Source organism: Panulirus ornatus, chromosome 8 (assembly GCF_036320965.1).
Source record: "Panulirus ornatus isolate Po-2019 chromosome 8, ASM3632096v1, whole genome shotgun sequence".
Classification (NCBI taxonomy): domain Eukaryota; kingdom Metazoa; phylum Arthropoda; class Malacostraca; order Decapoda; family Palinuridae; genus Panulirus; species Panulirus ornatus.
The window spans coordinates 17,861,305-17,933,393 of record NC_092231.1 but is presented as its reverse complement, the minus strand read 5'-3'; the positions used below and the strand labels follow the sequence as shown (position 1 = coordinate 17,933,393).

At 41.3% G+C, this 72,089-nt stretch overlaps 1 protein-coding gene across 6 annotated transcripts; it reads right to left on the bottom strand.

Annotated features, from left to right (window-relative positions):
• Positions 1-34,979: 34,979 nt before the first annotated feature.
• LOC139749856 (pseudouridylate synthase TRUB1-like) lies at positions 34,980-71,880 on the bottom strand. Of its 6 annotated transcripts, XR_011713051.1 has the most exons (9): positions 71,673-71,880; positions 70,323-70,492; positions 67,595-67,711; positions 62,015-62,095; positions 59,925-60,062; positions 54,055-54,175; positions 46,626-46,771; positions 37,389-37,529; positions 35,340-35,472 (listed from the first exon to the last, which is right to left on the bottom strand). XR_011713051.1 is itself a non-coding variant. In XM_071664185.1 (8 exons), the coding sequence occupies exons 1-8, from the start codon at positions 71,684-71,686 to the stop codon at positions 35,285-35,287; spliced, it is 975 nt and encodes a 324-aa protein (XP_071520286.1). In that variant the 5' UTR covers positions 71,687-71,878; the 3' UTR covers positions 34,980-35,284. The 6 variants fall into 6 exon arrangements, 5 of the variants coding, with proteins under 5 accessions (XP_071520286.1, XP_071520288.1, XP_071520290.1 ...); XM_071664185.1 differs by lacking the exon at positions 37,389-37,529 and having other exon boundaries at positions 34,980-35,472; positions 71,673-71,878; XM_071664187.1 differs by lacking the exons at positions 37,389-37,529; positions 70,323-70,492 and having other exon boundaries at positions 34,980-35,472; positions 71,673-71,873.
• Positions 71,881-72,089: the final 209 nt, after the last annotated feature.

Sequence of the window (72,089 nt, the reverse complement as noted above, 5' to 3'; positions counted from 1 at the left end):
TACATCAGCAAGAAAGACATCATACTGTAGTAAATATGGAAGAGTACAGCAGTAACAGCATAATAGAAAAATAGGTTTCGTAGCGGCCAGGACAATGTTACCATCATATGATGTAGCGAGAAGTACACGCAAGACTGACAACATAAGACTTCCCAACACATGCTGTTTAGTACAACGCCAGAATTATATCACATTAAAGGTCGTATACAAAAGACAATTAATCAGCATAAAGGTACCAATAAATATAGAAGATTGTGTTAACAAAAAAAAAAAAAATACTGTAGTCATGACATCACTGTACTTCTACAATGATTTTAATCCAAAAATATATGAACATACCTAGTTATGCAATACTAGAATCAGATAGCATGCCTATCTTCCGATACTTAAGCAACTATAACACAAAGGTATGAATACTGTAGTCTGGTTGCAGATAATATATATCTGAAGTAAAATAATTTTTTATTTTACAAACGGACATAACGCCCCGCAAAGTCGACGTTAAATAGCCTGGATAGACATCGCCTCGGCTTGGGAGACGTCGCCTAGGCTTGGTTAAGTTTCTAGGCTTTAGGCGCCCCTAAACTGGTAAATCAAGAGAGCAAAAATCTACCTACGTCCGAAGGTAAAAGTTCAACTAGAATAAAATGAATCAAAGTTTATACACGCTTACCTGCTGAAATATTTTCGAGTCCTCCGAAATGTGCTCGAAGTGTTTTATCATTAAATGCCTTCCTCTCCAACTTTTTCTTCGAGTAAGATTTTTGTAGTCCCAAAGGCAACGATGATGTCGCACATTTTCAATTAACAATTCCTCTGAGAAACGTGACCACAGAGGTGATACACCGGAACACTCCGAGCTGGTTCAAAATATAACAATGGTGCGAAGTGCAGCCTGCAAGGTGGCAGATGTAAACAAACATACAAACAACTTACTCTCATCAAAATTCAAATAATGAATACAAAATAAGAACTTTGACAATAACATAATTGTATCTACTACTTAGACTTTTTAGTGCAATCGTTTCATAATGTTGATATTTTTACTTTACATAAATGTAACAATTATGGAGTATAGATCTTGATTTGAAAAACCAAATGCGGAAATGTTTTAAGCAGCAGTTCTAGTGTGACACCGCCTTAAGTTTGCCAATGATATCGCGGCGTAGTGTGACGAGTGGTCTACCTGAGTGGCATAACCAGTGGTAGTGTACACATAAGTTCACAAAGTCCAGAAATGTGTCCTGATAGTAACACAAGGGAGGAGATAATCAAGTGAGGTAGGAAGGTAAACATATCACCCTGACGTTCTTCGCTAGACAATGAGGAGGGAGCGAAGCACTTGAAGACCATCGAAGGGAGAGGAGGAAGAGACAGGAGGAAGAGGACCGGCCCACAGCCATCTGTCAGTAGCGTGTGACGCACAGACTAGGGGCCTCCCGCGAGAGAGAGAGAGAGAGAGAGAGAGAGAGAGAGAGAGAGAGAGAGAGAGAGGTGGCAACTAAGACTGCTGAATCAGTTACACACATAACACAAAATAAGTCTTGGACAGTGGGGTTCATGAGGTAAAGCAAAGACAAAGACAATGGAAGCTCTGCCACACTCACAAGTCGAGGCAAGGAAGTAGAAATGTATTTGATAAAAGTCTTACAGATAACTACTGGGGGCTAGACGGTAAAAGTGAATGATCGCGAACAGTAGAACATGATCGGGATATGTGAACATTCATCACAATGTCAGGAGCATAGTTTGCTTAGAGGACTTCGGCACGACCGCCAGAGTGGATGAGGATCATGTCCTTAAGACTGCTAGGAATATCGTGTTACAAACATAAGGAGTCTACTTCATCCGTTTCATGAGCTACTGACGCGTTCTGTCAACACCAATGGTGATAAGATTCAACCATCAACATTTGCGATGTTATTTATATAGCAAAGGATATCATCAAATATGGAACTATACTTTAGATGCCAAAGCACAACAATGGTCGTTCTCACGAGACGGAGCCCGGTGATTTCATCGCAGGCTTGAGTGTGTGGTGTGGGATGTGTGGTGTGCATCATGTGTGGTGTGGGATGTGTGGTGTGCATCATGTGTGGTGTGGAATGTGTGGTGTGCATCAGGTGTGGTGTGCATCATGTGCGGTGTGCATCATGTCTGGTATGTAGTATAGGATGTGTGGTATGTAGTGGGCATCATGTGTGGTGTGAGGAGTGCATCTTGCTCCAGGTGTTGTAACTCTTGGAAGTCTATACCGACACGCCTCACATTTAATTAATTCTCGTATAAAATCATCCATAGTTCTCGTTACCTTCCCCTTTTATTATCATCTATTTATTTCCATCACTACTTTGTGTTCAACGACACAGGTAATGCACCATGGTATAAACGACGTGCAGTTCCCCTGTTCTGTGACAATAACAGAAAGACATCAGAATTCTTTACAGTCACTAGTGTTGTGCTACCAAACCTATTTCTCTTCATGATGTGAATAGATAATCTAGAGTTGTCTGACTGCCTAGGTTTATCATGTTCTCTGACGAAACACAAATGTGAAAATGGGGTTACATCCGAGAGTTTTAGCATAAGTATCCAGAATGACTCGTACAAGTTGTTAATTTCCTCCAAGAAGTGGCATATGAGATATATGATAGACAAACGTCCAGTTAGGGTAAGAAATACAAAATGTTTGGAAAAGTGCTTTACGAAGTGCAGGAAAACTACATACGACATTTGAAGTTAGCATCATTAACGATCCGAACCTTCTGAGCCAATCAGACCTGCTGCTCCGAAGCAGTAACAGAGTTCATTATAGAAAACCATAAAGAACATCACCAACCATAATGATCCTCTATAACTCACCCAGTTCGTGGTACAGGTTAGCGAAAATACCATTATTGACTTGAAAGACTAGAGTCAGGAACATCAGGAACACCAAGACCAAGACATGCCAGATGAGGAAAGCCTGAAGTACTGTAAAGCTAACTATTCTCTCTACCGACGTGACTAAATAAAGTTTGGTAAGATGCAGAGTAAAGCTGATAATGTCAATGAATAGGTACCTGGCTTATGGTGGGATGTGTATGTGCATACATACATAGGAGTAAAATCATGGTACATGCATGTATATACATGTTAAGAGACGGGGGCGACACCAGTGTAAAACTCCCTCTCTCTCCATAACACAAATGATAATCACTATTGGAGCTCGAGCCATTAGGAAGACAGGTCGCGCCTCGTGAGCGGGAAACATTTTTTACAAATTACGTTAATAAAACCTGGAATTAGATGTCAGGTGATGTCATAAACGTCAAGCAAGAGATTCATTCAAGATGATGGAAGACATAATTACAAGTCTTTGTGTTATTATTAAATACATAGAAATGAAAATGATTTTTCGTCTATGGGGAATCTCTTTACAAGGCAATAAGTTGTGTGTTTTGTATTCAGTCCTTATATACATTCACCTGTTTGTGTTCTCTTGTACATGACTGTTCTTGATCTAAATAAGTGCTACCTGTATCCATCCATATTTCCTCTGTTATCTGAAGGTATGTGAAGAGAACAAACACGTCTTTGTCTCTAATATTATATAGCCTCACGTCTGAACTGCTTCTGAACAGCATGAAACAAGTCTTCATATCTTCCTCATGATGGAAGCAGCACGGGTCATCCACGGACTTAGCAGCTGAAGACAGAACATCTACGTCATTTCATCTTCTTGTAACCACAAGTTCTTGTTGCTCAAGCAGCTGTTCTGCTTGTAACAAGAATTCCTCTAGAGGGAACCGGATGAGATTCATTTTCTTCTTAGTGCAAGTTGATATGCTTAAACGTAGGGCTGACAGCTGGACATAACATGAATATATGATTTGACGAATCTTCACACTAGTACGCACTTCTCGTGTTCCTGACTGGATCGTCTGTGTTGGATGGCATCAAACACTACATCAACCCTTGTGCTTGACACTATGACATTGGCTGTAAATGACATTATAATACATATCAGCCAGATCACCTGATGCAGAAGCATTGGTCGGCTTACCAATGACCTGAACTAGAGCCAATCCATCTACCACCACACAGGCGGGAGCACTGGACGTCGGCTACTCCTCAGCAAGTGTGTATCCGCGAGCGTGTGGTAAACAGGAGCTTCATCTGCACCCATTTATGAGGCGATATTCGGGCAATGATAACACGAGACCGTCTCACCTGTCATTGAATACCGGAAAGACGATCGTAAACCCAGTATAAGGAAACACCTGGTGACGCATGATTACAGCAGTATGGAGAATTACCTAATACTTCCAACGTCTACAAGAAACATAATGCTGAGATGATGTCATGAGTTTGATTCATGTTACATTACGTGAGAATAACTGATGGCTGATGAGAAAAGTTAACTTGTAACCTAACGAAGTTGATGTGCTTCAAAATATCATAAAAGCAGCCGAGATCAACTTGTTACACGGCATTGAAGACAGTTAACTACCATAAGAACTACGGAACAACCATATTTGACGGTCATTTTGATGACATTATTGTGAGGCTTTGCACATAGCGTGTGACAGACGGGCAATGCTGGTGTGGAGGATCCCGTGTGTCATGATCAGTGGTTGGTGCTGGACACAACATTACCTGAAGCAACGCGATAGACAGGCCTGGTATCCTTATTTTCTGCCAGTCCATCTGGACACATAAGGTCAGATCTTATCTCTGTAGTAAGTTTGTCTCTAATGTTCCAGTAACAGGTTGGTCTTCCCTAATCCGGTCCCAAGACTCCAGTTCTTTTCCATCTACTACCACTCTATCCACGTTCGTATACAGTATTCCTAAGTGTGAGTGTGTGAGAGTGTGTGTGTCTTTTATAAGTGTACGTTCCTCTGTCATGTTCAGCTTAATATTTACCTCCAAACAGTAATCTTTCACACGGTAAATAAAGTCTTGTGAATAACAATGATCATATCAATATGCAGGAAAACATTGTCCTCCCAACCCACTCGCTTGCCTTAACTAAGTCTGTACGATCCCAAACATTTGTATGTGTCAAGCAACATCCAGATGATATGGTCTTAGTAGCACAGATATAAGCCTTGTTCAGCAGTATAGATCAAAAGAAAAATAAAGACTACTAATTGGTATTTAGTAAATATATTTTCTTTATTAATCATAGCAAAGATTGAGACATCTGGCAGTAGCCGTCCGTGTTAACAATGTCTCATGAAAACGACCAATACAATGACCAGACAGTCGTCACTCAGTCTCCTTGTTACCAGGACCAGCTCTACTTCCTCCACAACGGCGTCAACCACACCACTTGCCTCCACACCTCACCCAAGGGAAGACGTTAACGGGACGCGACGGTACAGTGTTGCTGGTGTGTGATACATTACCTGTGTACCTCATTATGCATGATGAAGACCGAATATGATTCTCATGATACGTAGAAAATGGTAACCATTATGACACAGATGATACAGCGTGTACTGAGTGGTGAATAAGAGAAAGAAATAGTGCCTGATGAACTATGTTGGAAATAGTATCACGTAGAGCAATCGGTGGAACAGTATGATGGTGGTTTAGTTACGTGTGCAAGTGGTGTGCACCTGCGTGAAAATATGGCCACAGATGTTGGATGGTGAGGCATATGTTGGAAATAGTTATATATATTACGACGAGTGAAGACGGTGATGGAAATAGTGTAGCTTATTGTTACTGTAGTGATTATTGAACCATATGGAAAAAATATAGCCAAGTTTATGGCAACTAATGACCACTGTAGTGAGTATATTAGGCGTATATAGTGAGTGATGACCAGCATGAGGGATTATACATCATCTAGTTATTATAGCAACAGGTGGATAATATAGTTAAATATATCGCAATTTATAGTGGTGGTGAATGCAACACAGCCTTCAGAAATTATAGTCATTATCAGAATATCAGAATATAGTGAACATACTTAGAAAATTTGCGATATTGGCTAATTTCCCCGAGAGCCTCGTCACTGGTGACTGACGGCTGTCTGGGCTCCAGCTACCCTCGCCCGCCGCCCAACGACGGAAGGTAAGTGAAGTAAATACTTTTTAACTTATTGTGCGATCATACGTCACTTGATTACGTTCTGAGCGGCTGGTGTTGGGTACGAGTCTGGTAATTATAAGACATATTCCACACATTTTGAGGCCATCTTATTTCAACTGACTATATAATTCGAACATTCTTTTGCGATTGTTTGAAAGTGTCTCAGGTTTCTGTATATAATAACCTAAGCGTAAGATATACTGCAGAAGGCCTCCTGTCCCATGTGAGGCAGCTGCTTTTTACACCGAACTTGTAGAGGTTATTGTAGTTAGATAATTCGATACGTCACCTCGTGTCGTTACCTCGCCTTACATGACCGGTAGTCCGGCTGGGTAGTGTCTAAATAACGTAAGGGTTGGTCGATTCGGTTTTCTTCAAGCGTTATGGTGTAGAACTTGATGAGAAAAGTAACGATTATATCAAGATTTCATTGAGTGAGAGTGGCACATTCCTGCTCTACAACCTATGCATTGTGGCCAGCTATGACGTTGGCTAAGCATATTTTGTCGTTCTTGTAGAGGGCGATGCCAAATGTCTTTTGTCTGAGGATGTTTTGAGGAAAGGTGTCCGGTGCTTTGTTGATATCTATTGCTACTACAGCTGTGAGGGGATGGGTTATGTTTAGCTGAAGCCGTATCTAATATGTTGTGTGAGGTGTGTGGGTAGTGTGGTAAGGGAGTGATTGAGCCTAAAACTATGCTGTGTCGGTGTGAGTGAGAGATTTTGTTTGATTTTATTGAAGATGCGCCTTTCATGGAGTTTGGATACTGGGGCTCTAATGAAGGCCACTCCATTAATGATATATATATATATATATATATATATATATATATATATATATATATATATATATATATATATATATATATACATATAAGCCTTTCCTTTAGCGTGGGTACTAGTGGCTGAGTGTAGAGCAGTCCTGTCTGTCACACAAGTCGCGAGGGTTCGAACCCTTCTTGTTAAGGACATTTACGAGCGTCATTTTTTGGTTCGCTCTGACAGCGTGATACCAACGAGTTACCATGAACTCCCAAACTGACACTGGTGGAACGCCGTTTCCCAGGTCTGACACGCCGTAGTGGAAAACGCTTTCCTGCCAGTTAAGCTGACGGCTAACCGCCCCAGGGAGAACCCCAGATGTGTTTACAATTTCCATTTCATCAACAGGAATGGTGTCCATTGTGTCAGGAGCCTTGGAGAACCTGGACACATACCAACCGCATGTGGTGTTTTGTTTAATACGTACTGATTTCTTTTTTTTTTCCCCCTCCCAGAAGCCGTCAGTTTGATTCTTATTGAGATCTCTTTCTTTCTCGTGAATTTTGTTTGTTTTCTGTAAAGGATCGTTGTCTGTAGGGGGACCGATCGTCTGTACAGGGCTGTATGTCTACAGAAGGCTCGTCGTGTACAAGGGGATTGTCGTCTGCAGAAGGGCTAGTCGTATGCAGAGGGTAGGTCGCCTGCAGAGGGCTGGTCCTCTGCGGAGGACTAGTTCTCGTTAGAGGAATAGTCATCTGCAGAGGGCTAGTCGTGTGCAGACGGTTTATTCGAAAATTTAGTAATTGCAAAGAGTAAGGTTGCTCTGACTTCGTTCAAATTGCCTGCTTGTCCACAGGAACAACCTCTGCCACTTTGCGTTGCTCAGAAAACATCCTCTTACGAAAGTCAAGTTTAACCAATAACAAACAAAAATATCTCAAAAATCAAAGTACTCACCGGACTGTTTGTCTAAACCTAGCATCAACATTTTTCTCCCCAAGCCTCGCTGACAGTATCTACATTTGTTAAGCTTTTCATAGGACGGTAGCGATTCTCACACTTGTCCTCGAAACAGGAGCATCACAATGTTACCAATGACTATAAAGGGCAGTGTACTGGTGCTTCAGTACCTTGGCCTCAGTGCCTTCGTCCTTAGATATACTTAATGAAAATGGATTATTATGTTTTCATTGCTATTCATTTGACTGTAGGGTAGTTTTAACGTATTATTCTTGGTTAGTAAGGGCTTCCATTGGTGCTACACATCGTAAAATGTAAGAAACGATATGTCACGCATTAATGAGTGAACTAATGTATTGTATATATATTCTGTCACTCTGTGATGACTATAATCTCCAGCGGTATGGTGAAGAGCAGAGGGCGTATGAGACACTCGATAAAAGTGTGATCTTGACATGAGGATGATAAGATATATATAAAGATTTTAAAGGTGAGGTTGGTCAGTAACGTGCAAAAAGAAAAGGATCAACGGAAGCCCAAAAATTTCGGGAACTTTGTCTCCCCAAGATAAGGGTGAAGCTAAATCTTGGTGAGGAGAGAACATGAGAGGCGTTGTGAGAAGATAAAGGGGTGATAAAACAATGTTCTGGGGGGAGAAAATGTGTGCCTGAGAGATGAGAGAAGCCTGGCTGGGAGACACCAGCTCCCTGGCTAACAAAGGCAAGGACGGGAGGTGACGGGACTTTTACGAATGAGTAATGTGGGGAGCCTTGAACATGGCAGGCAGGATGGTGGAGTCTGGTGTGGGGGAGGCCCAGGGAGTCATGCTGGGGTGTGTTGGGGGGCCGGGGAGTGCTGGGGAGGATGCTGGTGAGTGAGGGTGTATGGATGCCCCCCAGTGATCGCCAATGACAACACGGGCTACTGGGGTTAGGGAGGACGAGGGAACCGGGCGCCTGGGGTCAGGAAAACAACGGGCAAGATGCGGGAATTTCATGAGTAGGTTTCATGGGGACCTACAACGACCATGTTGGGGTATGTAGAACCGGCATGAGGCGCTGCAGGGAGGTTGTACTACACTTGTATGTGGTGGTGAATGACGGGAGTCCAAGTGGAAGGACCAGTAGGATGTAGGACGTTGATGTTTGGAATCCTTCAGGATGAACTGGAAGGCTGTCTGTCTCCACGGACACCAGAGCCAGTGTCCAACACTCGGCGTTTTTGTAGGGTGAGGGAGATGCTGTCATATTCATGTTTTTACACCACATGGATACAAGCTCCTCGACCGGAGTGCTTGGGGAAAACTGTGGCTGACAAGATGCTTCTCGAGGTTGTCTTATTTACAGCGCAAGTGATGATCGCTATTGGCTGGATATCTCGTATGAATGCACGATTAATGACTATTATTTCGGTGGTGTTTCCAGTTCTTATTTTTCTTATACTTCAGACGTCTTAATCTTATGATAAAATTCCACCTTTTCAAATCCTGAAATTTAGTTTCATATAAAAGACAATAAAATAAAGTCTATGGACTATGTTTATATGAAGACTTACAACGGACGGAAGTATATGAAATGCTCTCTATATATCCTGTTGGACACTATATACTCAAACACGCTGGAGTGTGGATAAGTATCAAAAGCCGAATTTTCCGATGAATATTCTGCTTTTTTTTGGCGAGTAAATGTGAGATCTCATTTTCCAGTCGTTATTTTCAGACATTTTTCTCCTTAACACACACCTCAGTTACTGTGCAGTCAGTCTTTTCCCTCCTTGCATGTGTATTTTCAAATCAAAACACTGGTGAACAGAGCACGGAATTTCATACGGCATGTGTTCATCCTGCAGAATTCATACTCTACACTACTCATAAATAGTAAGAATCTGCACTGAGAGGACTTTCGATCCGTAAGCTGGATGGACAGAAAAAAAAAAAAATACTATAAGCGAGGTTCGTCTGTGTTGCTCCTCCTACCTGACTGGAAAATAAATCCTGGGCTGTTTGTTTACTTGGGAGCAGTTGTTCGTCACTGCCCAGGCGACATCATCGACCACAGAAGATACATTGTTATTATCTTCATCATCGGAGAGACCTTAAGGGAGCTTCCAGTATGGTGAAAAGAGGCAAGACAACAGAATGATGATGAATTGAGGGAGGGACGTGTAAGGGAGGAGTGCGGGAAGGAGAAGAGAATGGAAAGAGAGAGAAACAGAGAGAAGTGAAGACGGTGAGCAACGACGCCTCACACAACAAATTAAAGGCGTTCAAGAAACTTTGGCATCACCCAGACTGTCTGACTTGTCTTCAGTAGTTCCCAAGTTTCCCAATAAAAGATCTGCATTTGTTACACTTTAAAGAGCAGAGCGATTTCCTGACCAGCCTCTGGAATATGAGAGTCTCACCATCACTAGCAGCCTAGTCCCTCTGGAATATAAGGGTCTCACCAACACTAGCAGCTATTACCTCTGGAATATGAGTCTCACCATCACCAGCAGCCTAGTCCCTATGGAATATAAGAGTCTCACCAACACCAGCAGCCTAGTACCTCTGGAAAATGAGTCTCTCACCATCACTAGCAGACTAGTGAGATCTGCTTCTGCCTTGGAACTCTGATATCAACTCTCCATACTGAGAAGTTGGTTTCCTTAGCAGAAGTCATTAAGTCGCCATCTTTTCTACCAGAAAGATTTTATATTTTTATTCAGAAGTTTTCCACTCAGTAGTGTGACTGCGGAATATCTTGAGTTTAGTGATATGAAAACATGTACAGTTGAGAAATCTAGCGTGAGCCACAAGTCCACACTTCTGAGGTATTTATAAAAAAAAAAAGATAAATTTCGACACTAAAGAAGTAGAAAAGACTTTAGTAAAACAGTGAAGGCGTGAAGCAGAGATGAAATGAGAATGGCAAGAAATCTGGGGAAACTTTCGCGGACAAGGCCAAGCTGATTATGAGAAAATTTAGAGGAAATTCTCTTGAGGTTCTTTCTTACAAAACATCGACTATATCTAAAAGAGAGAGAAATATGAAATAGCACGGCATTATTGGTGTCGTCAGTAAAGATCGGTGATGTCCGAACATAAGAAGGATGTGGTCCTGCTGAAATGATGGCCGTCAGTGAATGCATCTTGAATCGACAGTCGCCTGGTGAGGGAGGAACGGGAGAGACAAAATCCCGACTAACAAGGCAGGAGACGGAAGCGCACGGCCCCTGAGTGTAGGCGAGGAGACTGCTGGAGATTGGTGTGTGGAGCTGCGGGGAGTGGCCTGGCGGGGAGGAAGCTGTCAGGGGCCCCGAGAAGTAAGAGGGAGGATGTGGAAGTCTAGCATTCACATCCTGAAGGACCCACACACACACAGAGGGTGTGGGAGACTGGTGTATATGTATGGCCAGGGGAGGACGACGGAGGTTGTGGGATACTGAAGTGTGGGATCTTAGTGATCTACATCGAAGATGTTGGGGACTGATACGCAAGGCCGCCAAGAGCTGACGCTGGCTCGGGGAAAAGATTGGGATATTGTGGTCCCCAAGGGACGCCCTGGACAGGGGGCTTGGAGCTATTATGGTGGGAAGACTGCAAAAAATGATGATCCCTATGAAAAAAAATTTAACTCCCTATTTTCTTTTTTTTTCCACTTTATTGATATCTTCTCTCTCTCTCTCTCTCTCTCTCTCTCTCTCTCTCTCTCTCTCTCTCTCTCTCTCTCTCTCTCTCTCTCTCTCTCTCTCGCAAAGGCCTCGGAAATTTTCCCGTTTCCCACCCTCTCGTTGGAGCGTGAAAGCCCTGTATGTAATGCGACGGGGAGGATGTAGAGGACTCGTGTGCGTGTGTGTGTGTGTGTGTGTGTGTGTGTGGGTGGGGGGGAGGGGGGGCACAGAGAAGTGACGGGAATCATCAGGGAGACTAGCGTGTAAGGTTGAGGAGGATGCAGTGTGTGGGAGGTAGGACAGGGTGTGTCTCCCCGGACACCAAGCCCGATGTCCAGCCCCAGACAGGCAGTGGGGTAAGGTGTCACCTTACAGTCTATAAACAAGAAGGTCGCACGATCCGTGATCAGACTTGTGATTGGAGAAACTTGGACTGACGAGATGCACCGAAATATGTATCAGTCTCATTTATAAGTAAAGATGACCGTTGTATGAGTATCTCGTATGGACGTAAGAATTAATGTCTATTATTTCTATAGTATTTTCAGTTCTCATTTTCCATCTGATGGATCTTTACTACAGTTTAAGGGGCTGCTGCTTGTCCGTCAACGGTTTGAAGACAAGGCGAGGAAGTTGCCAGGCGCACGATGACTAACCCCCGTGCGCAGTTGCCAATACTTCAGCCACATCCCTGGCGTGATGGATACTAGTGGCAGATGGGGTGATTTTTCTTTTCGGAATTAATATCTTATTATAGGGGAAAGCTGTGGCAGCCGTATGGGAGGAACAATGGCCGGGTGAGTTTATCATACCACTGGACAATGCCATCCGTTTTTCAGGGTGTGGTGGCTATGTTGGGGAGGAGTGGTGGTGGTGAGGGAGGGTGTAGTGGCCAGGGAGAGAGGGTCATAGTGGCCAGGGTAGAAGGGCTTGATGGTAGTGTGGTAGGGTGTGGTAACCCTCCGCATGAGCGGGCATATTGAGGGACCAAAGAGCCCGAATCTGCTGGTAAGCCTGAACGACGTGATTAGAAAAGTTGACGTCATCAGTACTAAAACTGAGTTTTTCTAAAGAAAACGAAAAATTTCGAGTAAAAGTCAATAGGCTTTGTGTTTATGATAATAGTTCCTGTGGAACCTTTAGTTGTACTTCGAACAGTAGTGAAAGAATCTCTACATATTCTGGATGGTATCATATATCCAAGTACACATGACGGTATAGGAATTACAAGCTTTAACTTTCTGATCACTATTTTTCTGTCTTTCTCACAAAAGACTGGTAAACAGAAGTCGTAATTCTATAACATGGATGTGTCCATCCACTCAAATGTAGAATCTCTTTGTTCGTATGTAAATGAGACTGATTTGTACCGAGAGTCTGGATACGTTGGGCATGAATAGACAGAAGAACAGATTCCTTTGTGGTGTTCCTCGTTGATATTCCTGTGTGGTGTTCCTCCTCTGTGATGTTCCTCCTAGATGTTCTTCTGTGGTGTTCCTCCTCCAATATATTTCTCTGTGGTGTTCCTCCTCCTAGATATTCCTCTGTAGTGTTCCTTCTCCTAAGTATTCCCCTGTAGTGTTCTCCTTCCTTGATAGAAACAGCATATCCGTGGCTGAGGACTGTTTCCTGGGAGCAGGTGTACGTCATCGAACAACTGACGTCACCGACAACAGAAAATAAGTTATCTTGACCATCTATGAAAACGTAAAAGGTGAAGATAAGTAAGATGGCAGAATTAGGAAGAAGTGAGGGAGGAACACATAAAGAGGGAGGGTGGAGGAGAGAGAGAGAGAGAGAGAGAGAGAGAGAGAGAGAGAGAGAGAGAGAGAGAGAGAGAGAGAGAGAGAGAGAGAGAGAGAGATAGAGACTGTGAGTTACGACGCCACAAAGAACAAATCAAAGGCATTCGAGAAACTCGGGCATCACCCATGCTGTCTGACTTGTCTTTAGCAGTTGCCAAGTTTCCCAATAAAAGCTCTTCATTTGTAACATTTTTAAAGAGCAGAGCGATTGATTCCCTGACCGGCCTCTGGGTTATGAGTCTCGTCATCACTAGAGTCAGCCTTGTACGATTGGGTTCAGCCTCGGATCTGTAGTCTTCATCCCCTAGGCTTTGACGTTCTTTCATAAATACGAATTAAGTAAATGAGTGACCCATTTTCCCCGTTCTCTCACTGGTATCACATTTCTTCTTTTCAAGTTTTCCCTTTAAATCATATTGTTTGTATGAGCTTTGGGACATCATCATTTGATGCATGTCACAAAGTCAACACGTTTGAAACATTCGTAAAAGATACAACAGAAAAATTTCGAGCAGGGAGACAGAAAACAATTAGGTGGAAGTTGAAACTGTGTGAGGCTAAGTTCATATGAGGATGGCAACAAAATTAGCAAACTTTTGAGGTCGAGGCTGAGTCAGATATCAGAAATAAGGTGGAAATTCAGATAATCATTTTTGTTGTTTTTTGAGCTCTTATATGTAATGAGTGAGCTAAAGAGATGGAAAATCAGATAAGGACGGAAGAACTGATGTTATCATTATAGGAAAATTATTTAAGATAATGGAGGAAGTAATCCTGTTGAAATGATGGTTGTCCGTGAATGCATCTTGGGTTGACAGTCGCCTGTTGAGGGAGGAACGGGAGAGAGAAAATCCCGACTAACAAGGCAGGAGACGGAAGCGCACGGCCCCGGGGAGTGGTTGGGAGGATGTTGTGTGAGGACGCCGGGAGGGTACTGCATGGGTTCCTGGGGAGTACGCTGAGGACTACTGTATGGGTCTCCGGGGAGTGATGGAGAGGCTGTCGTTGTTGGGAGCTGGGGAGGACGCGAGAGCAGAGAATAGCTGAGAAGAGAATAAGCTCAAGAATATCCAGAATTCATCCGGACTTTTTGACCTGTTGTCCACGGGTCTTTCCCAAGTTTCCAAATGAAATATTTGCATAGGCTAACTTGTGAGGCCGCTCGGGGAATTTTCTCCTCTCGTCCTGAGACGTGTGTGGTGAGGCTGGCCAGTATTGACGTGGTCGTGTAGTTCGCAGGATTTGACTTCGAGTTTTTTTGCGTCCGCGAAGTTCCATCTGTTTGGGTACGGCAACTCCCTCTTACACTGTTCTCTCAGATAGAAAGGATAGAGAAAATATCTCCTTATCAACCCGTCTTCGTCTTACCGGTTGTGATTGTCGAACTTAATGTGTAGATTTATGGAAATAATGACCTAGAATTTGGAAACTGTACTTGAGTAACAGATGAAGTACTTCAGCAACAGATGATGTATTTTAGTAACAGATAAAATTGAGTAACAGATGTACTTAACCAACAGAAATGTACTTATATAACAGAAGATGTACTTAAGTAACAGGAAATGTAGGATACGAAACATTTGAAACCTAACCATATCACTGATAAGAAGCTTAAGAAGAGCAAAAGGAAGTAAGAAAATGGGATCCACTACCAGTCATAATGGCAAGAAAGGAGAAAATTCTGAAGCCAAGAAAGTCGCACTTCTCTGCCGTCTTACACAGAGGATGAGTTGATGGTGTCAGTGGCTGAGGGACGAAGAGAATGGATAGCGCAATTAAAAAGGTTTAGTCAGGTGCATGGAGGCTAGGAGACTGTAAGGCTGGATGTGAAATACTGGTGTGTGTGTGTGTGTGTATGTGTGTGTGTGTGTGTGTGTGTGTGTGTGTGTGTTAGAGAACCAAATGTTACATGCGTTGTAAGATGCTGTACTGGATACTGGATCCTTGTAAGGTAGTCCCCAACTTCCGTGATCTCGAGTTTTTGGAGCCTCTCCAGATGCCTTGAGGAAAGAGAAAGGAGGATCATGAATGTGAGTACGACAGGGGAAAGTGGAGAGAGAGAGAGAGAGAGAGAGAGAGAGAGAGAGAGAGAGAGAGAGAGAGAGAGAGAGAGAGAGAGGAAAAACAGAGATGCGGCAAGCGCGGGGAAAGATTTCACAGAAGCAGACATCAAAGGGAAGGTTCCGGTCAAGGTTTCGTTCCCAGGAAAACTTCGTCTTCATCCTGATAACTTTCGCGAGAGTCCGAATAAAACATTTTGAATCACATTGTTAGGAGACGCTAACCTTTCCATCGCTAACTTCTGACACATTACGACACAACTCATTTTGTTTTATTTCATGTTAGCCGAGACGGCACGGCAAACAGAGGCTCCAGTCAAAGCCATGTCATTAACGCTCTCTCTCTCTCTCTCTCTCTCTCTCTCTCTCTCTCTCTCTCTCTCTCTCTCTCTCTCTCTCTCTCTCTCTCTCTATTTATCTATCTATCTATCTATATATATATATATATATATATATATATTTTTTTTTTTTCTTGCTTTGTCGCTGTCTCCCGCGTTTGCGAGGTAGCGCAAGGAAACAGACGAAAGAAATGGCCCAACCCACCCCCATACACATGTATATACATACGTCCACACACGCAAATATACATACCTACACAGCTTTCCATGGTTACCCCAGACGCTTCACATGCCCTGATTCAATCCACTGACAGCACGTCAACCCCGGTATACCACATCGATCCAATTCACTCTATTCCTTGCCCTCCTTTCACCCTCCTGCATGTTCAGGCCCCGATCACACAAAATCTTTTTCACTCCATCTTTCCACCTCCAATTTGGTCTCCCACTTCTCCTCGTTCCCTCCACCTCCGACACATATATCCTCTTGGTCAATCTTTCCTCACTCATTCTCTCCATGTGCCCAAACCATTTCAAAACACCCTCTTCTGCTCTCTCAACCACGCTCTTTTTATTTCCACACATCTCTCTTACCCTTACGTTACTTACTCGATCAAACCACCTCACACCACACATTGTCCTCAAACATCTCATTTCCAGCACATCCATCCTCCTGCGCACAACTCTATCCATAGCCCACGCCTCGCAACCATACAACATTGTTGGAACCACTATTCCTTCAAACATACCCATTTTTGCTTTCCGAGACAATGTTCTCGACTTCCACACATTCTTCAAGGCTCCCAGGATTTTCGCTCCCTCACCCACCCTATGATCCACTTCCGCTTCCATGGTTCCATCCGCTGCCAGATCCACTCCCAGATATCTAATATATATATATATATATATATATATATATATATATATATATATATATATATATATATATATATATATATACATATATACCGTGCCTGAGCAAAGTATCCAATTATCAACCAACCCCTACGGATGGATGAACACTGGATTGACTGTGGACTGACTGCCGCAACCAGGATTCGAACCCATGAGCTCGACCCACGGCGGCCCGTGAATGCGTCACTTTCAGGAACGTTAACCACTAAACCATGCAGGTGTAGGTTCCTTTCCAAATTTTTGGTATTCTCGCAACAAATTTCGAAATGTTTGATGTAATATACATCACTCCCCTTTTTTTCCCCCATTTTGATCCATCTATCTTACATCTGACAGCCTACTGCAGACCCGGAGAACACATTAGCTAATGCATTACCAGATGAATTACCCATAAAACTGTTGAAAAAAAATGATCTGATATTTTTCCCTTCATTTACGTAGATTAAAACCAAGCGATAATAGAAGTGAGAACGAGATAGTGAATGAAAAGTTATACGTTGAACATGTAACGAAGATACGAAGAAAATGATCATGTGTTACAACGAGGTGAGTTAAGGAGGGGGAAACTATGACAGCTAATGATCGTCTTGGTTGTAGTTCTATGTAGTAACTCCCAGTTGCGGGATGGTGGTAGGCATGACATCATAACATAAAGGAAGGAAAATATTAACTGACTCTATTTTGTTTTTCTGTGCGTGTACATGTATGTGTATTTGTGTATATATGTGTTAACGCGTATGTATGCATGTATGTGCGTGTAATAAGTTCTATTTTTTTATATTTGAACAGAACGAGGACGGAATTTCAAACTCGTGGGTCCCCATCTCTTTAACTTTACCATCAGTCATCTCCTTCATAAATTTCTGTGCTTATTTTTCTACTTTTGGGGGCTCCAGTCACAGACAAAAGTCTAGTCTCGAGGCTTTCCTTAATTGAAATGTGAAGAAGGTTAATGAAAGGGGGAGAGAGGACGATTATCTTGTAGAATTTTTTGGGAAATAGAAAATCTGCTTTTCAAAAAGGGTTGGGTCTTAATTCACTGGTAAGGCATTGGGGAGGAGAGAGTTCCTAAGCTTCAAGGTGTAGGGAAAGAAACAGATATCAAAACAGCCCACCCTTGAGTTGCCTACACCCACACAATAATTATGTGACGCAGTAGCTTACTGGGTAATATGTGGCCTAGTTAATGGTGTGGATACGCAAGTAACCAGCTCTCTGGAGCAAAAAACAAAGTAACATCTATAGAAGAGAGAAAGAGAGCGGACATGCAGCGTAAGGCAAGTGGATCGTTGTGAGATTAAATTGGCAGAGGTAATGATTCGAATTGTTTTGACTAAACTCTTCCTAGTAACCACGTAGAGTTACAACCTTCCCAGGTGTGAGAGCAGTACTCAGTTCAAGGACGGATCAGTCCTTCGTACAAACGGAGCAGCTCTTCAGAAGAGAAGAATTGACGCCATTTGAATAGGGCTTTCAGTTTCTTGGAGATAATCTTAGCTATTTCTGTAATGTGAAGTGTCTAAGATAGGTTAGATGTTACAGGTTTGGCTCAAATCGACTCCCAAGTCTTTTTCACACAGAGACTCCTGTAGATTGTTTCCTGGGAGATAATTCATTGTACTGGGGTCTTCTTTTACTGAATTCTGTTTTCATTACTTCGTATTTACACGAGTTAAATATCATCAGCCATTTAACTGATCAACTTTGGAGTTTGTCTAGGTCCCCTAACAAACTGATGCAATCTTCGTTGATATTCACTTTCGCCTTGGCCTTGGAATCGTCAACAAACATGTTTGGATACGAGTTTAAACCTTCAGGCAGGTCATTTACGTAGATCAAGAATATCGGTGGTCCAAAGACTGAGCCTGTGGCACTCCACTCCTGACCTCATCCCATTTCGAGAATGCTTCTCTGAACTGTGTCCTTTGCTCCCTTCCACTAAAGCAGTCTCTCATCCGGTGAAGGAGTCGCACACTTACTCATGTAGTAGTATCAACATTGAATTAACTTCATCCAAAAGTTGTAAAGGTACACGGAAAGCTTATAGAATAATAAACAAGGAAGTATAAAGCGTGTAGGAAAGGGTGATGAACAGTCTATATAAGCATACGAAGGTGGAGGTTACATACAGTCTACCAAAAACTGATGATGTTTACAGTGGTTGGGATTGGGCTATTTCTCCAGTGGTCTAACGGGCTCGCTGCGGATGTGGTGCTAAACAGCAATCTGGGGATGAATGATCTCAAACGGCAAGGGTGACGGTGACGAGAGTGGTGCAGTGGCTTCATCACAAATGTAGGGATGAGTCCAAGTGACAGACGGAGAGAGTCAGAAAAACCAGTGTGTTGAGCTCCTTTTGACTGGTGGTGCAGATTTTATTCAGTTCCAGGGCAGCGAGGCCAAGTTATCTTGAACTAACCAAAAATGTAGAGACAACAACTGGAAGTGATGGTAGAGCCCACGTTTCATCCCAGCTTAGTTTATAATCCAGTGTGACACCGACACGCTTAGTGGGCTGTAGCTCTCTGTCTATTTGTCTGTCTGTCTGTCTGTCTGTGTTTCAACATCATATGGGAATGTCTGTATGTCAACCATTTCCAGGCGTGATGTGAGCTCAAAGCGATCCATAGCGGGGCCGAGAAATACAAGGCAGAAATTCCTCTATAACTTGGGAGATTCACGCCCCAGTCAACAGGCAGCTGATCCAATATACACCATCTGCCGCCTCGGGTCATCCCAAGTGCAACTAGGCGGGAAGCCCCCATCTTGCAGACCCGTCAGCTATGGTCTGGATAGAGGTGGGATGGGGCTTTGCTTGTTCCGTGTGTGACATGGCGTGGTGGTGATGGAGTCTGGCCCCAGAGGTACCTGCAAGCTAAGCAGGCACTTGTAAGCTGTGGTTCCAGATTACCCAGCAGACTTTGATTGCAGTTCCCAGAAGAAGGTGATTTCAGAGTTCCTAGCAGATGTTGTTGCCAGAGGAACCTGTAGACTGTGGCTCCAAAAGACCTAGCAGACTGTAACTTTAGAAATCCCAGCAGACTGATATCCCAGAATACGTAGCAGACTGGCCTCAGAAGACTCAGCAGGCTGTGGCTCCAGGGGACCTAGCAGACCGTGGTTTTAGAAGACCCAACAGAGTATAGATCTCGAAGACCCAACAGGCGATGGTTCCAAAAGACCCAGGAGACTGTGACTGCAGAATACCCACCAGACTGTGGCTTTAGAAGAACCAGCAGACCGTGGCTCCATAAGATCCAGAAGACCATGGCTTCGGAAGATCCAACAGACTATGGATTCGGAAGACCTGGCGAACGGTGATTCTACAAGATCCAACAGACTAAGTTTCCAAACACTCCAGAAGAACCAGCATATTTTTGGCTCCTGAAGATCCAGCAGACTGTGGCTCCAGAAGACCCAAGCAGACTCTGACTCCAGAAGTTCCAGCAGACTGTGGTTCCACAAGACGCAACAGATGGTGAATTCGGAAGATCCAGCAGACTGTGGCTCCAGAGGACCCAGCAGACTGTGGTTCCAGAGGATGCAGAAGACCGTGGTTCCAGAAGATCCAGCGGACTTTAGCTCTAGACGATCCAGCAGCGAAGGGCCAGTCAAGGTGACGGAAGGGTGCAGATTGGTCTTGTGTCTCTCTTGGGTTAAAAGGGTGACTGAAAACGTTTTTGGAGATGCAGACATTCTGTTCTGGGTGAGCCACTGTTGTGTTGTGTTGCGTGTTTATTGCTGCTTGCATAGTGTTAGGCTGTTGTGATAAGTCTGCATATAAAAGCTGAAGAAAGGTCGTGTAGGAAGAGAATGAGGTTGGTTGGAGAGACCTGTTCCCAGAGAAACTTTTTTGTAGTGTCAGGAGTTTTGATGTGAGGACTTTGTGATTTTATATATATATATATATATATATATATATATATATATATATATATATATATATATATATATATATATATATATATATACACTCCTAGTCTCTCTATCGCTCTGCCTCTCCTTCTGTCTTTACACACACTTTCGTTGCTTTCCCGCCTGAGCATTGTGTAGCGAACACTTCATACAATATACACACAATAAAATTAGTTCACATTCCTATTGCTTCAGCATCCTTAGAGCTGCTCTAATTGTCTTGCGTGTTTGCCTTCCCTATTGCCGCTCGCCTCCACACGGATGCAAGAGTCCAAGTTTGCTGCCTCAAGTGTTTGCCCTCTGCCGGCTGCTCTCGTAACTCTATTATTTGTGTTGTTGTTGCACCAGACCGCTAGAGGCCTGAGGTGGAGGGATTTTTTTTTTTCAACGTATTCCTATTTTTCTGGCTATTGGATCCTATTGGCCTGAGGCAGTTCCGAGTTGGAATAATTTTTTAGCAGGAATATATACCATCTAGATTAAGGGCTACATTTTTGGAATTAGTGTCACCACACGTTCATTATGTGAACGTCATATATATATATATATATATATATATATATATATATATATATATATATATATATATATATATATATATATATATATATTCTTTCTTTTCTTTCATACTATTCGCCATTTCCCGCATTAGCGAGGTAGCGTTGAGAACAGAGGACTAGGCCCTTGAGGGAATATCCTCACCTGGGCCCCTTCTCTGTTCCCTCTTTTGGAAAAAAAAAAAAAAAAAAAAAAAAAAATATATATATATATATATATATATATATATATATATATATATATTTATATATAATGTGTGTGTGTGTGTGTGTGTGTGTGTGTGTGTGTGTATGTGTGTATGGACCTCTGTGGTGTAACAGTTAGGGTTCCTGACCGTGATGCATTCAAAGGTTCAAATCCTGGTTGTGATAGCCGGTCCACAGTCAACCCAACTGTTCATCCACCACTAGGGGTTGGTCAATAACTTGGGTACCTGGCTTAGGTTAGGATATATCACAACATTATCTCACTGTATCACAACATTACCCTTGTATCACAACATTACCTCACTGTATCACAACATTACCTCACTGTATCACAACATTACCTCACTGTGTCACAACATTACCTCACTGTATCACAACATTACCTCACTGTATCACAACATTACCCTTGTATCACAACATTACCTCACTGTGTCACAACATTATCTCACTGTATCACAACATTACCTCACTGTATCACAACATTACCTCACTGTGTCACAACATTACCTCACTGTATCACAACATTACCTCACTGTATCACAACATTACCGCACTGCATCACAACTTTATCTCACTATATCACAACACTGGTAAGTTGTACTACTCAGTAACAAGGAATCTTTCACCGATAAACTAATGTTTGGATACGTTTTTTCCCCATTGGATTCAAAACATTGTTAGCGAAAGTTGCTAAAAGTAGATCTGTTGGGAAGTTCGCTGCTGGGTCACCGATAGCGTTAGATGCCACTCGAAAAGAAATATCCACTGAGTGCAAATGCAATGAAGGTGTGCCTGCCAATTATCCCAGATGGTAAGGAGGCCACAATAGAAGTAGTTTAGGAGGGAGGCCTCTACTGTGTCGGAATAACAGTGGTTCAGGGTGACATTAGCGAGCGCAGTGTTATGTATACAAGTGTCATATTCCCTCATTACCCTGAGGGATGCAGCTCTGGTTATAGCAAATTAAGCTAAATGGTCGCAGTAAAGATGATAAAAGAGGGATCCGTCCTGAGCTACGTTCAGTTACCCAGCTTGATGAGTGAGGCTGTGTGGTGGTGACCCGCCCTCCCGCGTCCCTGGTGATGCCCTCCCGCCCAAGCATCACGGACGGAGAACCAGACACACTCATGGACAGAAATACGAAGTGAGACAGAGAAGAAAAGATGGATGGAGGAAAGGAAAGAAAGAAAGAGTGGGTAAAAAGGATGATCAGACATTAACTTAGCTGAAAAGAAGGGGGAGAGAGAGAGAGAGAGAGAGAGAGAGAGAGAGAGAGAGAGAGAGAGAGAGAGAGAGAGAGAGAGAGAGAGAGAGAGATTAGCACATGTATGTCATACCGTCGTGAGTGCGTGAGTTGAGAGGCTCCACCGTATTTGTGACGGTGCAGATGTAAGCAGCCACAAGGGAACTTGTGGGTCGGTGGATGTGTTGGGAGGTGACCCGCGCCACCCACCAGACACACATGACCTTCCTCCCTCTCAACATTTGACGAACACCTTGACCAGCAGGGGCACAGTAACCATGTCTGCTACCACCACAACAGCAACATCCTGCTGTTTGTTGATAGGGATGCGTGGGTTGTGGAGTTGTGCGAAGTGAGAAAAACTTGGCAAGTGGTTTGGTGAAAAGAGAGGTGGTGTTCAAAAGCCTTACGTAGGATGAGGTGTGGCAAAGTGGCTGGAGTGGATAGGATTGTAGTCGAATTTATCAAAAAGGGGACGACAGCATTGTTGATTGGTTGGTTAGGATTCTAGTTTGCGTATGTATGGATCATGGTCTGTTGCCTGAGGATTGGCAGATTGCTAGTATAGTACGAATCTATAAAGGTAAGGGAGAACAAAAGAAAAATGTTCGAATTGTAGAAGTATGAGTTTGTTGATCATCTTGGTAAGTTGTAGAGTGGTGACTGAGATGGAACTGGTATACATACACAGAGCATCAAACTGGGGAGGAACAATGTGACTTAAGGACTGGTAGAGGATTTGTGGATCAGGGTTTACTTTGAAGAATGTGTGATAAATACTTAAAAACAGAAGGATTTTTATGTGGCGTTCTTAGACCTGGAGAAAGTTTATGATAGGGCTGATAAAAATGCTTTGAGAAAGGCATGTTGGGCAGGAAAACTACTAGAAGCCGTGAAGAATTTCTGCTAATTGAGTATGGCGTGTGTGCGAGCAGGAAGAGAGGAGGGTGTTGGCAGTGGTGAATATCTATCACATAAAAACTTGTAACACACACACACACACACACACACACACACACACACACACACAGGCCAATTTAACCATTATAAAAGTTTGCCTCACACTTACCACACCCGGTCAGCAATTCAATTTAGCTGGGAACAGTGGCTGAACTTACCCACGGCGCACGCACGCCACTCCTGTGAGCGGCGGCCCAGAAGGATTACACGGGTCACAAAGGGTCTTTGTCAGACTCCAGCGGCCTGATCATTGCGACAGCAGTTATTATAGAGTTAATGCATGACGTTAGCTCAAACTTACGGGCTGTAACATACAGTCGATCCCTCTGCCTGTTACGATAAGTGAATATTTCGGTGACCAACTATCTTAAAGAGAGCTGTAACAGACAGTCAGTCCCTCTGCCTGTTACGATAAGTGAATATTTCGGTGACCAACTATCTTAAAGAGAGCTGTAACAGACAGTCGATCCCTCTGCCTGTTACGATAAGTGAATATTTCGGTGACCAACTATCTTAAAGAGGGCTGTAACATACAGTCGATCCCTCTGCCTGTTACGAGAAGTGAATATTTCGGTGACCAACTATCATAACATGAAGATTTTGCGCTATTCCCAGCAGGGGGCTGGTTTAGACCTACTATGACGCGGTGGGATTATCGTACGATCTAAGATCTGGTGTTCTTGTGTGTGCCACATTTACGTCCCAAGTGATAAACATTTCTTAACATTTCCGGTCAGGCTAGACTGTCTATGGCGCCTGTACAATAACTTTAATCTAGCAGTGACTGCACCCTGTATTAATTTGTCAATCTTGTTACTTGCTCCACAGTTTGATACATCTCCTCAGGACCACACCACAGTCAGCCCTCCTGGTTCTCACCTGACGCAATACACCATCGATGAAAACATTTGATAACCATAGTGACATTACACAACCTTGACTCATTCTCACATCTACTCTAAACCATTCACTTCCCTTCACGTACTCTCACACGTGCACTGCTAACTTTATAAAAGCTATTACGGAATTAATCAAGTAGAAATCTTCAATTGTGCCTTCCTCTTCACAATATCATATGTCTTTTCTAAGTCTTTGAATGCTGCACACGACTTCTGCAAAATTGTCTCCTCTATTTGACTAAGAGCAAAATTCTGATATACATTTCCTCTTTCCTGTCTAAACTCACTTTGTTCCCCGTCAGTAACAACGTGACCAATTGCTATCCTACCATACAACCCGCCAACTTTCCCGAAGGGACTTTTTTCTCTGTAATTCTTAGACTCGTCTTTACTCTCGTTTTCTATGTACACTGGAAAAAGTTCTGTGCTTCGTTCAGTCGTCAGGTACCTGACCACTTCTTGCTTCCATATACACTCTGCAGATCCACCCTGTACAGTAGTTACACCTCCACTTTTAACCACGTCACTCACCACTCCACCTACACTCCCCAGAGTTTCCATCCTTTGAAAACTTTACTGTGTTTCATACTTCCACCTCTGTAATATTTTCCTCTCCTTATACTTATTTATCTTTCTGTCTTTGCCTCTATTCCTGCTTTACCAACGCGTCTCTTACGAGCATCTTTGTCAAATTCATTCGTCTAGATATGTCTGATGTTCAGTGACGTGTATAGGGAGTCAGTGCTAAGGATGGATGCGTAAAAAAGCAATATGCTAGTTTTCGAAGAGTATGGGAGGTCAGATCATAAGATCAATATACATGGGAAAAAAACTGGACGCTGTGGATGAGATTAGATAGTTGGGAGTAACGTTTGGTAAGGACGGTAGTGGAAAAGCTGGGACTGAAAGTACATTAATACTAGGTAAAGAAAATGGAATGCACTGGAAGCTCTGGTGAGTGTTACGAATGAAGTAAGCTTAATGTACAGGAAGTATGCGCGAAGGGGTACTCTTCCCATGTCTGATATGTGGCGTTGAAATCCAATTGAGGGGTGATATCTAATATGTGGCCTTGAAACCCAGATAAGGTGAGGATAAGTAAAAGATAACAACAGAAGTGATGGATGATATTCGTAGTGTAGATGGAACTGAGAAGGATAGATAGAATGGAGAGTTGAGGTCATGTGGTGTGAAGAAATCATTAGAAAAAACCCTTCCTTAGCGCTTGCCCTCACGCCAACCCCTGACTTTACTCATTAAACATTTCTAAACAATCCTTCCCCTTTATCCATGAGTTTTGTTTCACTCAGATCCAGAACATCCAGGTTCCTCAAATATGTTGCCTATCTCTCCTGTCCTCTCATGTTCGTTGCATCTACATACATTCAGACACTCTAGACTGGACCTTCGAGGAGGATGAGCACTCCTTGTTTGTTTCCTTCTTTTGTTCCATCTTTTAGAAGTTGAAATACAAGAAAGAGGGGGATGGAGGTAGATCCAACCCCCCCCCCCCTCTCTCTCTCTCTCTCTCTCTCTCTCTCTCTCTCTCTCTCTCTCTCTCTCTCTCTCTCTCTCTCTCTCCTGCCCCCTTTTGGTTGCCTTCTACAAAATGCGGGGAATACGGAGGTAGAATTCTTTCTCCCCTACCCAATATAGATAGTTAGATAGATAGATAGATATATTCCGTGTGAGATAAGGCTGGCACTAGCGCCAGGTTGCTACATATCTCCCAGTAATTATGCAGGTGACATTATTACCTCCAGGTTAAAGTAACGATCATACTACAGCTTCGTGGGAGTCTGGAATTAGCCTCTAAACCTGCACAAGTTTATCGCCCAGTGAGCCTTTTAAATCCTGGCCGGGAACACTTGCCACGAAATTTGCCTTCGTGAGGAAATGGCTGGATCTCTTTAATGCCTCTTTTATGTCTGGGAGTGAGGGTGGGAGGCGAGGCAACGTGAGCCATCTGACCCCGGGTAATGCAGGGTAAGGCAGGCGACATGTGGGAGTTGGCGTTCTTGAGTGACGCCTCTTGGGTGTGGGCGGCACTGGACGTGGGTGATAACAGGCAAGTGTGAGTAATGATGAACGCTACGTTCGTGAGCAATGTCAGGGGTGATCCTTTTTGGTCGGTGTGTGGGATGACGGCTGTGTTACTCAATACACGTCGGGGCAGGACAAATATCTAGCCAGAACTTTGTTGGAGAAGTTGCTGTTGTAGTGCGCGAGGCTCATCCACTGGCGACCCATGGAACAGACAGTGAGTGAGTCGCTGATCCTGGGTCATCGTATGACACAGTCTGTGTTAATGGTTCATTACACGAGCGATGGCGGTGGACAGTCCATTCCCCCTTGCCTTACCTCCTGACACGGTCGACACTGCAGGCGCAACCATACTGACTGTTGCTGGACGGGTTTTGACGTTCATCACACTCACCACACTCACACTTATCACACTCACCATACTTATCAAATTCATCACATTCATCAAAAACTGCAGACTCATCGCACTCACCAGACTCATGAAAGCCCCCACACTCATCAAACTCACCAAACCCTTCAAACTCATCACACTCACCACACTAATCATGGTCATCAAGCTCATAAGACTCATCTCCACTCATCAAACTCATCACAGTCATCATATTCACCACACTTACCACTCTTACCACACTCATCACATTCAACAGACACCCCACACTCATCAGACTCACTACGCTTATCACACTCACCACACTTCCTTTACCTGACCAAATTCCCTGATGTCTCAACTCCGTTACCTTCTGTTACGTAACACACACACACACACACACACACACACACACACACACACACACACACACGCGCGCGCGCACACACACACACACACACACACACACTTAGAAATAGCCATACCTTCACCTCTCAGTGAATACAGATAAATGTCTTAACTGTGAATCCAAAATCTCTGCTAGGGTGTAATGGATGATATCTTGTACCGTCATAGGGAAGCATTGTAGCCACAGTTGCACACTGGCATATGTATCTATTTCGCGTCCTCCTCCCGTGTGCCAACCCTCCACACGCCTTTATTCCTCACCCATCACACGCACCCGCCACACAGAGCTACACTCACCCACCACACGCACCAGCCACACAGAGCTACACTCACCCACCACACGCACCAGCCACACAGAGCTTCCCTCACCCACCACATACACCAGCCACACAGAGCTACACTCACCCACCACACGTACTAGCCACACAGAGCTACCCTCCCTCACACACCACATGCACCAGCCACGCAGAGCTACCCTCACACACCACGCAGAGCTACCCTCACCCACCACACGCACCAGCCACACAGAGCTACCCTCCCTCACCCACCACATGCACCAGCCACGCAGAGCTTCCCTCACCCACCACATACACCAGCCACACACCTTACCCACCGAACGCACCAGCCACACAGCTACCCACCAAACGCAACCGCCACACAGAGTAAGTTACCCTCCCTCACCCACCACACTCGGCCTCACGCAATAGTACAAGGAAATAGCCTGGTGGTAAGTGTCTGTTGTTCCCTGGAGAATAATATGTCTACGAAAGGAAGACACATAATTCGAGAACAAAGTATACTGCCCAAGGAAATGTGGCTTTATGGAAATTGTGGTTGTAAGTCGAAGTTTTAAACAAAGCAAAATAAATAAATGAAAATATATATATATATATATATATATATATATATATATATATATATATATATATATATATATATATATATATATATATATATATATTTTCGTTATATATTGGCGTTAACATCTGCTGCGTGGCTTATCTCGATAAATCTGAGCATTCCACCACTCGAGACAGCAGCCTCCAGGCACAAGCGAAACATTTCTCCTGACTAGCATTATACCATACGTTGGCCGAGCGCAACAGGGCGACCCTCACGTAGTAGGAGACCCAGCAGCGACTTCGTGTCTGTTAAACGCCGACCTCCCACTGAATCTGAGAAAAGAGTGTAAATCATTTACATGATTGCCATTGAACCAAAGATTTGATCATGGTTTTCGGTGGCATCATTCCTTCTCGACAGTACGCCAGGTAGACTAAAGTGTGTTCGTCGCCGACTTCCCGCGCACAATCTTCCCCGCTCGATCTAGTCCTCAAGCTCTCTGTTTTCTTCAGCTTCCTTCAGTGTTTACCTTCTTGTCTCTGACGAGCTCTTGATGTGGTCGATCCATCTTATTCTAGGACGTACAATTCATTTATTTCTGATACACATGTAACGCTTAGATCGTCTTTTATTTTGACGTTTTCTATCGCATCCATTCTTGTAACTCCACTGATTACTTTTAGCGATCTCATATCGGCATTAGGCTTGAAAGAGATGATAACCGTACCATGCGTATTCTTGGATGACGCTCATTTGCATTAGAGGGAATATACCTTATCAATTAGGCCATTTAATTCTTTTGATAACATCAGAGCAATCGCTGCAAACTATACAAGTCCATTAAAGATAGCAGTGTTACAACAGCAATGCTCAGTTGCAGATCTAACCTTGTCCTACTTATCATAGAATATTTAACATAACGTTCTCTACATAAATGATTATAAAAGTGCACGTTACTTCATTCGCTGCTGCACATGACCTGGATTAGCCATACCAAATCCTTGCACAAAATATCTTAACTCATTCCTCCGCAATGACATGAGCAAGAATACTTTGGCGTTAACCGAATATCGCTCAGTAATTTTAAAGACTAGTCCTTTGTCTGCTGTGTCCGGAGACCCTCATTCTGCCTCCCTGGACGTGAACAACAGGTGACGTAAACAGTGAAACCCCTGACGCAGATAATTGTACAGATAAAGCAGAGTCACACGGCCTAGAAATGTTCATTTGTACTGTACACCCCTGGTGAAGGATCATTAAGGACCTTGTTCCACAGTGTACAGTAATATGATACTCATGCCATTCTCATCAGCTTTTATTACCATATATGTTTTGCATATATCAACAATATTTTTTCTCATATTTTTCTCTTCATACCAAAATACATGATCTGAACACTTAACATTCCTAGGTTTAACCTCAGACAATTAATCACCTTTATATTATATTTTCTCTATCTATCAGTCTGCTTATCTATCTATCGATATATATATATATATATATATATATATATATATATATATATATATATATATATATATATATATATATATATATATACGTGTGTGTGTGTGTGTGTGTGTTGATAGGACTGCGTTGAATAGGGCTTCAGTTGTCTGTGCCGTCTCAGTTAACACTGAAAAAAGAATCATGGATCCGTGGGTGTTTGCAGACCTAATTCTTAAAAAACCAGAGTAGAAGTAGAACGCCAGCTTTGCTGTAGGAGGGAAGTTGGGGATCATAACGGCCAATCCTTGAGTGGCTGGGTCTTCGTACAGAAACTGTGGGAGGCAGCAGCCACACGCGTCTCGTGTCCAAGCCTAGCCAGGAAGGATACATGCAGACAACTCATGATAAAAGTGGTCAAAATGCTATCTGTAAACAGAGAGAGAGAGAGAGAGAGAGAGAGAGAGGGAGAGAGAGAGAGAGAGAGAGAGAGAGAGAGAGAGAGAGAGAGAGAGAGAGAGAGAGAGAGAGAGAGAGAGAGAGAGAGAGAGAGAGAGAGAGAGAGAGAGAGAGAGAGAAGCAACATCACGATGTACAAAAAAAATGGTTGAAGAGAAGTGATGTCAGGGCAATTAATGAGACGGAAGACTTTTGATTCCCCTCTGGTTAATTGAGACGTAAAGGAAGATATGTAAGCAGTACTCTGTACTGAGGCGAATGAAACCCCTCTAGGTATGACGTAACTACTCATTAAAAAGATAATTACGGCATTCATACAACACCCCTAGGTCTCGGGAAGCAGAGTTTGTAATGTTGATGATCTGGGGGTTCCATGAGAGAGAAGAGGATATGGTTATGCCCAGCATGTTTACATAATCACAGCGTTGAACTGTGGTGGTCTGAGATTGAATAGGAGGACACGAGTGACTCTAAGGTAGAGGTATAGGAAGAAATCGCGCTTTAGTTCTCTTAGATCTAATTTTGTTACTGCTTCCCCACTCGACATGCTTCACAGGTCTGAACTAATGAACAGATGCGCGACGAAAAAGAGAATGAGTTGTAGACGGAGGGAACGGAGATGGAGAGACAGTGAAAGTGATAAAGTGGATTGATCGCCATAAGAGTGAACAGTGTTAGAAGTAGGGGAGAGAAGCCTTTGCATTTATAAGGGGATGAAAGACAGTAGGCTATAGGAAACCAACCACTGTTGGTAGGATCGCTCCATTAACGACGACTGCAATGGAACGGCTTGAGAGGAAGCTCTTCATTAGGGAACAGAGAAAATTAAAAAAAAAATTGAGCAGAGATTTATGTTACATCCTTATAATGATTTAGAGATGTCGAGGGCTATAACATAAGTTTCACTAGAACCCCTGAGAGGGAAGGAACGACGTGTGTCACATGAGAGAGGCTACCAGTAAACCTAGCTCCTCGAAACCTTTACTTATTGGTTAGGGGAAAGAAGGGATGAGATTCTGAGTGTATGAGAAATTGAAAGTTCAGGAGAGTTTCAAAGACTCCGGACAGTGCATAATTTAGAGCGACCTGGTGATAGTGAGAGGAATTAGAGCGGTCTCTTTTCCTAAAAATGGACTACACCAGAGTATATTTTCAAAAAGTGGGAAAATCTCTGGGTTTTAAGACAGGCGAAATAGGTGAGCAAGGGTTGGAGCATACTTAGAGGCACATTCCATCAGGACATAAGGAAATATGCCATCTGGGCCGTACGCTTTGTCCACCTGGAGCTGGGAGAGCACATGGAAGAGAACCCGTGCAAGTTAAGTGGGATGAGATGTGGACATAGGATTAGAAGCAGAATCATCCAGAGTTGAATTAGAGGAAGTTAAGGTACCGAAAAGAGCAATCTAATCACTGAAAAAGTTGCATTACTGATGCTCTTGTCACCAGAAGTCCAATGAACACATTTTGTTTTCCTTAAGGCTTTATGAAGAACAACTCTGCCGTGATTCCGAGCGGAGATGAAAACATAGTGGGATTCAGGGGAAAGGGGGAGAGAATATGCCCCGTTGCGGCCTGTTCCTGATGTGTCCGACAGACTTAGTAGCTTATAGGCTGAAGAATTCTATTCCAGCCAAGATGACCTCCGTTATCAGTTCAGTACAAAATAAGGTATCCCGGGCAGCAAAGTAATACCCATCCCGAGGAATGACGGCAGATAAGCCGAGCAGGCATGACCTCTGGGGGTTTCCCAGTTGGAGTTTTGAGGTGGGTAATATGATATTTGATAGGCTTGCCCCTAAGGAAAAGGGGGGGGGGGGGAGAAATGGTGTATCTATATTGAGAGTGTTCTGAAATGAAAAAGTGCTCGAAAGTGTTGGAAAAGCGGGCGTGACAGTCAGGGATTCATACTTGGTGCTTAACTATCATTTCTTGATGTTAGAAGAGTGGTTGTAACTGCCGAGAATTCTCATTGGGTCTTTGAGTATCTGTTCCAGATCATTAAGAAGATAAAAGGATAAGGCTCTGGCTACGCCGGGATCATCCAGGGTAGAGCATAACTAATATTTGTAATGTACATTGAAATTTCTTGCAAAGAGGATTTCAGAATGTTGGTGTGGAGAGAGTATTGTTTTGCGCCAGAAAGTCAAAAAGTTGGAAGAATCACGATTGTTTTTTTGCTTAATCACTTTAAAAGCTAACACTGCTATCGTCAGCCTCTGTGCTGTTGCTTGTAATTCTTAACGAACAAGGGTGGGAGGAGCCAGTAGCATCTGCCCGACATAGCCAGTTAGTTACTGAGATACTACAGCACCAGACTCGTCCTCTGCTCTGTGATACGAGTTGGCTTCATCAAGACAACAGTTTACTGATGCGAAATGTTAGACTGAAATAACATGACACTGGTGTACTGTGATACAGCGTTAGGTTCCGGCAGCATGATGCTAGTTTGTGACACGTTCGTTGGAACTTCACGTTTGTTTATTGCACAGTAATATTAAATTATTTCACCCAGAAGTTTGCTGCTATGGGAAACTTATTAATTCCACCGATGAATTATGCCACTGTACCAAGATATTACCCTACTGCCTCTGGCTTACGGCGCAAGACAAGTTTACTTGCTGCGTTTGGCAAAGACTCGGACTGAGAAAAAGACCGTTTCCATGATTAATGGTGAGCTCCAGTATAAGTAGGATCTTCCGGAGCTTTGAAACAGCATGGAATTTCTCTACCTGAAGTATTCATAAACTGTCTTGTCAAACTAAAGGGAAAAGTTGTTCACTGGTTCAGTCGTGCAAATTTCCACAGTAGTCAGTTTGAGGGATGCATCCTCTGGAGCTCTGTGTTCTTGTAACAATCATCACGCACTATTGTGCTGCTCCCCCCCCCCCCCCCAACCCACACACACACACACACACACACACACAGTAGTTCTCTTGAAGACTTCTTCCGGGAAGGGTGTAGGAGCTCAATTACACGGCCGACCTAGCGAGGCCTTGCCTCACAAGTGTTGTATTTCCCCAACTGATCAGAATGCTTCTCCATCAGGTCTCATCCTCTGCCCCTGTGGGAAGCTCCTGGCTATGTGCTGCACCTGGGACTTTGTTTACAGCACCTCTTCCTTTCCTCGTACAGCGAAGCTGTGGAATACTCTTCGGTCTTTTGTCTTTCCTTCTCCTTATAGCTTTTCCATCTTTCACATTAGCGTCTACAAATAATTGAAGCTAATCACTTTTTTGTTTACTTTCTTCTTTCTCATACTCACTCTCCACCTTTGCATACTTTGCTATATTCCATGCTTTGCACAAGGACACGAATTTCTAGCACCAAAGTAACAATAAATTATAATAAGGTACCATCCTACTGCAGAAAGACATCCATTAACCAAACAGTAAAGTAGTTTATAACCACGACACAAGCTTCCGACAGCACAACAATACTGCGGCAGGTCACCGGTTCTCAGGAGAGAGACAGCTTTCCGTACCAAGGCACGGTTTTACCCCAAAAAGGTACTACCAATATACTTCATCATAAATCTAGTTTACTGAATCATTATGCGAATTACCCCAACCAAACGATTAGTTTCCTGCATTATTCTATCAGATAAGCTGTTTTTTCCTTACTGCCCTAAGATATTATCAACCGGACCTAAATACAAGTTCACTACAATATAACGACAGATCACCACGGCACGAAGCTCCTAATGCACCCAGATCCTAGTCTCCTGCATTAAGACATTGGCTTATTATACCAAGAAGTTGATGAACCACATCATGACATGGTAAGTGCATGAAAATATGGAGCCATTGCACGAAGGGTACTGTACTTAACTAGTTCACTACCCCAATTTGCCACAATAATAGTTTCCGACACTTAGCACTGTTTTACTGCCCATGATATTACTGTACAGAATGAAGAAGAAAATGAACCAGGTCAAAAAACAGTTGATTACGGCAAACGACGCCGGGTCATTTCACCAAAGTACTTGTTTGCCGTCCTGAGAACCAGGGTAACTGCACTATACTGTACCGAGAATGATTACCTCTGTAACTCTGGTTTACCGTGCTAACCTGCGTCGTCGCGCTGATTGGGGTTAACGCGGGGTGTTAGGGAAGATGGTCAAAAGGCAGGATTTGAGTCCAATTCTAGAGAAGTGCGGTATAACGTAACACCGCTTGAGTCAGGCAGGGAGTGTGAGACAAATGTGAGAAGACAGACTTCACAGTAACTGTGGGAGATCAAAGGTTTGAGAATAGAGGACTCTTGACCCACATTTACTTCCACGGTCCCCACCTAAGGTAATATCGAGATCCCCTATCGCCACTTGTTCTGTTCACAAGACTTTTCAGTCCTGTAAACATAGAAACATATTAACATGCGTTTTGTTCACAGGCCTTTCCACACTTGTCTACGCGAGGTCAATATGCCCGCGGTAGACGGTCTATAGTAACGGGTCTAATATCTGCTGGTTGTTTGAACTTACTCTCCTCAGTCTAGATAACTGCTTCAGTCTTGGTGTGTTAACTGTATGTCTCTTACTAATGGCTTCATTAACAGGATAACTTGGCGGTCATGCCATTCTACAGCTGAACAAGGAGTTTGCCATTAGAGAGGCTAATTTGGACTCTCACTAGAAACACCAGTGGGTTGTGATATAACACCACTGTATCTAAGAAACTGAGTACACACACACACACACACACACACATACATACACATACATGCACACACTCAGGATGAAGAAATAAAGAATGAATTATTTGAGGCCATCAGGAATCTAGTTGCTACTCCCTATAGCTTCATATGGATTGACTGTGGTACCTTCTTTCCTCATACAGTGAAGCTGCGGCAATATCTTGTCTGTTGTTTTTCCCTCTTCCTACAATCTCTCCACCTTTAAGTACTGAGGTTACAAACACCTGAGAATTTCTAATCAGTCCTTCTTCTCATACCTATCATCATATCTCTCATCCTTAGGAGATGGCTATGACTGGGGCATGATTTTGCTTGTGCCATGCTGGCTTCTGTGAAAAAATGAGGATACTAATAAAACTACATTAGAATATACACTTTATTCTGAATATCAACGTTTGTAAATTATCATATCTATATTACATATGGGAATATACATGTGACAAAGATATGTATCATGAAGAAATCAACAGAAAAATGCATGGATGAAAGTCCTTAAAGATGGCATGATCATGCAGTAGGTGAATATGACAGGTTGGTCAAAAATGGAACTGGGGATGAAGTATATGATGACATTCAATATATAAATATCATACAAAATGTACATGTATGTGCAAATCTTACATATCAAAATGTACAACTAAGCATAAATCAATGTTACAGCTCAAGGCTACCACCTGTCATATCTCTTATTCGATTCGTAACTTTTATAGTACTTATCAATTTTTTTTCTGAATCGAGCAATATTATTAATAACATTCTCCAATCTCCATTCATCTTCATGTAGTGAATGATGCAGAGTGAAGGGACCTTGTCTAGTCCTCTGCAATCCAGACAAATGTGCACAGCTTCCAACAGCTGTAAGATAAGAAAATACGTATAAACACATTGTAAATGCTTTATTAACAATATTACTTAACCAACATCCAAATTCTTCAGCACCTGAGTAGTGCAGAGTAAAAATAAAGCATGTACACATCCTTTACAAAAGCCGTGACGTTTGAAGTTCTCAGTGGACCATTGTCTCACGCTGTACAAAGGATCCAATATATGCATGCTGAAAAGGTAGAATTTACAGGACTATGCCAAAAATTATCAATATCCAATTTCTTTTTATATCTGTTCACTATTTGCTGCATCAGTGAAGTAACTATAAGAACAGAGATGACAAGAGCCTTTGAAAAATGTTCATTTGGCTCCTTTTTCTCTTCCTACTTTGTAAAGCAATAATATAGGATGGAAGGATTTCAACATCTCTATACTTCTCCCCTTAGTTGTTTTCTAAAGCCTACAGGAGGTAAATGGGTAGTGTTCTCATCAATCTCAATAGAAAAAGAAAATTCAAATTAGATAACATGATCAGAAGAAAAGCAACTCAACTTTTGGGAAAGAGGATAAATGAAAATCTTACGGAGGTCAAATACAGGTAAATACAAGCAAAAAGGTATGAAAGAAAAATGAGGACATATTATATAAGGATGGATGATTACTGGTCAAAGGACAAAATTCATAACAGGTGAACTGAGTACAGTATATCAAGAATTTTACAGGGTTTATAATATGAGAAATGTGGGTATCAGTTCACTGGTTCACTGGAAAGTACAGCTGTGAAATACAGAGTAGGTGTGGAGAAGAGGAACATTTTACAAAGGAAAAGGTGAGATAAGAAATAGTACAAGTGAAAAATGATAAGGATGGGGGGGGTGAGGATTGGACAGCAAGTGACATATTTTGGAGCTGTGGTAAAACATTGAATGGACACAGACAGTGTGTAAGGTGGCACAGAAATTTCATGTATCACATATGAACACAAACAATCATTTTTCTGTTGTATAAAGGTAAAAAAAAAGTAAAAGTGAACCCATTCATCCTAGGGTAATGTCTGCTAAGCATAGTCAGTATGTATGGAACATCACTGTGAAAATAAGAACTACTGATATCCTTAAGTGGGAGAAAAAGAGATTTTGAGATACAGATGCACATCCCAAATATATGATATATACCAAATTTCCTAAATCTACGGAGGACATACAATATACTTAAATTTTGAAAATAGAAAACATTCTTTCTGAAGCAGCATCCATGAGCATAATATATACATCCAAGTCTCACTTTATACAAGATCACCATAGGCAATATCACTATTATGCAAGGAACTTCTACCAGTCCCTCTATTCATACGGTCAAAATTTGTTCCTATGCAGATGTGTGCAGTAGAAAGTGCACCAAATCTTCAGTGAGGGTTGGCAGGTGGAGTAAGCATGGGTCAAGGATGGAGCGCAACACATTCCTGCCAGCCGGTCAGTCTCACAGTTACCACTGTTGTGAGCAGATCAGTGCTCTCTGTCCAATTTGGGTATACCTGCTAATGTGAACTTCCTGCAACCAGCTGTATTTGTGTTTGTTGATATCCAGCAACATCTATTACCCGTGAACCAACAGTTAAATGAAAGAAAACCTCTCTGGCCTTAGAAATGAAGCTATAAATCTTATGAGACTCTGATGCTAATGAGGGAGTGTCAGTGCAGTAGTTAGTGTGCCAAAACTTCTGTGAGGTTTGGCAGGTGGAGTACACGCGGGTCCTGGGTGGAGTGCGCTAGTTTTTCACTAGTGAGTCGGTCTCACAGTTACTACTTATGCAATTTGGGTATAACATTTAATATGATTTTCCTGCTACCCACTGTGTTTCTGCTTGTTGATATGACATCCAAACATCCAGCAACAACTTCCCCTACTCCAGAACCACCATTTAAACAGAAAAAAGCCCTTCTGACCTTAGAAATGGAGCTAGAATCTTTCAGTGTAATGTGCTCCAGGTGATCCTTGAGCGTAGCACAGATGAGCAGAAGGTGGTATCTGGTAAGGTCAGCTGCTGGAAGTGGTGGGTTAGAAGACTGGTGGGTTGGTTTCATAAGCTGAGGATGTTTAAAGAAGTGAGTGTTGAGACCAGTGGGATAGTGGGCACTGAAATCACAGAGACAGATTTTGGGTGTGCTGGTCAGATTTTGTAACTGAGGAATACCCAGTATGTCTGGAGGCATGTGTGGGGGAGAAGATTTGTTTTTCGGATAGGCAGGTGGTTTGAGGAAAGTTTGAGTAATGTGCTCCAGGTGATCCTTGAACGTAGTGCAGGTAAGCTGAAGGTGACGCCTGGCAAAGTCAGCTGCTGAAGGTGATAGTTTGGGAGTCTAGCTGATTGGATGTATAAGTTGAGAATGTTTAAAGGTTGTTGAGACAAGTGGGATGGTAGGCACTGAAATAACAGAAATAGGTGTTGGGTATGCTAGTAAGATTTTGCAATTGAAAAGTACCCAGTATATCTGGAGGGGCATATGAGGAGGAAAAGGTATGTAGGTGTTGATTATGTAGCAGTTCACAGTGCTCCTAAACGTTGCATTTCTAGGATATGGTCATTGTCTATGAGCTGTTTTGTAGTGTCAGTGGTGTTGGAGAAAGGTGTGTTTTGGTAGAAAAGTGTCCTTGTTATCTGTCATGTCTTATGGTAGTGTAGTTGTAGAAAGATATGAGGGTGGGTGAATCTGGGTGGTAGTGTAGTATCTTAAACATGGGCCACATGGATGCTGGTTCTTAATGTTGATTAAGTATTTCTGTGTGAGTGTATGACAGTACAATTAAAAGGGATAGTGTGAGTGGAAGACCACCTGTGACATGGAAAAATTGAGTGGAGAAATACTGGAGGGAGAGAAACGGAGGAAGAATGCATGGAATGGTGCATGCAAGGGAGGCATGCAAGGACAGGGATAAGTTGACTCTTTTGCAGTGGCCATCCCTTGACAGGAGTTCCTGGAGGGAACAGGCATCAGAGATATAGACAGATAGATAGCATACATGCACTTCTCATACAGCATCAGCAATGGCACACTATCGCATTGCCAGCCAAATGATGATCATTTTATTCTAAATTTGAGCCTGCATAAATCAAAAAATGGTGGAAACAGACCATGAGTGTTATTCTAAATATGGTGTAAATTAGATACACATAAATTGAGAGGTACCTGTATTCACTCACACCCATTCTCTAGACATCATGTGCAATGTACCAAACCAAAACCCCATATCCATAAGCAGGCATCACAGACCTTTCTATGCGTTCCCTTACTGCTTCACATGCTTTGGTTCAGTCCAATGACAGCATATCACCCCCTGTATACCAAACAGCTCAAATTCACTCTATCCTATGCATGCTATACACCCTCCTGCATGTTCAGGCCTCAAGCAATTGAAGCCTTTTCCACTCCATCCTTCCATCTTTACTTTGGTCTCCTCCTCCTCTTAGTTCCCTCCACTTCTGACACATTTATTCTCCTTGCTAGCCTCTTTCATTCTCTCCATATGTCCAAACCATTTTAGCACATACTCTCCAGCTCTCTCAACCATATTCTTCTTATTATTGTATCTCTCCCTTACTTTATTATTTCTACTTGATAAACCCTCCTTATGCTATGTATCGTCCTTGAACATTTCATTTCCAAGACATTCACCCTCTTCAATACATTCTCATCCACAGCCCATACCTTGCATCCATACAACACTGTTGGTTCTACTACACATTCAAACATTCCCACCTTCGCTCTCCCATATGATAAACTCTCTTTCTACACATTCCTTAGTAATCCCAAGACTTTTACCCCTCACCCATCCAATGACACTTCAACTCCCATAGTTCCATTTGCTGCCATGAGCACTCCCAGGTAACTAAAATAGGTAACACTCTCCAAGTTTTCTCCATTCACACTCACACTCAAACTGACCTGTCTCTCTCCATCACTAAACCTAATAATTTGAATTTATTCACAATTACTCTCAACTGTTTCTTTTCATACACTCTCCCAAACTTATAAGTTAATTTCTGCAGTTTCTCACTCTTATCTGCCACCAGCATTGAGGCATCAGCAAGCAATTACTGATTCACCTCCAAAGCATCCCTACCCTTGCCAGTCTACAAACGTAACACTCTCCCTCAAACTCTCACATTTACTTCCTATACCATTCCCATCCATGAACAGCCATGATGATATCAAACTCCAGTGATGTTGACCCACATATCCTCCTCTCAATCTATTCACACACGCACACCTTACTTTCTTGATAAAAACTCCACATTCCTTCTAATAGTTTTCTTCCTACATCATATACTCATAGCACCTTCCACAAAGCATCTCTATGAACCTTATCATACGCATTCAGATCCATAACTATCATATACAAAGCCCTCTGTTTCTCTATGAATTTTTCACACACATTCTTCAAAGCATACTCATGATCCAAACATCCTCTATCACTACTCAAACCACATTGTTACTCTCCAGTCTGATGCTGTGTGCACATCAAAAACCTCTAAATCACCACTCCCCCATACAAATTGACAGGCACATTTAACATGTACCTCTGTTTCTTGAATATTTATCTTTATTACCCTTTCTTTATGCAGTGGCACTATATTGACATTCCACGAATCCTCATACAACTTACCATGATAGATAAATACATACAGTGAAAATCCTAACTAACTAATCAATAACAGAGTCCCCCCTCTCATAAGAAATTCAACCATTAAAAGTTTGTAGGATTACCTATTATGGGTAAGGCATTGTGCCAACTGGCTGTGGATAATGGGCTGTGGTTTGGTGTTTTATATATGACAGCTACAGAATGAATGTGAGAATACGAGGCCAATCCGTTGTTTGCTCCTGGCACTTCCTCACTATTGTGAAAAAAGACTAAAAATATAAAAAAAAAAATCAAACTCTGTTGTGTCTTACTCTTAACATATGAATATCTTTTCTTGCTACCCTACTCATATTCATCCATAACTTTATCTAATTAGGTAAATTCATAAGCTGCTGACAAACTCTAAAGATTTTTACACTGTCAGAGATTTGCTTTGTTTCTATAAAGTTACAGTATGGGAAATGAGTCTCTGTATGACACCCTGTTTAAAATGCATGATATAACTTAATTGACACTAGTAGGAAACCCAATTATGCCCTTGGTTAAAGAACAAACAAAGTTCTTCAGCACATTCTAAGGTATGGAAACAGAATGAGCAGTATTGTACATTTTCAAAGGTGTCTTGGGGTCACTATAATCACATGATCCTACTTTAACAGTATTTGCAACTCTTCCTTTTGAGGATGACATAAAAATGCTTTGTTTTACTTTATAAGCTTACTGAAACTTACAACTGATCTGAAATAAATATGATCTCAATCTACAACCAGCTCAGTCGAAAACAAGAAAAATATCCAAAAATATCCTAGAAAATCTGAGGCACATTGAAAAAAATCTATCAGGTGCAAGAGGTGAAAGAGAGGGCAAATGAGACTTGGGGTGAGAGAGTATCATTAAATTTTAGGGAGAATAAAAAGATGTTCTGGAAGGAGGTAAATAAAGTGCGTAAGACAAGGGAGCAAATGGGAACTTCAGTGAAGGGCGCTAATGGGGAGGTGATAACAAGTAGTGGTGATGTGAGAAGGAGAGGGAGTGAGTATTTTGAAGGTTTGTTGAATGTGTTTGATGATAGAGTGGCAGATATAGGGTGTCTTGGTCGAGGTGGTGTGCAGAGTGAGAGGGTTGGGGAAAATGATTTGGTAAACAGAGAAGAGGTAGTAAAAGCTTTGTGGAAGATGAAAGCCGGCAAGGCAGCAGGTTTGGATGGTATTGCAGTGGAATTTATTAAAAAAGGGGGTGACTGTATTACTGACTGGTTGGTAAGGTTATTTAATGTATGTATGACTCATGGTGAGGTGCCTGAGGATTGGCAGAATGCGTGCATAGTGTCATTGTACAAAGGTAAAGGGGATAAGAGTGAGTGCTCAAATTACAGAGGTATAAGTTTGTTGAGTATTCCTGGTAAATTATATGGGAGAGTATTGATTGAGAGGGTGAAGGCATGTACAGAGCATCAGATTGGGGAAGAGCAGTGTGGTTTCAGAAGTGGTAGAGGATGTGTGGATCAGGTGTTTGCTTTGAAGAATGTATGTGAGAAATACTTAGAAAAGCAAATGGATTTGTATGTAGCATTTATGGATCTGGAGAAGGCATATGATAGAGTTGATAGAGATGCTCTGTGGAAGGTATTAAGAATATATGGTGTGGGAGGAAAGTTGTTAGAAGCAGTGAAAAGTTTTTATCGAGGATATAAGGCATGTGTACCTGTAGGAAGAGAGGAAAGTGATTGGTTCTCAGTGAATGTAGGTTTGCGGCAGGGGTGTGTGATGTCTCCATGGTTGTTTAATTTGTTTATGGATGGGGTTGTTAGGGAGGTGAATGCAGGAGTTTCGGAAAGAGGGGCAAGTATGAAGGCTGTTGTGGATGAGAGAGCTTGGGAAGTGAGTCAGTTGTTGTTCGCTGATGATACAGCGCTGGTGGCTGATTCATGTGAGAAACTGCAGAAGCTGGTGACTGAGTTTGGTAAAGTGTGTGAAAGAAGAAAGTTAAGAGTAAATGTGAATAAGAGCAAGGCTATTAGGTACAGTAGGCTTGAGGGTCAAGTCAATTGGGAGGTAAGTTTGAATGGAGAAAAACTGGAGGAAGTAAAGTGTTTTAGATATCTGAGAGTGGATCTGGCAGCGGATGGAACCATGGAAGCGGAAGTGAATCATAGGGTGGGGGAGGGGGTGAAAATCCTGGGAGCCTTGAAGAATGTGTGGAAGTCGAGAACATTATCTCGGAAAGCAAAAATGGCTATGTTTGAAGGAATAGTGGTTCCAACAATGTTGTATGGTTGCGAGGCGTGGGCTATGGATAGAGTTGTGCGCAGGAGGGTGGATGTGCTGGAAATGAGATGTTTGAGGACAATGTGTGGTGTGAGGTGGTTTGATTGAGTAAGTAATGTAAGGGTAAGAGAGATGTGTGGAAATAAAAAGAGCGTGGTTGAGAGAGCAGAAGAGGGTGTTTTGAAATGGTTTGGTCACATGGAGAGAATGAGTGAGGAAAGATTGACCAAGATGATATATGTGTCGGAGGTGGAGGGAACGAGGAGAAGTGGGAGACCAAATTGGAGGTGGAAAGATGGAGTGAAAAAGATTTTGAATGATCGGGGCCTGAACATGCAGGAGGGTGAAAGGCGGGCAAGGAATAGAGTGAACTGGATCGATGTGGTATACTGGGGTTAACGTGCTGTCAGTGGATTGAATCATGGCATGTGAAGCGTCTGGGGTAAACCATGGAAAGTTGTGTGGGGCCTGGATGTGGAAAGGGAGCTGTGGTTTCGGGCATTATTGCATGACAGCTAGTGACTGAGTGTGAACGAATGAGGCCTTTGTTGTCTTTTCCTAGCGCTACCTCGCACACATGAGGGGGGAGGGGGATGGTTTTCCATGTGTGGCGAGGTGGTGATGGGAATGAATAAAGGCAGACAGTGTGAATTGTGTGCATGGGTATATATGTATGTGTCTGTGTGTGTATATATATGTGTACATTGAGATGTATAGGTATGTATATTTGCGTGTGTGGACGTGTGTGTAGATACATGTGTATGGGGGTGGGTTGGGCCATTTCTTTCATCTGTTTCCTTGCGCTACCTCGCAAACGCGGGAGACAGCGACAAAGCAAAATAAAAAAATAAAAATAAATAAAATAAAAGGACTGTCATAATAAGAAAGACAAAAATAGTTAAAAACATCAAAGTTTTAAGGATGTAACCCGCTTAATGTCACTACTCTAGACATCTAATGTGCCCTCAGTGCAGCAATTTTCAACAAATTCAGGAAAAAACTATCTTTTGTCTTGCTATTCAAAAGAGCTTTTTCTTTTGAATATTTTTTTTTGCATTATACAGGACAGCTAGACAGTGGATGTGATTGAAAGATGCCATTTCTTTTCTGCTCCTAGGGCTACCTCAGTAACAAGAGAATTTTTTTTTTTTTTTTTATACTTTGTCGCTGTCTCCCGCGTTTGCGAGGTAGCGCAAGGAAACAGACGAAAGAAATGGCCCAACCCCCCCCCCCATACACATGTACATACACACGTCCACACACGCAAATATACATACCTACACAGCTTTCCATGGTTTACCCCAGACGCTTCACATGCCTTGATTCACTCCACTGACAGCACGTCAACCCCTGTATACCACATCGCTCCAATTCACTCTATTCCTTGCCCTCCTTACACCCTCCTGCATGTTCAGGCCCCGATCACACAAAATCTTTTTCACTCCATCTTTCCACCTCCAATTTGGTCTCCCTCTTCTCCTCGTTCCCTCCACCTCCGACACATATATCCTCTTGGTCAATCTTTCCTCACTCATTCTCTCCATGTGCCCAAACCATTTCAAAACACCCTCTTCTGCTCTCTCAACCACGCCCTTTTTATTTCCACACATCTCTCTTACCCTTACGTTACTTACTCGATCAAACCACCTCACACCACACATTGTCCTCAAACATCTCATTTCCAGCACATCCATCCTCCTGCGCACAACTCTATCCATAGCCCACGCCTCGCAACCATACAACATTGTTGGAACCACTATTCCTTCAAACATACCCATTTTTGCTTTCCGAGATAATGTTCTCGACTTCCACACATTTTTCAAGGCTCCCAAAATTTTCGCCCCCTCCCCCACCCTATGATCCACTTCCGCTTCCATGGTTCCATCCGCTGACAGATCCACTCCCAGATATCTAAAACACTTCACTTCCTCCAGTTTTTCTCCATTCAAACTCACCTCCCAATTGACTTGACCCTCAACCCTACTGTACCTAATAACCTTGCTCTTATTCACATTTACTCTTAACTTTCTTCTTCCACACACTTTACCAAACTCAGTCACCAGCTTCTGCAGTTTCTCACATGAATCAGCCACCAGCGCTGTATCATCAGCGAACAACAACTGACTCACTTCCCAAGCTCTCTCATCCCCAACAGACTTCATACTTGCCCCTCTTTCCAGGACTCTTGCATTTACCTCCCTAACAACCCCATCCATAAACAAATTAAACAACCATGGAGACATCACACACCCCTGCCGCAAACCTACATTCACTGAGAACCAATCACTTTCCTCTCTTCCTACACGTACACATGCCTTACATCCTCGATAAAAACTTTTCACTGCTTCTAACAACTTGCCTCCCACACCATATATTCTTAATACCTTCCACAGAGCATCTCTATCAACTCTATCATATGCTTTCTCCAGATCCATAAATGCTACATACAAATCCATTTGCTTTTCTAAGTATTTCTCACATACATTCTTCAAAGCAAACACCTGATCCACACATCCTCTACCACTTCTGAAACCGCACTGCTCTTCCCCAATCTGATGCTCTGTACATGCCTTCACCCTCTCAATCAATACCCTCCCATATAATTTACCAGGAATACTCAACAAACTTATACCTCTGTAATTTGAGCACTCACTCTTATCCCCTTTGCCTTTGTACAATGGCACTATGCATGCATTCCGCCAATCCTCAGGCACCTCACCATGAGTCATACATACATTAAATAACCTTACCAACCAGTCAACAATACAGTCACCCCCTTTTTTAATAAATTCCACTGCAATACCATCCAAACCTGCTGCCTTGCCGGCTTTCATCTTCCGCAAAGCTTTTACTACCTCTTCTCTGTTTACCAAATCATTTTCCCTAACCCTCTCACTTTGCACACCACCTCGACCAAAACACCCTATATCTGCCACTCTGTCATCAGACACATTCAACAAACCTTCAAAATACTCATTCCATCTCCTTCTCACATCACCACTACTTGTTTTCACCTCCCCATTTACGCCCTTCACTGAAGTTCCCATTTGCTCCCTTGTCTTACGCACCCTATTTACCTCCTTCCAGAAATGACAAACATATAAGAAATAATAGAAAGAAAGTGACAAGTTACTTGCATAATTAGATCAACAAATCAGTAAATGGCTAGGCTGCAACACTGCCAAGCATTCAACGTGTCCCTCCTAACAGTGTTATATATACACTTCTCACTATGTAATCATGTTATAATCATGTGCATATGTTCCATTATATAAAATGATATATATTATCTACAAAAATCTATATATAATATCAATATACATTTTCTTTGCTGCCTGGGCAGCACAAAAAGATGCTCTTTCCCCACAGCATTTTGAAGGTTGGTAACCAAAAGCAAAAATATGCAGGAAGGATATGGAAATATCATTGTCTGTGTTGCCCATGGTCGCTGTTTATGTGCCCAGGAATACTGAATGCCCCATATCCTTCACAGCAGACTTACAGTTAAATACCAGAGACATCCAGTGCTGTATATGGCATGTCAGCAGTCAGTGGGTTTAAAGAGGATAAAGAAGCCAAAGGGTAAACAAGGTTTAAAGTTGGCTGTTCACTCTGCTGACATTGGCTGAGACCTACAAACATCTACATCACACAGTAAGCCCTAAAGCTCAGAAGCCCCACAGTGCAGAGAAGAGGTATCATTAAGAAAAATATCAAGAAAAAATAAGTGCATAAATAAAATAAAAGTAAATATAGGTAGTGGCAATGAGAGCAGCAATTACTGTACACAAAACATTTAAACCAAGAATGGAAGACTTCACTATGCCATACAATCTTTAAAAATATTACAAAGATGATAAAATTAGTGCAACCCCATTTTTTCATTGTTTTTGAAATTTTGGTCTCCCAAGTTGATTTGAAACTCTTAAAGGAAAGAATAACATAATGCACTGAGAGACTGACAAATGCACGTTAATAAATGTAAATTGCTTCGTGAAATTATGCATCTTTACATTAATATTATGCTGGACTGTTCCTATTAAAACCTGCTGTATATCATATACACTGTCTAGATTAAATCCTCTATAGTATATAGTCTGTTACATGATCACAGCACTGGAGTTCACCAGTTATGGAAGCTCTTTTGCCATGGCCACTCCTTTGAGGGAGTTCCTACAGGGTACAGGCATCAGAGATATAGACAGACAGATAAATAGATCACTTCTTATCATGCAAACACTCAAATCAGATTATTTCTTCTTTCTTACATACCTTGCCCAAGGTCATGTATCAAACTCCGTACATAAAATCCTGGACCAGACACAATAGTCATTGTGAAATTAGGTGGTTCAAAATCTAGAAGCTTCAGCTCATAGCAGTGTACCACTCGAGGTCCAATATCAAAGTCAACTCCATCTCTGAAGAAAAAAATTCTAGGTCATTAATCCTTTCTATCAAATGAAAAGATACAATAAATCTTATCACAGAAAGCAAAAGTACCTCTGAATTATAGCCTCTGAACTGGTAATCATATATACAAAGCATGATTTTCAGCTGAACCCCTCACCTGTTCTCCATCATGTAGCTTTCAAAGCAAAGCCATATCATTCAATTGGTAAGGTAGGCAAACATAACTAATGCATAATGCCACTGTCACATCAGATGCACACAAAAAAATCGATTATCCTGAAGAACTGCATGAAAATTTCTACGAAAAACAATGCCATAATCACTCGCTACATCATTACCTCCCTGCCCATTTCATCACATCAGCACAATTGCAACACACAGCTTTTCCACCACTTGGTCTCAAGCCTTAATAGTCATGGGAAGAAAACCTACCTTTACAGGAAAGAGGTGGGCTGGGCAATGGATGAGGGCAACTGAGGAGTCTGACTCAAGCTCATGGCTGACATATCAAGCCAACTCCTAAACTATCCTTTTTTTTTTTTTTTAATGTTGAAGGCTCCAGTCATGGACAAAACTCCAAATCAAGGCAGGGCCTTAAATGAAATATAGAGAAAATTATGAAGTAGAAAATGAAAAGACAAGGGGAAAATATTTACGAATTTTGGAGGAAGTCTCTTTTCTAAGCTCATTCACTCTCACTACTCACCCTTCACCTTAAGAGTTTCCTATTTTGAAATAACAAATCTTTACCCTCTCCTCCAGAAGACTGTAATCAGACAACCCCACAAACTGCCCCTCTCAACATATTTACATCCAAATGTCACTCTTTTATACACCTGTCACTTAACATGTAATCTAATAATGCCTGCTGACCATCTCTCCTTCTTACATATGAATACTTTTGTATATCCCTCTTTTTAAACCAGGCATTCCCAGGCACCATTTCTTTTTCTGCACATATCTCCATAAGCTGTTCAACATTTCCATTCATAACAATGAGTACCCCATATGCCCCAATTATACCCACAACTGCTAAATTTCTTAGCTTTGCATTTAAATCATCCATCACTAATACCCACTCTTTTACATTAAAACTTCTGACACACTTACACAGCTGCTTCCAAAGCACTTGCCTCTCATGATCTTTCTTCTCATGGCCAGGTTCATAATCACTTCCAATCACCTATCTCTCACCACCCATTTTTAATTTTACCCACATCTGTCTAAAATTTACTTCCTTACACTCTATCACACACTCTCACACTCCTGCTTCAGGAGTAATGCTACACCTTCCTTAGCTTGTCCTCTCATCAACCCCTGACTTTACTCCTACAACATTTCTAAACCATTCTCTCCCTCTACACTTGAGCTATATTTCACTTAGACTCAGAACATCCAGGTTTCTTTCCTCAAACATACTACCTATCTCTCCTCATCTTGGTTACATTCACATACATTTACACACTCCAGCCTCAGCCTTTGAGGAGGATAAGCACTCCATTCCTTGTTCCTTCTGTTCCCTCTTTTAAAAATTTAAACACATGAAGGGGGACTTCCAGGCCACCCGCCCCCATTCACCCTGTACGACATACAGGGAATATGGAGGTAGAATTCTTTCTCCCTTTTCCCTATCTCCATCTTCGTATTATACATATCCATTACAAGGTAAATAGAACATAATCAGTACATACATCAGGTTTTTTTTTTTTTTTTTTTTTTTTTATACTTTGTCGCTGTCTCCCGCGTCTGCGAGGTAGCGCAAGGAAACAGACGAAAGAAATGGCCCAACCCCCCCCCCCCCATACACATGTACATACACATGTCCACACACGTGTATACATACCTACACAGCTTTCCATGGTCCACCCCAGACGCCTCACATGCCCTGATTCACTCCACTGACAGCACGTCAACCCCTGTATACCACATCGCTCCAATTCACTCTATTCCTTGCCCTCCTTACACCCTCCTGCATGTTCAGGCCCCGATCACACAAAATCTTTTTCACTCCATCTTTCCACCTCCAATTTGGTCTCCCTCTTCTCCTCGTTCCCTCCACCTCCGACACATATATCCTCTTGGTCAATCTTTCCTCACTCATTCTCTCCATGTGCCCAAACCATTTCAAAACGCCCTCTTCTGCTCTCTCAACCACGCTCTTTTTATTTCCACACATCTCTCTTACCCTTACGTTACTTACTCGATCAAACCACCTCACACCACACATTGTCCTCAAACATCTCATTTCCAGCACATCCATCCTCCTGCGCACAACTCTATCCATAGCCCACGCCTCGCAACCATACAACATTGTTGGAACCACTATTCCTTCAAACATACCCATTTTTGCTTTCCGAGATAATGTTCTCGACTTCCACACATTTTTCAAGGCTCCCAAAATTTTCGCCCCCTCCCCCACCCTATGATCCACTTCCGCTTCCATGGTTCCATCCGCTGACAGATCCACTCCCAGATATCTAAAACACTTCACTTCCTCCAGTTTTTCTCCATTCAAACTTACCTCCCAATTGACTTGACCCTCAACCCTACTGTACCTAATAACCTTGCTCTTATTCACATTTACTCTTAACTTTCTTCTTCCACACACTTTACCAAACTCAGTCACCAGCTTCTGCAGTTTCTCACATGAATCAGCCACCAGCGCTGTATCATCAGCGAACAACAACTGACTCACTTCCCAGGCTCTCTCATCCCCAACAGACTTCATACTTGCCCCTCTTTCCAGGACTCTTGCATTCACCTCCCTAACAACCCCATCCATAAACAGATTAAACAACCATGGAGACATCACACACCCCTGCCGCAAACCTACATTCACTGAGAACCAATCACTTTCCTCTCTTCCTACACGTACACATGCCTTACATCCTCGATAAAAACTTTTCACTGCTTCTAACAACTTGCCTCCCACACCATATATTCTTAATACCTTCCACAGAGCATCTCTATCAACTCTATCATATGCCTTCTCCAGATCCATAAATGCTACATACAAATCCATTTGCTTTTCTAAGTATTTCTCACATACATTCTTCAAAGCAAACACCTGATCCACACATCCTCTACCACTTCTGAAACCGCACTGCTCTTCCCCAATCTGATGCTCTGTACATGCCTTCACCCTCTCAATCAATACCCTCCCATATAATTTACCAGGAATACTCAACAAACTTATACCTCTGTAATTTGAGCACTCACTCTTATCCCCTTTGCCTTTGTACAATGGCACTATGCACGCATTCCGCCAATCCTCAGGCACCTCACCATGAGTCATACATACATTAAATAACCTTACCAACCAGTCAACAATACAGTCACCCCCTTTTTTAATAAATTCCACTGCAATACCATCCAAACCTGCTGCCTTGCCGGCTTTCATCTTCCGCAAAGCTTTTACTACCTCTTCTCTGTTTACCAAATCATTTTCCCTAACCCTCTCACTTTGCACACCACCTCGACCAAAACACCCTATATCTGCCACTCTGTCATCAGACACATTCAACAAACCTTCAAAATACTCATTCCATCTCCTTCTCACATCACCACTACTTGTTATCACCTCCCCATTTACGCCCTTCACTGAAGTTCCCATTTGCTCCCTTGTCTTACGCACCCTATTTACCTCCTTCCAGAACATCTTTTTATTCTCCCTAAAATTTACTGATAGTCTCTCACCCCAACTCTCATTTGCCCTTTTTTTCACCTCTTGCACCTTTCTCTTGACCTCCTGTCTCTTTCTTTTATACTTCTCCCACTCAATTGCATTTTTTCCCTGCAAAAATCGTCCAAATGCCTCTCTCTTCTCTTTCACTAATACTCTTACTTCTTCATCCCACCACTCACTACCCTTTCTAAACAGCCCACCTCCCACTCTTCTCATGCCACAAGCATCTTTTGCGCAATCCATCACTGATTCCCTAAATACATCCCATTCCTCCCCCACTCCCCTTACTTCCATTGTTCTCACCTTTTTCCATTCTGTACACAGTCTCTCCTGGTACTTCCCCACACAGGTCTCCTTCCCAAGCTCACTTATTCTCACCACCTTCTTCACCCCAACATTCACTCCTCTTTTCTGAAAACCCATACTAATCTTCACCTTAGCCTCCACAAGATAATGATCAGACAACCCTCCAGTTGCACCTCTCAGCACATTAACATCCAAAAGTCTCTCTTTCGCACGCCTGTCAATTAACACGTAATCCAATAACGCTCTCTGGCCATCTCTCCTACTTACATAAGTATACTTATGTATATCTCGCTTTTTAAACCAGGTATTCCCAATCATCAGTCCTTTTTCAGCACATAAATCTACAAGCTCTTCACCATTTCCATTTACAACACTGAACACCCCATGCATACCAATTATTCCCTCAACTGCCACATTACTCACCTTTGCATTCAAATCACCCATCACTATAACCCGGTCTCGTGCATCAAAACCGCTAACACACTCATTCAGCTGCTCCCAAAACACTTGCCTCTCATGATCTTTCTTCTCATGCCCAGGTGCATATGCACCAATAATCACCCACCTCTCTCCATCAACTTTCAATTTTACCCATATTAATCGAGAATTTACTTTCTTACATTCTATCACATACTCCCACAACTCCTGTTTAAGGAGTATTGCTACTCCTTCCCTTGCTCTTGTCCTCTCACTAACCCCTGACTTCACTCCCCAGACATTTCCAAACCACTCTTCCCCTTTACCCTTGAGCTTCGTTTCACTCAGAGCCAAAACATCCAGGTTCCTTTCCTCAAACATACTACCTATCTCTCCTTTTTTCACATCTTGGTTACATCCACACACATTTAGGCACCCCACTCTGAGCCTTCGAGGAGGATGATCACTCCCCGCGTGACTCCTTCTTCTGTTTCCCATTTTAGAAAGTTAATACAAGGAGGGGAGGATTTCCGGCCCCCCGCTCCCGTCCCCTCTAGTCGCTTTCTACGACACGCGAGGAATACGTGGGAAGTATTCTTTCACCCCTATCCCCAGGGATAGGGGTGAAAGGGTGGGGAAGAATATTTCGTAAATGCTGGACAGGAAGAGCAGCTTGGCAAATCAACTTAGGCCATAACATGTAGCTTGGAATGCATTGCAAAAGGGACTGCTTTAGAAACAGGGCTGGTACACCATGCATATTACACACATACATACTATCTTCATAATTTCATGTACTTACTCACATGACAATTTACATGAACAAGCGAACCAGTACTGTAATTTTCCTATCACATTAGCATCAATACTAAATAATAGATTAACTGTTTCCTTATTCTAAAATAACGTTTTTGTAAAGCAGTCTTTAATATAGGAAAAAAGAGAGTGGGAGCCTGTGTAATACACAACTGTTAAGATGATGTATATGACTTGGTGAGGCAGGTAACTTTCTTTTACAGCAATGGCAAAAGAATAGTAATGACATTTATGGATAGGTTCAGGAATCAAATATCAGCATGGAATTCAGATAATGGCAATAACCATTACATTGTCAACTGAAAATATTAGCAGTAAACTTTACATCATCAAACACAGCATTTGCAGGGTTGAAATTATGAGAAAAACTAAGAGAATTTTAGAATAAAAGGGACTTAGGGGTTGACATGGCATCCAGCCAGTCACTAGATCCAGCCAATCACTAGAAAATCATAATAGGAGAACTGTTAAGGTGGTAAATGAATTCCTACTTGATGTCAAAATTACCTTTAAGTTGATGAAAACAAGGAAAAGTTCTGAAAAATATTCACAACAAAATGTACACAGTCTGAGTCAAGTTACCAGTTACTCTAATTTTCACCAGTTTGGCAACTCTATATTTGAATATCCTAGAAAAAGTCATATGGTAACCAACAAAAACTAAAGGAGAAGAATTACAAAGAAAGGACAGAAGCTATGAATTTGCTCATTTTGGAAGGGAGAAAGAAAAAAGAGACATGATTATGACTCAAATTTCTAAGTCAGAGGGACACTGCACATACTGACCTTTATAAAAATATTCATACACAACACTAAATGGCACAATAAGAAACTAAGCAAGATAACAAGTCTAAAAAGTTTTTGAAGAAATACTACCAAAGCAAGATACTGGTACAAAACACAAGACAAGGGAAATGAACAGACTGACCAACTGCAAGAGGGATAAAAATTGCAAAATGTTACTTGACATCAAAGATAGAGTAAGAGAGATGGAGTCCCATAAAGTACTCCCTCCCCATAATGCACAAATGGGTAATTATAAAGACACAATAAAAAACTGAATTTATCATTTGATATAAAACTGCAGAAGCTGGTGACTGAGTTTGGTAAAGTGTGTGAAAGAAGAAAGTTAAGAGTAAATGTGAATAAGAGCAAGGTTATTAGGTACAGTAGGGTTGAGGGTCAAGTCAATTGGGAGGTGAGTTTGAATGGAGAAAAACTGGAGGAAGTGAAGTGTTTTAGATATCTGGGAGTGGATCTGGCAGCGGATGGAAACATGGAAGCGGAAGTGGATCATAGGGTGGGGGAGGGGGCGAAAATTCTGGGAGCCTTGAAGAATGTGTGGAAGTCGAGAACATTATCTCGGAAAGCAAAAATGGGTATGTTTGAAGGAATAGTGGTTCCAACAATGTTGTATGGTTGCGAGGCGTGGACTATGGATAGAGTTGTGCGTAGGAGGATGGATGTGCTGGAAATGAGATGTTTGAGGACAATGTGTGGTGTGAGGTGGTTTGATCAAGTAAGTAACGTAAGGGTAAGAGAGATGTGTGGAAATAAAAAAAGAGCGTGGTTGAGAGAGCAGAAGAGGGCATTTTGAAATGGTTTGGTCACATGGAGAGAATGAGTGAGGAAAGATTGACCAAGAGGATATATGTGTCAGAGGTGGAGGGAACGAGGAGAAGAGGGAGACCAAATTGGAGGTGGAAAGATGGAGTGAAAAAGATTTTGTGTGATCGGGGCCTGAACATGCAGGAGGGTGAAAGGAGGGCAAGGAATAGAGTGAATTGGAGCGATGTGGTATACCGGGGTTGACGTGCTGTCAGTGGATTGAATCAAGGCATGTGAAGCGTCTGGGGTAAACCATGGAAAGCTATGTAGGTATGTATATTTGCGTGTGTGGACGTATGTATATACATGTGTATGGGGGTGGGTTGGGCCATTTCTTTCGTCTGTTTCCTTGCGCTACCTCGCAAACGCGGGAGACAGCGTCAAAAAAAAAAAAAAAAAAAAAAAATATGTTGCTTATGAGACCTGAGATATTATGAAGTACAACAGAACCATAAATACCGAGCTAAATCTGAGTATCTTCTCCCTTTCCTCTTGAGTGCTGAGAAGATGGGTGGGGTCTGTTTAATTCTTCCTTGAAACTGATGTAAACTCTCCTGCAGGATATCTTTGGTTACATGGCCTATGGTAAAAAAAAAAAAAAAATGTAATTTCATGCTTATGAAAAGCATGATTTTAAGCTAGAATCCTTGCTTGCTCTTCACCCATGTAATTTTCCTTTAAAGACATGTGGAAGATTTTTTTCATATGATATGGGCAGACAACAAAATATGCCACTGTCATGCTTAATTCAAACAAAAAAGTGGCTACTGTATTATGGGTCCTTATGGTAGTGAAAAGAGGTGCTGAATAACACTACTGTAAGCAATGAATAAATTAAACAACCATGCAAAATCTCAACAAATTCCCCCACTTCAGCCATCTATGTCATCTGTCTTGCACCCTCAAAGTCATCATAAGGTAGCCTTCTTCATGAGAAGGTGGGCTGAGCATATGCAGAGTGAAGAATAAGTGGAGATTCTAGCTCAAAAATATGCTTTAACAGGTTCAAAGCTTTTAGAGCCATAACCTTCACCTGCCCTTCATATGTGTGTCACTATAATGCAACAGTCGTATGGGGAAAAGGTTTTGCTCAGAGCAAACACCTCCAGTGTCTGCTCTCTAAAAGATGACAATCAAGGACACTTCTTGTTGGCTTATTAACAAGCTGCAAGCTTTCCCAAGGTAACATTTTTGAGATGAGAGAAAATCAGCTTAAATTACAGATTTCTTTTTCATACTTGACTGCCATTTCCCACAAGTCAGGTAGCACCAGGAGCTGACAAAAAAAAAGCTGAATCTGCTCATCAATTCTTTAGCTGTCATGCATAATGCACCAAATCCACAACTTCCTATCCACAACCAGGACCCATAGACCTTTCCATGTTTTACCCAGACACTTCACATGTTCTGGTTCAGTCCACTGAGAGCACATCAAACCCTGTAACTACTTACCCCAATGTAAAATTTACTCTATCTTAAGCACTCCTTTCATCCCCCTGCTTGTTCAGTCCCGATCGCTCAAAATCTTTTTCGGACCATCCTTCCATCTCCAACTTGGGTTCCCCATTCTCCTTGTTCCCTCTACTTCCGACACATATATCTTCTTTGTCAACCTTTCCTCACTCATTTCCTCCATATGTCCAAACCATTTCAGTAGACCCTCTTCAGCTCTCTTCTTTTTATTACCACACCTCTCTCTTACCCTTTCATCATTTACTTGATCAAACCACCTCATGGCACATGTTGTCCTCAAACACTTCATTTCCAATACATCCATCTTCCTCCGCACAACCTTATCTGTAGCTCATGCCTCGCATCCATATAATACTGTTGCAATTACTATACCTTCAAACATAACCATTCTTGCCCTCCCAGATAATAATCTCTCTTTTCAAACATTCTTCAGCACTCCTAGAAACCTCACACCTTCACCTACTTATGGCTCACTTATGCTTCCATGGTTCCATTCACTGCCATGTCCACTCTAAGGTATCTATAATGCTTCATTTCAACTAAGACCTCTCCATTCAACCTCACAACCTAAGAAATCTGACCCTTAACCCTGTTAAACCTAATAACCTTAAAGTCATTCACATTTACCCTCAGCTTCCTCCTTTCACACACTTTCAAACCCAGACACCAACTTTTGCAGTTTTTCAACTTGAATCTGCCACCAGTGCTGTATCATCAGCTAAAAACAACTGGCACTTCCCTGGTCCTCTCATTCCCCATGGACCACATACTCACCCTTCTCTCCAAAACTCGTGTATTTACCTTCCTCACCACCCTATCCTTAAACAAATTAAACAACACCAGTGACAACACACACCCTTGCCAAAGAGCAACTTCTACTTGGAACCAGTCATTCTCCTCTTTTCCTAACTGTACATATGCCTTACACCCTTGATAAAAACTTCTCTACTTCTAGCAGTTTTCCTTCCACATCATATATTCTTGAGACCTTCTGCATGACATCTCTATCAATCCTATCATATGGTCTCTCCATATCCATAAACAATTCATACAAAACCATCCCCATCTGTTTCTCTGAGTAAATGACACATGCATTCTTCAAAGCACACATCTGATCCACACATTCTCTATCACTTCTGAAATCACTGAGCTCCTCCTCAGTCTGATGCTCTTTGCATGTTTTCGCCCTTTCAACTGCCACCCTCCCAAACAACTTGCATGGTACAGTCAACAAACTTATACCTCTGTAGTCTGAACACTAACCTTTAACCCCCCTACTTTTATAAAATGACATTCTGTGAATCCTCAGGCACCTCATCATGATACATACATACAATGGAAATTCTAACTAACCAATCAACAACCTAGTCACAACTTTCATAAATTCAACTGCAATACCATCCACTCCAGCCAATTTCATCTCAAATAATGGATCAATTGTGGATTCATTTGCCTAATTCATGTAACTGCCAACAATTTCTGATTTGATTCATTTGGTTTATCTTAAATAGTTCTTAGAATCTTCATAATACCGATTCCCTGAAACTATGTTATCCTATATGAAGCACTTAAAGACCAAGCAAAAAAACATTTTCTTTTTTTCTTTCACACTTGCCAACCATATCCCACATTAGTGAAGTAGCACCAGGAACAGAAGAAAAGGCCTCATTCACTGATATCCATTCTCTAACTCAAGTATAATCCATGAAAACCACAAACCCTATCAACAAAAGTCAAAGAGCTCTGTCATGATGACTTCCTTTCCCAAAGCCCATATCTTCTCTCAAGTAGATAGCTTCTCCTTTGCAAATACTGATGCATTTGCAGGCTGATTATCCTCTCCAGTAACTTAAAATTAGTGTACAGTTCAGTACAACTTCCTTACTGCTTTATTAAAAATAGATGTGATATGTACACTCATCCACTCTTTGGCACAAAATTCTCCACTAGAAAGTTGCTAAACATCTCATTAGATTGTCAACTGTTCTTACATATCCCCTTAGCATATAACAAAAGACTTAATCAGTCAAAACCCAAGTAATTTTCATCAGTTTCAAAGTCTTCATACTCCTCTTCCCCACCCTGTATTGTACACACACTGCTGAACTTGTCATATATATCAGCATATCACTGAGAGGCTAATATTCCATCATTATTACATCTTATCTACACATATAATGAGTAACATGGACTCTGTTAATGAGGAATACAATACACCACTGTGGAGAAAGTGATCATGTACTGCTTGAGTTTGACAACATGATTAGTGAGGATATAAGGAAAGCATAGAGGAAATCAAAGTCAAAGCGGAAATACAATCATGATCATTTCACAGAGCTGTATGATTAACAGCTGTATGTTTAACAGCCACTGTTTTGGAATGTCCCATGAAATGTACAATGAAGGGGTTTGATCATTTTGGCAGTGAAAAGAGAGAATTTTAGAAAAGAAAGACATGTGGTTTGATATAAAATGTCAAAAAGCAAATAGACAGAAAGAGAATTTTAAAAAAATATGTACGATGGAGAAAATATGTGAAACACAACAGCCGACCTTCATCGGAAAGATGTAAGAGATCAAGGAATGAGTACAGTAAGATAAGCAAACAAGAAAGAACAAAAAATAATGAGGACAAGGCAGGGGAAAATTCAAAACTACCCCATTAGTTCACCAGAAATAAACTCTCAGTAAAAGAGCAGCAAATCATGATGAGGAATTCAGAGGGAAGAGCTGCTGAACATGATGATAAAACATACAAGAAGCTGGATGAAAATTCACTGAGTGTATTTACAGAGGGGGACACTACAGCCACAAAACCAGTGAGATGGGATGTGACAGAGGACTCAAACTATTAAGAGATGATAAGAGCAGACTGTTGAAGGGCCTTGATACATATAAGACATATGGTCCTGATGAGAAGTCTTCATGTGTACTAACGAATGATGCATATAAGACACACAGTCCTGACGAGAAGTAACCATATGTGGTAAAGAAGTGTGCAGAAACACTTGATAGACTACTCGAAACATAATTAATAAAAAATGCTGGAAAAGGGTATAGTGCCGAGTATGTGGAAGTGAGTAAAAACCATGCTTATCTTTATGTGAGACTGGGAAATTGCATTGAATATCAGACCACAATCCAATGAGTTTGGTTTGTGAAGAATTGGGAAAGATCATCAAAAAGCAAATGAATGAACATTTGCACAGGAGGAACTATGGAAGGGAGAAAAAACACTGGTTCAAGGAAAAGAAGTCATACCCAACAATCTCTTAGGCTTTGAAAGTGAACTCTTCTTTAGAGAAAAGAAATAAACTTGCCAGAGGGTCTGGATTAACCCCCCAAAATTTTTGTGGATAATCCTAAAGTCATGATGGAAGTAACAAAAGACAAGAATTGCATTCATTCAGAAAGGAACAAAAACAAACTCCCAGTTTATCTGATACATGGCTAATGACATTCAACGCAAGTAAATTCAAAGTAATGAAGATGGGGCAAGTCTAGCTGTGTGCTCCTGATGCTATCTCACTAAGATGAGAAAAGTAAAGTAAAACAGAAAAAAGTTACAAAGAATTTGTGTGAAAGAGTATTGTGGGTCAACACTACTTAACTCAATCCTAGAACGTCAAAAGAATTGTTAGAGGCAACCTGTCAGCTGGTAGATATCAGAACTGCATAGAAGTAACTAGATAATGGAACGTACAGTAAGTTCATTACAATGTGTAATAGACCTAAACTGAAGTTTACTTCTCAAGCTTGGTCACCTAACTAAAAGATGTGTAAAGGTCTACTAAAGATAGTCCTGAAGATGGTGACAAAGATCGTACCTGAAATAAGACAGAATACAGGGAGAAGTTACAGGTTTATTAAATTTGCCCACCATAGATAAGAGTATGGGGAAACCTGAAGTCTAAACCTGAGCTCTAACTTCAGGTTTCTAAACCAATATGAAAATGATAGTGGATAGTTCTCAAAGAGATGTAAAGACAAAGGGACCAAATAACATGGAAAAACATTAAACAAGAAATTTGTCAGTAAAAAGCAAAGAGGCAGTTCTACTATATCAGAGTTATAAATGATGGAAATGGCTAAATGATCAAAATATGAGTGCACTGTACTTTCCTGTACTGTACAACTAAGTAATTAACAATAGTTCATTGAACCTGTAAATACCATCCCAAAAATTAACAGTATGTATGTCTTGTCAAAGAAATAAAATAGGGACAGATTAGACCTATGATCTGTTTTCCAACATTCTCAGTCTTAGTTTCAATACAGTATTGTCCTAAGCCATTTGAAATCTATAAAATTATGAATATTGAAAAAAAAATCTAATGTACCATTTAAACAAACCATGATGCATGATGCTCAGACATTCAAATCTTGATGCATCACCATCATATAAAGCCAAAGATCACTGCATCATTTTTGTCTGCTCAGCTTGGTGACTGAGTCTTTCCATAATTTTACATACAAAATCCTTCTCTAAAGTCCCATATGTCTGAATGTTACAACTGGTTGTTCCCATAAACTAAACCTCACACAGTCTTCTTTATTTGCACTACAGCATGGTGAGAGACCTGTGTAGGAGAGAACATGACATCATCCTGTCATGGTTCTCCCTGAGCAACAGGGCCTTCTGAATATTTCTGCCAACTAGTTAGAGTTGTGGGTACCATAATACATCTACATGTGCCTTTAGTGAATACAGAACAAATGAATCCTTATTATGCTAACTGAAAAATCAATTACATATAGTATACATTTCAGTACTTAAAACTGAAAAACAAATTGTATGCCACACTTCATCAAGATTGCAGGGGTTTTAAGAAATACAATGAATCACTCAGACTAACCAAATTCTTTCTCCATAATAATCCTCCCAGTCTCATTGTATGTGTCTGTTGCAATTCCAAGTTGGCATCGTGCAAGGTAGCTCTTTTCACCATGCAGAAAACATTTAAGTTTACTGCAGCCGTCACCAACACCAACAGCTGTAAGGAAAGAGTGGTGACCTTAAAGCCTAATATGATAAGCACATAACTCCTAACATAAACAAATAAATATTCAAACATCAAAATATATTTCCTGTCAACTATGTTAAACTTATTACATCTATCAAGGTAAGAAACATTTAGAAATGTTTAAAATGGAGCAATGATGTAGTGACAAACACATATCTAGAAATGTCTAAAATGGAGAAATGATTCAGTGACAAACATACATTTGAATTAAGTTACTTCCTAATCAATTATATTCAAGGCACGAAATAGGTAAAACATCTCCAGTGCAAATTCCTTTGGACTAAGCAGTGTTCAGATTTTGAATTTTTTCAGAGTAGAGTGTATATCTTGATCTTTCAAGTAGGGTTTTCCACTTCTTAAATAGTGTCTGCATGTGTATAATGCAAATTAAGGTATTTTGGAGATTACAAAAATGAAGTGCTAAAAACTGAATTTTCTTGGTTGTCGTTATAAGGGGCAGACCTAGAAAAACACAACAGCAAAAATCAAGAAAAGCATGGAGCATACTGCTTCCAACAAACCTTCTTTGTCCATACTTTAAGCTGTAAATATGAAATAAAATGATCAAATTCCACAGTCATCCATAATCATATAAATCATAACAGCAAAAAAAAAAAAAGCCTCCCCTAAAAGGATAATGTTTTTCTTAACATCTTGATTTGCCTGTCATCCTTTAAGAGTTTGACTTCTAGCTTACAATGGAGGGTTTACAATAAAACAATCTGACCTAGGCAAGACTAACACTGTTTTCTTTAGAGAAAGTCTTATCTTAATAATGTACTAACAATATTCTTGCAAAACTAGTTTCTAAAAATCCCTTAATAATGAATTAACCTTATGTAAAATCTTATACAAGTGGGGTTGAGTCTTTGTTCTCTACCACTAACCAAGACCTTTTGATGTCATAAAAAATGCCCAACATGATGAGCATTAGACATCACAGAACCAAATGCAAACTTCTCTCTAGCCCTACATTTTTTTCCTGAAAGAGGTTTTGGCAAAATCACCTATTCTTCAGCTTTAAAAGAAGCTTCTTCTGCTTTGTATGATCATAGGTCAGCTATGGAGAAGGTACAAAGAGCACAATTTCAAACACAGGGGATATATGACATTCTAGAAAGTTCAGGGATTAAATTTACCTAGAGTTAATGCTTACCTCTGACCAGTTCTTATGCTCAGACTTTTAAATATAAAATATATAAAATGTACAGAATGCCTTTCATGTCATGCACTAAAAAATCAGAACTGACTGTCTGTAGCTTAATCTGGCAGTAGCTGGTACATAAATTACTTAACTAATGGAACATCACAGAAACAAGCTGAGTTCCAGTAATGATGGTTTACAGCACTGGGTCTGTTTAGAAACATACTAGTTTCAACCAGCAACATTAGCAAATGATTACAATTTTTTTTCTTAGCATATTTTTCTGACTATCCAAAAGAATCTTAGTTTGGTTGTCTGCATGCCTTAACACAACCATGAAATACCTAATCATACATTCTCCTCCCTTACCTAAAGGTAATCTAAAAAAATCAATAAAACTCAATGGGTGAGGGAAAGTGACAAAGCTTGTTTAAAACAGTGATAAATATAATTACTATGGTCTTGACAAAAGCTACGGGAAGTATGTTGCATCTACAACTCAAGGACCCACAACAAACATTGAGTGCATGTATATCTGCCTGTTAATAGCCCTAAAATTATCATAGCTGTGTTTTTATTCAAAGATTATATGCTAGTTAACAAAATTTCTCGAGTAAAAATGATACCATATTCAGAAGGATATAAAGTACATAACAACAGGCTGGTGCCCATAAAGAATCCCTCTATCTTACAGACTGCATGAGACGTTAAAACAAATTATCACCTACTGCAAGAATAAGACCTTTACTAAACACACAGAACTACAGTATTGACTTACTTAAAACTCCTGTTGCTGTTGTATCTAATGTTCCACCATGGCCAATCTTTATATCTTGTGTAGTGATGGTCCCTGAGAGCTCTGAAATAAAAATCTGTGACAGACATTTCATTTGTATCCAGAAATAAAAATGGCATCATGTATGAGAAAGAGGCAAAACTTCTTTAATTACACATATATCTGGAGTTACATGTGGTGAGTGAAAGTATATGGGTGTTATACTGTTAGTTCTGTGAGGCTTATTTCTATGGATTGTATTTATATGGCCTTTTCACTAAGTGAGCTGTTTTGTACTCTCAGTGGTGTTGGAGTATGGTATGATTTACAGAAACAGAGTTATAAGTCCACCTCCCTGTCGTTGTTTGTTTTGTTATAGGGTTGTGTAGCTGTAGAAAGGTGGAAGGGTGAACTTGGATAAGTCTACTATCATAGATGAGGGCTGGGTGGATGCTGAGTTCTCAGAGTAGGTTGAGTATTTCTATAAACACCCATCCCTTGCTTTATGTGGGGGTTGTGTTCAACAAAACCCTTGCACAAAGAGAAATCACATAAAGCAAACCATTAAACATACAGAAAAAAAATGGAATGTGTGCAAAAGCTTCATGGTCAGCAAGGTCAGTTTCTCCCATTACCTACCAGCTATGAAGCTTCTGACATTGAATAAACTTATTGAGCCCTCCTTTACTTCCTTGAAATGTCTTCTTTGCATAAACACTCATAAATATGCAGAGTTTTAGAGACCTGAAGCCTACTAAGACTACTTTTCTTTGCCTCATGCTCTATGTATAATGAAAGCATTTCCTCCATCTCCATAAATGGATTTCTAACACTTGTAGCTACCTTGGCAGACAGTGGAGTAGAGTGGACCACAGCACTGTGAGTTTTCTAAGTATTCTTCATGTTGCTGATCCAGCCAGGTTGTAAGCATGCCCAATTGCAAACCTTTCCTCACCGGCATAAGAGCACTGCAAGATTTCTAGCTTTATTTCAAAGGTCACAGAGTTTTCATCTGATTAAATGCTAGTTTTAGGGTAGGAGAAGATTTTGCTAGACATTTAGATGCCATACTAAGAAACACAAACAGTGGTTTGCAGGAAAACCACATCAGATGATATATCCAAATAGTAAAATTAGCACAGATCCACAAACAGCGGTGATGGGTGACAGACTGACCACTGGCAGGAACTTGGCATGTTCCACACAGGACCCATGCTTACTCAAGGCTCACCCACAGAAAAATGTCTGCATCCCCACAAAAGTCCTCAATAAATCTTTTTTTTTAACCCCACACGAACATGAATCTAAATCATACCCTCTAGTCACCTTGAATGGTCAATCCCAATAAACTGAACACCTACCATTCTCAACATCACATGCAATATACACATGATATTCACAACCCACATCAATTCAAAATGTTAACACAAAAGTGACACATAAACTAAATTCATCCTCTGCAAACATCTCATCCACTCACCTACCTACCTCATTAGTGTCTTGCCTCATTCAAGAGATCAAGACCCTACATAACCAAAACATGGACCCAGAATACTTCAGGAACTTACCAATTCCATGCCAAAACACCTACAAATGGTACTCAAGACCAAAGATGAAAAAGAATCAAAAATGAAAATATTTGGGGGGGAAACAAGTTTTTTGTGGAAACTGTTATTGAAACAATTTTTTGAATTTAATTCCAAGACATTAACCAACCCCTATGATTAACTTTACAATGTTAGATCTCTATATGTGGATAATAGTTTTCTTACATACTCTATATTTTCAATTACTGTAATCAAAATTACTTTAATAAAAGAAACAAAAATTAAGATCATGAACATGCAATACTTAAATTTGTTTGTCCTCACAGATCACAGCTTATCCCAGTTTAATGTCAATATATTCACGACTAAGTTATCAATATGGTTTCAAGGACTGTAAAATCTTGAGAATTTGTCCTTATGACCCTGCTTTCTAGTCCATGTAGTTAATAGGGTTAGTGGACTCTCAAATGTATAACTCTATATTCAACCATAATTTTGTAACTCCTATCAATGTAAACCTCCCCTCCTTGTATTAACTTTCTAAAATGGGAAACAGAAGAAGGAGTCACGCGGGGAGTGCTCATCCTCCTCGAAGGCTCAGAGTGGGATGCCTAAATGTGTGTGGATGTAACCAAGATGTGAAAAAAGCAGAGATAGGTAGTATGTTTGAGGAAAGGAACCTGGATGTTTTGGCTCTGAGTGAAACGAAGCTCAAGGGTAAAGGGGAAGAGTGGTTTGGAAATGTCTGGGGAGTGAAGTCAGGGGTTAGTGAGAGGACAAGAGCAAGGGAAGGAGTAGCAATACTCCTGAAACAGGAGTTGTGGGAGTATGTCATAGAATGTAAGAAAGTAAATTCTCGATTAATATGGGTAAAATTGAAAGTTGATGGAGAGAGGTGGGTGATTATTGGTGCATATGCACCTGGGCATGAGAAGAAAGATCATGAGAGGCAAGTGTTTTGGGAACAGCTAAATGAGTGTGTTAGCGGTTTTGATGCACGAGACCGGGTTATAGTGATGGGTGATTTGAATGCAAAGGTGAGTAATGTGGCAGTTGAGGGAATAATTGGTATGCATGGGGTGTTCAGTGCTGTAAATGGAAATGGTGAAGAGCTTGTAGATTTATGTGCTGAAAAAGGACTGATGATCGGGAATACCTGGTTTAAAAAGCGAGATATACATAAGTATACTTATGTAAGTAGGAGAGATGGCCAGAGAGCGTTATTGGATTACGTGTTAATGGACAGGCGTGCGAAAGAGAGACTTTTGGATGTCAATGTGCTGAGAGGTGCAACTGGAGGGATGTCTGATCATTATCTTGTGGAGGCTAAGGTGAAGATTAGTATGGGTTTTCAGAAAAGAAGAGTGAATGTTGGGGTGAAGAAGGTGGTGAGAGTAAGTGAGCTTGGGAAGGAGACCTGTGTGAAGAAGTATCAGGAGAGACTGTGTACAGAATGGAAAAAGGTGAGCACAATGGAAGTAAGGGGAGTGGGGGAGGAATGGGATGTATTTAGGGAATCAGTGATGGATTGCGCAAAAGATGCTTGTGGCATGAGAAGAGTGGGAGGTGGGCTGTTTAGAAAGGGTAGTGAGTGGTGGGATGAAGAAGTAAGAGTATTAGTGAAAGAGAAGAGAGAGGCATTTGGACGATTTTTGCAGGGAAAAAATGCAATTGAGTGGGAGAAGTATAAAAGAAAGAGACAGGAGGTCAAGAGAAAGGTGCAAGAGGTGAAAAAAAGGGCAAATGAGAGTTGGGGTGAGAGACTATCAGTAAATTTTAGGGAGAATAAAAAGATGTTCTGGAAGGAGGTAAATAGGGTGCGTAAGACAAGGGAACAAATGGGAACTTCAGTGAAGGGCGTAAATGGGGAGGTGATAACAAGTAGTGGTGATGTGAGAAGGAGATGGAATGAGTATTTTGAAGGTTTGTTGAATGTGTCTGATGACAGAGTGGCAGATATAGGGTGTTTGGGTCGAGGTGGTGTGCAAAGTGAGAGGGTTAGGGAAAATGATTTGGTAAACAGAGAAGAGGTAGTAAAAGCTTTGCGGAAGATGAAAGCCGGCAAGGCAGCAGGTTTGGATGGTATTGCAGTGGAATTTATTAAAAAAGGGGGTGACTGTATTGTTGACTGGTTGGTAAGGTTATTTAATGTATGTATGACTCATGGTGAGGTGCCTGAGGATTGGCGGAATGCTTGCATAGTGCCATTGTACAAAGGCAAAGGGGATAAGAGTGAGTGCTCAAATTACAGAGGTATAAGTTTGTTGAGTATTCCTGGTAAATTATATGGGAGGGTATTGATTGAGAGGGTGAAGGCATGTACAGAGCATCAGATTGGGGAAGAGCAGTGTGGTTTCAGAAGTGGGAGAGGATGTGTGGATCAGGTGTTTGCTTTGAAGAATGTATGTGAGAAATACTTAGAAAAGCAAATGGATTTGTATGTAGCATTTATGGATCTGGAGAAGGCATATGATAGAGTTGATAGAGATGCTCTGTGGAAGGTATTAAGAATATATGGTGTGGGAGGCAAGTTGTTAGAAGCAGTGAAAAGTTTTTATCGAGGATGTAAGGCATGTGTACGTGTAGGAAGAGAGGAAAGTGATTGGTTCTCAGTGAATGTAGGTTTGCGGCAGGGGTGTGTGATGTCTCCATGGTTGTTTAATTTGTTTATGGATGGGGTTGTTAGGGAGGTAAATGCAAGAGTTTTGGAAAGAGGGGCAAGTATGAAGTCTGTTGGGGATGAGAGAGCTTGGGAAGTGAGTCAGTTGTTGTTCGCTGATGATACAGCGCTGGTGGCGGATTCATGTGAGAAACTGCAGAAGCTGGTGACGGAGTTTGGTAAAGTGTGTGGAAGAAGAAAGTTAAGAGTAAATGTCAATAAGAGCAAGGTTATTAGGTACAGTAGGGTTGAGGGTCAAGTCAATTGGGAGGTGAGTTTGAATGGTGAGAGGCTGGAGGAAGTGAAGTGTTTTAGATATCTGGGAGTGGATCTGTCAGCGGATGGAACCATGGAAGCGGAAGTGGATCATAGGGTGGGGGAGGGGGCGAAAATTTTGGGAGCCTTGAAAAATGTGTGGAAGTCGAGAACATTATCCCGGAAAGCAAAAATGGGTATGTTTGAAGGAATAGTAGTTCCAACAATGTTGTATGGTTGCGAGGCGTGGGCTATGGATAGAGTTGTGCGTAGGAGGATGGATGTGCTGGAAATGAGATGTTTGAGGACAATGTGTGGTGTGAGGTGGTTTGATCGAGTAAGTAACGTAAGGGTAAGAGAGATGTGTGGAAATAAAAAGAGCGTGGTTGAGAGAGCAGAAGAGGGTGTTTTGAAATGGTTTGGGCACATGGAGAGAATGAGTGAGGAAAGATTGACCAAGAGGATATATGTGTCGGAGGTGGAGGGAACGAGGAGAAGAGGGAGACCAAATTGGAGGTGGAAAGATGGAGTGAAAAGGATTTTGTGTGATCGGGGCCTGAACATGCAGGAGGGTGAAAGGAGGGCAAGGAATAGAGTGAATTGGAGCGATGTGGTATACAGGGGTTGACGTGCTGTCAGTGGATTGAATCAAGGCATGTGAAGCGTCTGGGGTAAACCATGGAAAGCTGTGTAGGTATGTATATTTGCGTGTGTGGACGTGTGTATGTACATGTGTATGGGGGGGGTTGGGCCATTTCTTTCGTCTGTTTCCTTGCGCTACCTCGCAAACGCGGGAGACAGCGACAAAGTATAAAAAAAAAAAAAAAAAAAAAAATCAATGTAAACCATGATAAGCATATGAAAGATTATTAAATACCATATTTCATTTCTTCCAGTCTTAAGAAATATTTAAAAATACTTCTACTGCTTTAATTTTCCACATGAATCTCGTACTACATGAAAAATTAATGGACCATGACTGTTGGTTTATCTCCACAGTTTACAAATTCAATGACAGCACTGGACTGACATGTCTAAAAAATGAAAATAAACCCAGAAAGTACCCAGTATATCTTTCATTACCACTGTATCAGATATGTTAAACTCACATTACTAACCTACCTTCAGCAAGTTTCTCTTTGAGCTTGTTTAATAACTGAGCTGATGTTATCCCATGTGGTTTCAATACGGGTAAAACTCCATTCAAAGCTCTTTTTAGTTTGAATGGATCCATAATTCCTGTGAAAAAGAGTGTATTACATACTTTTCTAGAATGTGCTCATTAAAAAATATATAATATCATCTGACTTTTGCTATGTTATGTTGTAACTGGGCCAAAAATGACATGAATATCATCATTTCTCATAGTGTATCCATTCTAAACTGGGTCAACATGAATGAAGCAGCTGCATTCAAAGTAAAATACCAGTAAGAAACATGATCCTTTATTCAAACCTAACCCAACCTCTGATATGCAATCAGCACAACTTGAAGCATCCTAACCTAAGAACCTGTACATATCACAGGGAAAGTTTATAAAGATATTGTACAATAATAACTACAAAGCTCACCCAAAGTGCCAAAGTTGGCATTTCAAGGGGGGATAGGGAGGATGGCCATACCATCACTGATTTATTAAAAATACTTGCTAATGATACAAAGTTCCACCACTTAGTAGAGTCTAGTAATCAACACCAACTTATGAATGATCTAGAACAATTAATTAAACACCACATCCAAGTTTCCAGCCACTCTTCCAACATATGTCACTTTTTTACTACCTATGAACCCTCTAACTATTCATACATCATTTCTGCTCCTTTAGGGTACTCTGACCACAATCTTATTTCTATTATTCTAATTGGGCACACTCACTCTACCCCCCCAATCCTCCCCCTTCCCTTGAAATGCCAAAGCTGATACTATAGGAGAACTCAAAGGTTATCCATGCATGGCTTCTTTAATGACTTCCCTTCGTTGGGCACTACTTCTCTGGTTGGGATGCCTCGTGTTGTGCTGAATGAACAGCAGAGGTTATCATGACTGGGATGGAGTCCTAAATCCCATCTTCTTCAAAATCTTTTTCCCCTTAGTTGTGTTTTTGATTACTCCTGCTCTAATGCCTGTCATATCTGGGTGTGTACATACCAGATCAGGAAACTCTTCCCTTCCCCTGAAACCAACTCCACATTCATTTCTGCTCAGAATCACTGCAAAGCCATTCTTTGCAACATAACACATGCTTTAATAAAAGACAGTGTGCTGAATTGACTTCTCTTGCAGACAAATCATTCTGGTCCTTAACCAAAAAATTGCCCCCAACAATTTAAGTACCTTACCTTTCCTCCTCCCCCTCTGACCTGATCAACCTACTGCTAGCTTCCCATCTGATAAAGCCACTCTTTTTAGCATGTTATTTACCTCTACAACTTAACTTTGTATGTGTAAGCAAATAATCCTCTTCCCCCATCTTCTACCAATAACCCAATGCCACCTCCTATATTCTCCTCAAGGAGGTTCTTCTAAGTACTCTCAAAAGTACAAGTGAACAAAGCATATGACTTTGAAAAGAAGCTTTGTCAAGTTCTATGGGAGTATACATCTGAGCTAGCAACATTTCTTGCTCACCTATTTTGCTTCTGTTTGGAAACCCCAACTTTTCCTTCTGCTTGGAAGCATGCCTTTGTGAAGCCGATCCCTAAACTCTCTTTCTTAAACACTTAGAATCCCATTCCTTTCTTTCAGATGTCACAGTGCTAGGTCAGCTGATGATCTTTCCAAAGTGACTCACCTCTGGTTCTTCTCTCTCAAAAATTTTGGTGAAACTTTTGTTGCAACCCTCGACATCTCCAAAGCATTTAATACGGTGTAGCACAAGTGTTTGCTCTCTAATCTCCCTTCCTTTGGTTTCACTGCTTCTTTCTGCTCTCTAATACACAGTTTCCTCTCTGACCGTTCCACAGCAGTAGGCATTGATGGAGCAACTTCCCTTGCCTATCCTATAAATGGTGTGCCTCAGATTTCTATCCAATCACCTACTCTCTTCTCTCAATAAATGAACTCTTCCACTTCTTACCCTATTAATTCTTATAGTGATGATTCTACTTTCCGTACTCAAGTCACTTTCTTCCCCCTCTTTCTTGTAGTGATCATCTCTCAAGTCAGACTTGTGCAGTATCTCAGAGTGGGGAAGCAGTAACTGTTAAATTTAATAGTGCTAAACTACATTTTCTCCCTATATATCGAACAACGAATCAATTGTTTCCCCTCTGTTCAATTTCAAAACTTTATGGTTCAACCATGTAATTCCATAAATACACTGGGCATAATGATATCCTTCAATCTACCCAGGGCACCCCATGTAAGACTTGATTTGCCAAATTAGCTCTTTTTGGTTCCCATTTCTCCCCTAACTCTACCTTGGATGATTCTAACATTCCTTCATCCCCCTGAAGCTCCTCTTACTAATTATGCCCTTCCCCATAATCTCTTTTCATACAGTCTGAAAAGCACTTCTTTTCTGTACACAAGCAAGGCTTATGGTCCCTCCCATTTCTGTTTCAAAACCCATCTCTCTATCAAAAATTACAACTCTCATCTCTTCTTTCATAGTTCTGTAATACCACCTCTTGACTCAATGAATATACTTGGTATTAATGTAAAATCCACTCTCTCTTGGAAACCCTACATCACGGAAATAGCTAAGTCTACCTCTAAGAAACTGGAAGTCCTGTTTACATGCCGACACTTCTTTTCTTCGGAAAATTTGCTACGTTTATATAAAGGATCAATTTGTCTTGTATGGAGTACTGCTCTCACATCTGGGATGGTTCTACCTCTGCATCCTTACTTGACAGAGTTAGTTGAAAGTGGTCCAACTCATAACTCTCCCAGGCTAACTTCCAAACTTGACACTGTTGCCCTACGTCACAATGTTGGTTGACTTTCCCCCTTCTATAGATGTTTTGGTTTTTGCTCAGGACAGCTGGCTGCTTGTGTGCCCACACCACTAGATAGACCCTGCAATAGTTGGCAAGCTACTGTGTCACATGATTACTGTGTGGCCGTTGGTAACTCAAGGATGGGCCGTTTTGATAACTGTTTCTTTCCCTACACCTCAAAGCCTTGAAAATCCCTGCTTTCTCACATCTTTTCTAATGGCTATGCCATATAATTATTTCATTTGTTAAGAATCAAATATATTAAGTCAAAGTAAAGAATACCAAATAAACAAAGAATCAAATCAATCATATTTTTCATATAACAAAATTATAATAAATTTCATTATAACTGTCTAAATTAGCTCCACTTAACTATGAGTTCTGAACATCAAACGACCTTGTTCTGCAATGCAACAACAATTTTTTGGAAATACATTTACAGTCAGGGAGGTATATTAGGAAAAATGTAGGACTAATTCATCTTAAAGTAATTGAAGGACTTGTGAAATACCAACAGAATCTATACAAACCTCACCTATTTAATGATGTAACAGCAGAAATATACCAGAATTACATCTGTCTCCAGCTAGGAATCGCATGACTACTCACCAAGTAACTAGGTGATTAATCATGGGGGTGACTAGTATATCATGACTAAAGTTTGGAAGATTCCTATATATCTTAGGTCAACTTTAGGTCTGTTGATTTTCTTCTGGTGTATAATCTACTTGAACGTTAATCAACCCCACATATTCTCAAGATTTACAATACCTTCGATAATATCACCTTAAAAAGTATAATAGTATAATTCATTGAATCAAGATCCTTAAAATCATGCTCTGAAGCTGTTTTTATATTTACAAAACACATCCATTACAGAGCAAAATTATTCAGTATCCAAATCAGTTAGCAATGCGGAGCTAATCCAGATAATGACCAATTTCGGTTGCCGGTTACAATACTCTTAAATCTTTCTTTCCACAAGAATGTATATCAGATTCAACAATTAACAAGGTCTCAGAACTGGAAATATTCAGTCTGAAGCACACCTTTATGAGATGAATATGAATATGAATATAATATTGGCTAAATATTAAAGAATGCAATGAAGAAATGTACACCTACTCAAATACAATGGCTATTGAAACGTTTCCGTCTTTTACACAAAACATTTTGTCTTATAAATGGAATGAAGGATCACTTAGAATACATTCCGAAAACTACATCACTAGGTAACATTTGCAAAGGAGGAAACTTACATGGAATCGTTCATGCCTTTTGTAAATGACCATCTAAAAGAGTGAGGTCATCAATTTTCATTCATACATCTGTCGATATTAAATAACCCCTTAGTGGTAAATAGACTTTAAGACTGAGGATTCTCGGATTCGGGAAGTAAACAGTGCATTCAGGTGCCTAGATGTATATCATTGTCTGAATTCAGATTCTGGCTCCGGGTTCTGAACGTGCGTGGTTCCAAGTCCATAGACTCTATAGTTTCTAGTTCAGATCCCCCTTATGAAAGAAATTGATTCCTGTACTTATAGAAATTTCTAGAGAACCTCTGAAAACCTCATCTAAGCTCATTTGCAGTGGAGATACTAAACTACCCAAGATCTGTTATAAACTCATTTGTTGATTCATGATGCAACTAATTAACTATGGTGGAAGTACAT

Coding starts and splice junctions, on each gene's coding strand:
- LOC139749856 (XM_071664185.1), bottom strand. Junction 62,096..67,594: donor CAAAGAGAAACTTGCTGAAG/GTAGGTTAGTAA, acceptor TTTTTATTTCAG/AGCTCTCAGGGACCATCACT. Junction 46,772..54,054: donor AGATACTCAGATTTAGCTCG/GTATTTATGGTT, acceptor TTTTTTCTTCAG/AGATGGAGTTGACTTTGATA.